The 72089-nt window shown below is 40.0% G+C and overlaps 1 pseudogene; it reads left to right on the top strand.

Annotated features, from left to right (window-relative positions):
• Window positions 1-25146: 25146 nt before the first annotated feature.
• On the top strand, window positions 25147-54029 carry LOC131492387 (zinc transporter 6-like; annotated as a pseudogene).
• Window positions 54030-72089: the final 18060 nt, after the last annotated feature.

Below are 72089 nucleotides of genomic sequence, written 5' to 3'. Positions count from 1 at the left end.
TGCAAATATCTTTTCCTATTCCGTTGGTTGCCTTTTAGTTTTGTTGGTTATTTCCTTTGCTGTGCAGAAGCTTTTTATCTTCATAAGGTCCCAGTAATTCACTTTAGCTTTTAATTCCCTTGCCTTTGGGGATGTGTCGAGTAAGAGATTGCTATGATTCCCATGGGGGAGGGGAAGGAAAAAAAAGGTTAGAGTGGGAAAGAGCCAAAGCATAAGAGACTGTTAAAAACTGAGAACAAACTGAGGGTTGATGGGGGGAGGGAGGGGAGGGTGGGTGATGGGTATTGAGGAGGGCACCTTTTGGGATGAGCACTGGGTGTTGTATGGAAACCAATTTGACAATAAATTTCATATATTAAAAAAATAATAAAAACAAAAGTAAATCCTTGCCATCAATATCTTAGCATGGTCCTTTCCCAGACAGAAAACTTGGTGTCTCAGGAACAAATCTCCTTACTGGGCTTTTAGCAGTTTGAGCCTTGGCCCTGTCAGACCCCCCATCCTGCCCTCTGCATTTCAGGTTTTTTCACATGCCTTAAAATCCCGAGTTTGCACTCTCAATGCTTCAGGATTTGACTGTTTTATACTTTACAAACTCACAAATAATAGTTCTTATATATGATAAAACTTCCCATCTGTTAAAAATCGTTTTGCTGTTTGGCCAGTGAATATTGCTACAACATCCACTTAAAAAGTAACAGGACAGAAAAAGAAAAAGAAAAAAAAAAAAAAAGTAACAGGACTACTGTCACGGGAGCATGTGAAAAGCTGTGTGCTCCAACCCCATCTCTTCCTCATCAGGGGATGGACTTTATAACTTCTGCTGTTGGTAGTCTTACAGTTTGCCTCCGATGTTCCAAAACCGTTTTCCTTGACTAGTCAACAATAAAGAGAACTTGACCTTAAAGGTATTTAATGCTGTTACTACCTATCTTCCTGTTTCTTCTAACATTTCTCTGTTGTTATCTTGACTTTTTCTCTGGTTTATTTTGTGACCTTATAGGTGAGGTTATAAAAATGGCATCCAAGAGTTGGACTCTTCTTGCCCGTGTGTTCTTCGTCACCATTTAGATATCTGAAAAATATAAATTTTAGGTTTGTGCCTTGTTGAGATATTAATAGCCCGGTACATATTTTCGTCTATGTGTTGCCTGCATTCATATGTCCTAGATATTAGAGTCTGTAATTCCATTAAAATTTTTTTTGTGCCCATATTTTCTAACTTCTAACCAGTATCTTGATTCTGTTCTGCACACTGGCCAGTATCTCAATTCTCCATATAGGAGGCTATCTGTCCCCCGACCTTCCTCTCCAACGTAAGTCTCCTACAATCAGCAAAACTCTTATTTTCACATTTTCAGAGTTAATTGTTATATTCTGCTTTGAGAATGAAAGCCAGGACATTCTTGCTTTGTTCATAGGCTGGCTGTAAAGGGTGAACATGAGTAAAGCATTTATGTTCTGAGAATTATGACTTTCTGCCCTTTTTCTGGACCATATAGTGTTCTGTAAGTAGATTTCCTTTTTTATGACTTCAGTGTTTAGATTCCTAAGCAACTCACAGGATAATTTTCCTACTAGGCATTCTTATAATTCTTTATATTTTAGTTTTATTTGACTATGAGTTAATTGGTGGATTTTCATTTTTATGTCACATTTTTTTCTTAAAACTTATCTCCTCTTAAAAGCATTGAAAAGTGGTACACAACTGTAATCGTTAACATTTTTCCTGGTGTTCGCAACTCAAACTATTTCAAGAATCTAGTGACTTCCCACTTTCTCCCTTCAGTTTGCTAGAATACATCCTCAAATAAGATACTAAGAATGGAGCACAGAAGATAAATTTTCTGAGTCCTTGTGTTGGAAAACACATTTATTCTCCTTTTATATTTGAGTGTAACTTCTCCATGTATAGAATTCTAGTTTAAGAATCATTTCTCAAAACTTTGATAGCAACTCTATTCTGGCATCTAATTTTGCTGTTTGAATTTTCCATTATGCCTTGTTTCATTATAGAACAGTCATCAGCAAATGCTTCCCATGTAAATATTTTAGAGCTTGCGGGCTGTAGAGTCTGTCTCTGCTGTTGTAGTGCTAATGTGATGGTAAATGATACGCAAGCAACTGGGTGTGGCTGCATTCCAATAAAACCATCCATGGAGAATGAATTTGATTTTCAGATCATTTCTAGGTGTCTAAAAGATTTCTATTTTTTTCAGTAATTCTCTTACAAAAAGTATTCTTAGCTGCTGGGCTGTATAAAAATTCAGCATGGGGACTGAATTTGATTCAAGTTTATTAACCATTATTTTGATGCTTTTTATCTTTCATTTATGGCCATTATTAGCAAATTTCACAATATGCATCAGCATATCTGTCCATTGAGCTCTTGTTACTAGAAGGCCTTGTTAAACTTGCATGCACATACCTGGGAAAATGCAGAACTGTGTGGTGTTGGTGCTTGTGGCATGGCCTCAAGGACACTGGCGTACAGGCTAGCTTATGTTCAAAGCTAAGTATCAGGCTTTCACTTGAACACAGCATCCACTGGAGCCCCCCTGCTCGTGCCCAAAGTTACCCCCTCCCTGGGGCAGATTGGGCCCATCATCTTCCTCCATCCCCTTTTCCTCTTTCTCACGCTTGTTGTATTTTCTGTTCTGTGGGTAACACCACACCAGCTGTGGACGCCATTTTCTTCTCTTCACTGTTGGTGACTCATCCCTTTTTGTGTTGTCTGTGTTATGTCAGTAGGATTATAGTTAGGACTATAGTCCCTACTATAGGACTATAGTATAGGCATGTGTATGTAATTAGTCACCTTGACTAAAAAAAATTACATTTGAATGGTATTTATCCTTAGGTGCTAATGTGATATCAGGCTTACCATAGTTACCACTACTCGTTCCTCTGAAATGAGGCTACGCATGATACTGGCTAAAGTTCCAATAACAAGGATTGTCTGGATGTTCTATTTTGTTGGTCATGGGGAGGTTGTTACTTAAAGGAATTAAAAAGGAAAAGAAAATCTTGCACGGGATCTCTCTTACCGGTCATCACCATCATGTTCTACTGAAAATTAGGTTTTAGTGTTTATTGTTCGTTTGTGTATTCTTTAGTTCTCTTTAGGGGTCTACAGTTACCTCATCTTTAAAAGTTCTAGTGTAGATTCTAGAAACTGGAATGTTGGATCTTTATTTTTTTTCCTTGATCTGTTATTGATAGAAAATAGAGCTACATCTTCATAAATATTACTAAGACCGATTCTTTATAGAATTACCCAAAGTGCCCAGAGGTGCCTTATCAGTAACTTACTAGAGCATTCATGAAGGCGGAACTCCATCTTCTTGAGGAGATGTCGAGCTGAGGTCCTGGAAAAGTCCATCCCATTTCCTTCTGCATAATTCTTGAGTGTATCTGAGAGCTAATAACCTGTCCAATGTAAAACTCCAAAATTATACTTGGCATTCAACTTGATAGGGACAATGCTTGTATGTTATCCTGTTCTCCTGTCCCCTGGTTTGATCTAATTTGTGAATATCTGGTTAACTACCTTTATGTATCAGATACAAATGGTGACCATTGTTTATTTACAAAAATAGGAATTTGAGGACTGATATTCTTATTCTGGAGTTGAGAATAATGGTCAGAGTTGGATTTTCTTTCCTAGTTTTAAATCCTGATATCCAAAATAGAATCTTGAAGTGAATCCCAGAACAGAATAAAGATTATTTAATTTTTAAGGAAAGAAATGTGAGTATTTCAGCTTAAATTGGCACATTATGAAGCCAGTCTGTAGGATTCCTTCCCTAGAATATAAAGAATAAATTATACCTGAAATGTTGGAAATTAAGAAAAAGCAAACATAAATGAGCTTAGTCACTTGCCACCTGAAAAAGATTGGAAGCAGTTAATCAGTAACGAATTCCATTGGACATTGAGACTTCCCGGAAAGCTGGATAAATCATGGCTTTGCTGTTTACATTATATATTTGTTAATGGCTGTAATTAGGTTTACACGCTACAGAGTTTTCACTCATTTCTGCTAAAAGTCAGCAGTGATCTGGTTCAATAGTTCATATGTTCATTTTTTTAAATGGATTTATCGTCAACTACAAGCCTTAATTAAAGATAGGTAGGGCAGAAGATTGTTTTTCTGGCACTGACACCGACATCTTAGAACTCTTCACTTACCCTGTCTGTAAAAAGTGAAATATAATGCCTCAGGATGCGTTTTGTTGACAGAAAACTAATGCTATGAGGTTTGTGGAGGCTCAGCATAGCAAGTATATGTATGTGGTGATTTTTAATCTTTTTGATGGCTTGATTCACTCAGAAAATATAAGGAGGTTATTTGTCTGAGTTATACTTGTAGAACTGCAGGGAGTAAAGGTAGCTGGCCTTAAAGTGTCTTTTTCATGCAAAAACAGGAATTGCTTTCAAACAGAAAAGAATCAATTTTCCCACTGTAAGTGGTTATTGAAAGGAAGGACACATTTTATAAGCAGTATTCCAGCGAGGAAAGAGCTGGGTTCTCGTGAGACTAGTGCAAAGAGACCAAGATAAGGAGACCGTATTGATTGTGCAGAGTGGCTTAGTCTCTGCATCGGGATGATCCGACTTGGTATGAGACTGGTTTGTGTAAACTTACTGCAACACCTGATCATGTTACTGGGTCCCGTTTATCCTCAGCTACTTTATCTCCAAGATGGATGTAGCTGTGAATGCTCAGTAAATATTGGGTAATTTTATTATGTATGTACAACTGATAGGCTCAAAATAAAAATCCTGCTTAAAAAATAACACACTAAATAGCTTAATGTTATCAACGCTGCACACTGATTTTTCTTTCCCTTCTAGAACTTGTGCCCTACAGCACAGCAGAAGGGATGCTGCATGGAATTATCTTGTTCAAATCCTTTTAAGCTGCTTTTGCAAAGACCCAGACATCCACGAATTAACTCTGGCAGTGGGGAACTCTCAGGAGATAATGTAGCCTCTGTATACCCTACCGCAATTCTGAAGTCTGTGGGCCCTACAAACATTTATTTCCCTGACTCTTCCTTGGTTACAGCCTCACTGCTACAATGAACGTCAACTGCGGTGTCTGGTGGCTTAATTCTTCGTGACTGGGAAAATTAAATAATTTCTGGATATCTAACTCTTGCATTGTGTGCTCAAGGTGCTGCTTTCTCTACAGTGTTACGGCAAGATTGCTTTGCTACCCAGAAAGGGTAATAGCATTGACTGAATGCTGAGCTAAAAGTTTAACAAACCTCTTTGTTTTTCCCGTGGGAAGAAAAAAATCTCCGGGAAGAGATAAAAAAGATGGAAAGTTCAACAGGGCAGAGGATGGTCCACATAAAATATCCCTATCCCTAAAGAATAATTGAGAAAATTATTCTAAAAGTTTGTAAAACGGTATTTTTACTTTCAAGAGGTTGAAATTTTTTCAAAAGCCAATTTGTAAAATACAACTGCTGTGCAACAATAGATAAATCCAAGGCAAATGGTAAATAATAAAGGCATTCAAAATCAAGAACTTGAAGCTGGCAAATGTGGGACGCTGATTCTTTGCCTTGTGAATTAATCACTATGAATAATTAAAGTGGCAGTTACACTTGCTGTATCGTGGCAGTGACTGTGCAACCAATTTGTGGAAGTTTCCACTGAAATTAGGAAGCCTAGTATATGAGAAAATCATCATTTCCAAATTGCAGCTCAAGGTTCTGCCGTTGACTTTTGAAAGTGTGACTTCTCTATCCAACAGGATCAAATCTGGAATCCACCCCTTCCTGCCTGCATGAGGTTGGACAAGAATTGCATACTTGTGCTGAGTCTGTGTGTAAAATGGAAATAGGACTAATGAAACTTAGGGCCTTTTTTCTTTCCTTTTTTTTTTTTTTTTTTTTTTTTTTTTTTAAACATAGAGATCATACCAAAATCACTAGGAGGCCTGTCCAACCTGGAGGTGAAAATAAAATAATGGAAAATGACACAACATGAGTTTGCTCACTTGTGTAATTGTAAGGCCTTGGTCCCCTTATTCATGTCTGGTCAGGTGATTGCTGGGCATTCTGGGGTGATCTGTTAGAAAAGAGAAAGTTCCATTCAGCTTGCTGTGTGGAACCTCACTACCCTTGCTGCTAAAGATCTCCAAAGGAACGTGCTTTTCTGTCCTCGGGAACTTCTCCATACAATTCCTACTGGGCACTGGGGTGGGGGATACCGAGTCAAGTTAGATTTCCTATGTACCCTTTCTCCACACAGCCTTCTGCTGCTTCTTGCCCCCACCATTTGTTACAACCGATGAACCTACAACAAACATGTTGTCATCTGAAGTCCGTACTTCACACTATTAACCCCTGGTGTTGCATGTGCTGTGGGTTTAGACGAAGAGATAATGGCCTGTATCCACCATAGGATCACACAGAAGAGCTTCCCTGTCCTACGTAAACTCTGTGTTCTGTTTCCTCTTCCCTTCCTCCCTGCAACCACTGGTTACTATCTCTGTAGTTTTACCTTTCCCCAAATGTTATATATTGGAATTGTACAGTATGGATTTCCCATCGGCTTCTCTTAGTAATATACACTTAAGTTTCCTTTTGTCATGACTCGTGCCTCCTTTCCTTTTAGCACTGAATAACTGGGTGTACCAGTTTCTTTCCATTTTTCAAAATTCCAGTCTAGTTACTATGCAGTGTTAAATTAGCTTCAGGTGTACAATTTAGTGGCTCAACGATTCTATCCATTTCTCATTACCATAAGTGTACTTTTATTTTTACTTTTAAAGTTTTTTTTTTTTTTTTTTTTTTACTTTTAATGTAAGTTTTTTAACTGACAGTGTAATATTAACTTCAGGTATACAATATAGTGGCTTAACACTTCCAAACATCACGTGGTGTTAATCACAACGTTTTTTAAACGTTTATTTTGAGACCGAAAACTAGTGGGGAAAGGGCAGAGAGAGTGTGTGTGTGTGTGAGGGAGAGAGAATCTCAAGCAGGCTCTGTGCTAAGCGCAGCACTGGATCCCATGACCATGAGATCATGACCTGAACTGAAATCAAGAGTCTCACGCTCAACTGAATGAGCCACCCGGCCGCCCACAAGTGTACTCTTAATCCCCATCGCCTATTTTACCCATCCCTCCACCCTCCTCCTCTCAGGTAACCCTCAGTTTGTCTCGTATAGTTAAGTCTGTTCCTTGGTTTATCTTTTTTTTTTTCCCCCGTTGTTTGTTTCTTAAATTCCACATATGACTGAAATGCTGTCTTTCTCTGACTTACTTTTCATAGCATTATACTCTAGTTCCATGTCATTGCAAATGGCAAGGTTATATTCTTTTTTTCATGGTGAGTTAAAGTCCATTCTATATATACCACATCCTCCTGATCCATTCATCAGTAGTTGGATATTTGGGCTCTCCATAATTCGGCTATTGTTGATAATGCTGTGATAAACAGTGGGGTCCACGGATCAGTATTCTTGTATTCTGTGAGTAGCTACCTAGTAGTACAATTGCTGGATTATAAAGTGGCTCTATTTTCAACTTTTTGAGGAACGTCCATACTGTTCTCCAAAGTGGCTGCACCAGTTTGTATTCCCACCCACAGCACAAAAGCGTTTCCCTTTCTCCACATTCTCAACACCTGTGGTTGATTTCAGCCATTTTCGACAAGTGTGATACAATACCTCGTTGGGAGTTTTGATTTGCATTTCCCTGATGATGAGTGAGGTTGACCATATTTTCATGTGTCTGTTAGCCTTCTGGATGTCTTTTTTTGGAAAAATACTCATGTCATCTACCCATCTCTTAATTGGATTATTTGTTTTTTTGGGTGTTTTATAAGTACTTCATACATTTTAGATAATCTTTTATCAGATAGTTTGCAAATATAATCTCCCATGCCATCAGTTCCCTTTTAGTTTTGTTGGTTATATCCTTTGCTGATCTAGAAAGAAGTTACTACGGCTAATGTCAAAGAGATTACAGCCTGTTTCTCCTCTAGCATTTTATGGTTTCAGGTCTAACATTTAAGACTTTAATCCATCTTGAACTTCTTTTTGCCTATGGTGCACGAAAGTGATCCATTTTCTTTCTTCTACATGTCACTGTACCGTACTCTCAGCACCATTTGTTGAAGAGACTTTTTCCCCATTGGATATTCTTTCTTGCTTTGTCAAAGATTGACCATATAGTTGTGGGTTCATTTCTGGGTTTTTTAGTCTGCTCTATTGATCTGTGTGTCTATTCTTGTGCCAGTACCATACAGTTTTGATCGCTACAGCCTTGTAATATAACTTGAAGCCAGAATTGTAATGTCTTTAACTTTGCTTTTCTTCTTGAAGATTGCTGGCTATTCAAGGTGTTCTGTGGTTCCGTACGAATTTTAGGATTGTTTGTTCTAGCTCTGTGAAAAAGGCTATTAGCATTTTGATAAGGATTGCATTAAATATGTAGATTGGTTTCGATAGTGTAGATATTTTAACAATATTCTTCTAATCCTTGAGCATGGATTCTCTTTGCTCTTTGTATCCTCTTCAACTGCTTTCATTAGTGTCTTACAGTTTTTTCAGAGTAGAGGTCTTGGACCATTTTGGGCATTTTCCTAGCTGTCTTATTGTTTGTGGTGAAGTTGTAAATGAGATTGATTCCTTAATGTCTTTCTGCTGCTTGATTATTGGTATATAAAAATGTTTAGGTTGGTTGAGTTGTTGTTTTGTTTTGTTTTGGTTTCTTAAGGTAGACCTGTGTTGCTATATACTTCCCTCTTTTGTTTCCATGTATACATTTATTTCCATTTTTTTAAACTTCTTTGATGGTGTGGCCGACCCATTCATTGTTAGATAGCATGTTTTTTAACCTCTTCTTTTTTCTTGTGGTTGACTTCAATTTTTTTATAGCATTGTGGTTACAAAAAGTGCATGGTATGATTTTAGTCTTTCTGTATTTGGTGAGGCCTGTTTTGTGATCCAGTATATGATCTATTCTAGAGAATGTTCCATATGCACTTGAAAATGTTTATTCTGCTTTAGGATGGAATGTCCTGAATAGACCTGTTAAGTCTATATGATCCAGTATATTATTCAAAGCTATTGTTTCCTTGTTTAGATCTGTCCGTTGATGTAAGTGGGGTGTTAAAGTCTTAGTATTATTATATTTCTTTATGTTTGTTATTATATAGATTTGGGTGCTCTCATGTTGGGTACATAAATATTTAGAATTGTGAAATCTTACTGGATTGTCCCCTTTATTATATGGTGCCCTTCTTTGTCTCTTCTTACAGTTTGTTTTAAAGTCTAATTTGTCCATTAGAAGTATTGCTACTTTGGCTTTTATTGTCCATTGGCATGATACATCATTCTCCATCCCCTGACTTTCAATCTTCAGGTGTCTTTAGGTCTAAAATGAGCTTCTTGTAGGCAGCATATAGATGAGTCTTGCTTTTTTATCCATTATGACCCCTTATGTCTTTTAACTGGCGTGTTCCATTTTACATCCAAAGTGATTATTGATGGGTTTATTGCTATTTTATTGTTTTATACTTGTTTCTGGAAATTTTCTTTTCATATATTGAAAAAATAAACAACTTTATTATCAAATTGGTTTCCATACAACACCCAGTGCTCATCCCAAAAGGTGCCCTCCTCAATACCCATCACCCACCCTCCCCTCCCTCCCACCCCCCCATCAACCCTCAGTTTGTTCTCAGTTTTTAAGAGTCTCTTATGCTTTGGCTCTCTCCCACTCTAACATCCTTTTTTTTTTCTTCCCCTTCCCCTCCCCCATGGGTTTCTGTTACGTTTCTCAGGATCCACATAAGAGTGAAACCATATGGTATCTGTCTTTCTCTGTATGGCTTATTTCACTTAGCAGAACACTCTCCAGTTCCATCCATGTTGCTACAAAGGGCCATATTTCATTCTTTCTCATTGCCACGTGGTACTCCATTGTGTGTATAAACCACAATTTCTTTATCCATTCATCAGTTGATGGACATTTAGGTTCTTTCCATCATTTGGCTATTGTTGAGAGTGCTGCTATAAACATTGGGGTACAAGTGCCCCTATGCATCAGTACTCCTGTATCCCTTGGGTAAATTCCTAGCAGTGCTACTGCTGGGTCATAGGGTAGGTCTATTTTTAATTTTTTGAGGAACTTCCACACTGTTTTCCAGAGTGGCTGCACCAATTTGCATTCCCACCAACAGGGCAAGAGGGTTCCCGTTTCTCCGCATCCTCTCCAGCATCTATAGTCTCCTGATTTGTTCATTTTGGCCACTCTGACTGGCGTGAGGTGATATCTGAGTGTGGTTTTGATTTGTATTTCCCTGATGAGGAGCAACGTTGAGCATCTTTTCATGTGCCTGTTGGCCATCTGGATGTCTTCTTTAGAGAAGTGTCTATTCATGTTTTCTGCCCATTTCTTCACTGGGTTATTTGTTTTTCGGGTGTGGAGTTTGGTGAGCTCTTTATAGATTTTGCATACTAGCCCTTTGTCTGATATGTCATTTGCAAATATCTTTTCCCATTCCGTTGGTTGCCTTTTAGTTTGTTGGTGGTTTCCTTTGCTGTGCAGAAGCTTTTTATCTTCATAAGGTCCCAGTAGTTCATTTTTGCTTTTAATTCCCTTGCCTTTGGAGATGTGTCAAGTAACAAATTGCTACAGCTGAGGTCAGAGAGGTCTTTTCCTGCTTTCTCTTCTAGGGTTTTGATGGTTTCTTGTCTCACATTCAGGTCCTTTATCCATTTTGAGTTTATTTTTGTGAATGGTGTGAGAAAGTGGTCTAGTTTCAACCTTCTGCATGTTGCTGTCCAGTTCTCCCAGCACCATTTGTTAAAGAGACTGTCTTTTATCCATTGGACGTTCTTTCCTGCTTTGTCAAAGATGAGTTGGCCATACGTTTGTGGGTCTAGTTCTGGGGTTTCTATTCTATTCTATTGGTCTATGTGTCTGTTTTTGTGCCAATACCATGCTGTCTTGATGACAGCTTTGTAGTAGAGGCTAAAGTCTGGGATTATGATGCCTCCTGCTTTGGTCTTCTTCAAAATTACTTTGGCTATTCGGGACCTTTTGTGGTTCCATAGGAATTTTAGGATTGCTTGTTCTAGTTTCGAGAAGAATGCTGGTGCAATTTTGATTGGGATTGCATTGAGTGTGTAGATAGCTTTGGGTAGTATTGACATTTTGACAATATTTATTCTTCCAACCCATGAGCATGGAATGTTTTTCCATTTCGTTGTATCTTCTTCAATTTCCTTCATAAGCTTTCTATAGTTTTCAGCATACAGGTCTTTTACGTCTTTGGTTAGATTTATTCCTAGGTATTTTATGCTTCTTGGTGCAATTGTAAATGGGATCAGTTTCTTTAAGAATGCAACTGATATCTGTACACTGATTTTGTATCCTGCAACTTTGCTGAATTCATGTATCAGTTCTAGCAGACTTTTGGTGGAGTCTGTCAGGTTTTCCATGTATAATATCATGCCATCCGCAAAAAGCGAAAGCTTGACTTCATCTTTGCCAATTTTGATGCCTTTGATTTCCTTTTGTTGTCTGATTGCTGATGCCAGAACTTCCAACCCTACGTTAAACAACAGCAGTGAGAGTGGACATCCCTGTCGTGTTCCTGATCTCAGGGAAAAAGCTCTCAGTTTTTCCCCATTGAGGATGATGTTAGCTGTGGGCTTTTCATAAATGGCTTTTATCATCTTTAAGTATGTTCCTTCTATCCCGACTTTCTCGAGGGTTTTTATTAAGAAACGTTGCTGAATTTTGTCAAGTGCCTTTTCTGCATCAATTGACAGGTTCATATGGTTCTTATCTCCTCTTTTATTAATGTGATGTATCACGTTGACTTACGACTGTTGAACCAGCCCTGCATCCCAGGAATGAATCTCACTTGATCATGGTGAATAATTCTTTTTATATGCTATTGAACTCAATTTGCTAGTATCTTATTGAGAACTTTTGCATCCATATTCATCAGGGATATTGGCCTGTAGTTTTTTTTTTTTAATAGGTTTCTGTCTGATTTAGGAATCAAAGTAACACTGGCTTCATAGAGTGAGTCTGGAAGTTTTCCTTCCCTATTTTTTGGTATAGCTTGAGAAGGATAGGTATAATCTCTGCTTTAAACGTCTGGTAGAACGTGTTTAAATGTCTGGCTCCCCTGGGAAGCCATCTGGTCCTGGACTCTTATTTGTTGGGAGATTTTTGATAACCGATTCAATCTCTTCGCTGGTGATGGGTCTGTTCAAGCTTTATATTTCCTCCTGATTGAGTTTTGGAAGTGTGTGGGTGTTTAGGAATTTGTCCATTTCTTCCAGGTTGTCCAGTTTGTTGGCATCTAATTTTTCATAGTATTCCCTGATAATTGCTTGTATCTCTGAGGGATTGGTTGTAATAATTCCATTTTCATTCATGATTTATCTATTTGGGTCATTTCCCTTTTCTTTTTGAGAAGCCTGGCTAGAGGTTTATCAATTGTATTTTTTCAAAAAACCAACTCTTGGTTTCGTTGATCTGCTCTACAGTTTTTTTAGATTCTATATTGTTTATTTCTGCTCTGATCTTTATTATTTCTCTTCTGCTGGGTTTGGGGTGTCTTTGCTGTTCTGCTTCTATTTCCTTTGGGTGTGCTGTTAGATTTTGTATTTGGGATTTTTCTTGTTTCTTGAGATAGGCCTGGATTGCAATGTATTTTCCTCTCAGGACTGCCTTCGCTGCATCCCAAAGCATTTGGATTGTTGTATTTTCATTTTCGTTTCCATATATTTTTTAATTTCTTCTCTAATTGCCTGGTTGACTCATTCATTCTTTAGTAGGGTGTTCTTTAAGCTCCATGCTTTTGGAGGTTTTCCAGACTTTTTCCTGTGGTTGATTTTAAGCTTCATAGCATTGTGGTCTGAAAGTATGCATGGTATGATCTCAAATCTTGTATACTTATGAAGGGCTGTTTTGTGACCCAGTATATGATCTATGTTGGAGAATGTTCCATGTGCACTCGAGAAGAAAGTATATTCTGTTGCTTTGGGATGCAGAGTTCTAAATAGATCTGTCAAGTCCATTTGATCCAATGTATCATTCAGGGCCCTTGTTTCTTTATTGACCATGTGTCTAGATGATCTATCCGTTTCTGTAAGTGGAGTGTTTAAGTCCCCTGCAATTACCACATTCTTGTCAATAAGGTTGCTTATGTTTGTGAGTAATTGTTTTATATATTTGGGAGCTCCCGTATTCGGCACACAGACATTTATAATTGTTAGCTCTTCCTGATGGATAGACCCTGTGATTATTATATAATGCCCTTCTTCATCACTTGTTACAGCCTTTAATTTAAAGTCTAGTTTGTCTGCTATAAGTATGGCTACTTCAGCTTTCTTTTGATTTCCAGTGGCATGATAAATAGTTCTCCATCCCCTCACTCTCAATCTAAAGGTGTCCTCAGATCTAAAATGAGTCTCTTGTAGACAGCAAATAGATGAGTCTTGTTTTTTTATCCATTCTGATACCCTATGTCTTTTGGTTGGATCATTTAGTCCATTTACATTCAGTGTTATTATAGAAAGATAGGGGTTTAGAGTCATTGTGATGTCCGTAGGTTTCATGCGTGTAGCGATGTCTCTGGTACTTTGTCTCACAGGATCCCCCTTAGGATCTCTTGTAGGGCTGGTTTAGTGGTGACGAATTCCTTCAGTTTCTGTTTGGGAAGACCTTATTCTCTCCTTATATTCTAAATGACAGACTTGCTGGATAAAGGATTCTCAGCTGCATATTTTTTCTGTTCATCACATTTAAGATCTCCTACCATTCCTCCCTGGCCTGCCCAGTCTCAGTAGGAGATGGGTCACGAGTCTTATAGGTCTCCCTTTATATGTTAGAGCATGTTTATCTCTAGGTGCTTTTAGAATTTTCTCTTTATCCTTATATTTTGCCAGTTTCACTATGATATGTCATGGAGAAGATCGAGTCAAGTTTATGTCTGAAAGGAGTTCTCTGTGCCTCTTGGATTTCAATGCCTTTTTCCTTCCCCAGTTCAGGGAAGTTCTCAGCTATTATTTCTTCAAGTACCCCTTCAGCACCTTTCCCTCTCTCTTCCTCCTCTGGAATACCAATTATGCGTAGATTAGTTCTCTTTAGTGCATCACTTAGTTCTCTAATTTTCCCCTCATACTCCTGGATTTTTTTTTATCTTTCTCTCAGCTTCCTCTTTTTCCATAACTTTATCTTCTAGTTCACCTATTCTCTCCTCTGCCTCTTCAATCCGAGCTGTCGTGGTTTTCATTTTGTTTTGCATTTCGTTTAAAGCGTTTTTCAGCTCCTCATGACTGTTCCTTAGTCCCTTGATCTCTGTGGCAAGAGATTCTCTGCTGTCCTGTATACTGTTTTCAAGCCCAGCGATTAATTTTATGACTATTATTCTAAATTCACTTTGTTATATTGTTTAAATCCTTTTTGATCAGTTCCTTAGCTGTTATTTCCTGGAGATTATTTTGAGGGACTTCTTCCCTTTGGTCATTTTGGATAGTCCCTGGAGTTGGTAGGGACTTCGGGGCACTTCCCCTGTGTTGTCTTGAATAACCAGCGTTGGTGGGCGGGAGTGCAGTCAGACCCAATGTCTGCCCCCAGCCCACCGCTGGGGCCACAGTCAGACTGGTGTGTGCCTTCTCTTCCCCTCTCCTAGGGGCGGGATTCACTGTGGGGTGGCGTGGCCTGTCTGGGCTACTTGCACACTGCCAGGCTTGTGGTTCTGAGGATCTGGCGTATTAGCTGCGGTGGATAGGCAAGGTGCAGGGGGGCGCGGGAGGGGCAGGTTTAGCTCCCTTCTTCTTCGGTAATCTGCTTTGGGAGGGGCCCTGTGGCAGCAGCAGGGAGTCAGACCCGCCACTGGAGGGATGGATCCGCAGAAGCACAGTGTTCAGTGTTTGCGCGGTGCAAGCAAGTTCCCTGGTTCCCTTTGGGATTTTGGCTGGTGGATGTGCGGGGGAGATGGCGCTGGCGAGCGCCTTTGTTCCCCGCCAAGCTGAGCTCTGTCGTTCCAGGGCTCAACAACTCTCCCTCCCGTTGTCCTCCAGCCCTCCCGTTCCCTGAGCACAGCTGTTAACTTACGACCTCCCAGATGCTAAGTCCCGCTCACCCTCCAAACACACTCCCTCCGGCCCCTCCGCTTTTGCCGGCCAGCCTCGGGGGCTCTGCTTGGCCGGCAGGCCGCCCCTCCGCCCCGGCTCCCTCCCGCCAGTCCCTCCCGCCAGTCCCTCCCGCCAGTCCCTCCCGCCAGTCCCTCCCGCCAGTCCCTCCCGCCAGTCTGTGGAGCGCGCACCGCCTCGCCGCCCTTCCTCCCCTCTTCCGTGGGCCTCTCGTCTGCGCCTGGCTCCGGAGACTCCGTTCTGCTAATCCTCTGGTGGTTTTCTGGGTTCTTTAGGCAGGTGTGGGTGGAATCTGAGTGATCGGCAGGACGCGCGGTGAGCCCAGCGTCCTCCTACGCCGCCATCTTCCCAGGATCCTCTCTAAATTTTCTGATTCTTTTACTTTTGGTATCTCCTTTGCATTCAAATAATCCCCTTTAATATTTCTTGCAGATGAAAATAAGTGTACCATTAAACCTCTGTAGCTAGTTAACTTGTCCCTTTACCCACATCCCCGCCGGTAATGATCAATTTGTTCTCTATAATTAAGTCTGTTTTTGTTTCCTCATTTTTCTTTGTTAAAATCTACATATGAGTAAAGTTATGAGGTAATCTTATTTTGCCTAGTATGATACTCTATCAATCCATCCATGTTATGTAAATAGCAAGATTTCATCCTTTTTATGGCTGAGTAATATTCCACCATATATATACACCACATCTTTTTTATCTGTTTATCTATGGATGGACATTTGGGCTGCTTCCATAATTTGACTCTTGTAAATAGGGCTGAAATAAACAGGGATGTGTATACGTTTTCAAATTAGTGCTTTTGTACTCTTTGGATAAATATCCAGTAATGTCCTTACTGGATCATATAGTAATTCTGTTTTTAATTTTTTAGTTTATTTCTTTTTTTTTTTTTTTTTCCCAACGTTTTTTATTTATTTTTGGGACAGAGAGAGACAGAGCATGAACGGGGGAGGGGCAGAGAGAGAGGGAGACACAGAGTCGGAAACAGGCTCCAGGCTCCGAGCCATCAGCCCAGAGCCTGACGTGGGGCTCGAACTCACGGACCGCAATGGACTGCAAGATCGTGACCTGGCTGAAGTCGGCCGCTTAACCGACTGCGCCACCCAGGCGCCCCTTTTTTAGTTTATTTCGAGAGAGGGGAAAGCATGCATGGGGGAGGGGCAGAGAATCTCAAGCAGCCTTCCACACTCAGCAGGGACCACAAGATCATGACCTGAGCCTATATCAAGAGTCAGACTCTTAAGATTGAGTCACCCAGGCATCCCCTATTTTTAATTGGGTAGCCTCCATATTGTCTCCACAGTAGATGCACCAGTTTGCATTTCCACCAACAGTGCATGAGGGTTCCTTTTCTCCACATCCTTGCCAATATTGTCATTTGAGTTTTTGATTGTAACTATTCTGACCCTTGTGAGGTGGTACCTTGTTTTGATTTGCATTTCCCTGGTGAGTGATGCTGAGCACCTTTTCATGTGTCTGTTGGCCATTTGCATGTTGTCTTTGGAAAAAGTCTTCTGTCCATCTTAATTGGATTATTTTTTGGTGTTATAGAAGTTCTTTATGTATTTTGGCTACTATCCTTTTGTCACATAGGTCATTTGCAAGTATCTTCTCCCATTTGGTAGGTTGTCTTCTAGTTATTTGATAGTTTCCTTTACCATGTAGAAGCCTTTTATTTGGATGAGGGGGTCAGTAGTTTATTCTTTTATTTCCCTTGCCCCATGATACATACCTAGAAAATGTTGCTAAGGTTGTTGTCAGAGAAATTACTCTGCTTTCATGTAGGATTTATAGGTTTCTCATCTGACATTTAGGTCTTCAATCCATTTTGAGTGTCTTTGTGTACAGTGTAAGGAAAATGGTCCATTTTCATCTAACTGTCCAATTTTCCCAACACCATTTCTTGAGACTTTTTCCCATTGCATACTTTTGCCCCGTTGGTTGAAAGTGAATTGACCATATAATTCTGGGTTTATTTCTGGATTTTCTATTGTGTTCTTTTGATCTATGTATTTGTTTTGGTGTCTGTGCCATACTATTTGGATTACTGTAGGCTTGTAGTATAAGTTAAAACCTTGATTTGTGTTACTTCCAGCTTTGTTTTTCTCTTTCAAGATTGCTTTGGCTATTCTGGGTCTCTCTTATGGGTCCATACAAATTTTAGGATTATTTGTTCTAGTAATGCTGTTAGTATTTTCATAGGAATTGCATTATATCTGTAGACTGCTTTGGGTATAATAGACATTTTAACATTTGCTCTTGTAATCCATGAGCATGGAATATCTTTCCATTTGGTTTTTGTCCTCTTTGGTTTCTTTTGTCAGTGTTTTAGTTTTCAGAGTACAGGTCTTTCACCTCCTTGGTTAGATTTATTCCTAGGCATTTTACTTTTGGTTGAATTGTAAATTGGATTGTTTTCTTCTACTTCATTATTGCATAGAAATATAATGGATTTCTCTACGTTGATTTTTTTTTTTTTTTTTTTTTTTTTTGGTATCCTGCAACCTTAATGAAGTCATTTCTCATTTTCTAGTAGTATTTTAGTAGAATCGTTAGGGTTTTCTGTATGTGGTATCATGTTACTTGCAAATAGTGAACGTTTTATGTCTTCCTTCCTGATTTGGATTCCTTTTCTTTGATTGCTGTGGCTAAGACTCCCAATACTATGTTGAATAATTATGGTGAGAGTGGACATCCTTGTCTCATTCCTGACCTTAGGGGAAAAGCTCTGTTTATCACCTTTGAATATTATGATAGCTATGGATATACCACAGTTGCTTTATGTTACCACAGTGGAGGACATCTTGGTTGCTTCTATATTTTGGCGGTTATAAATGAACATCTGCTATAAACATCTGTGTGCAGGTTTGTGTGTGAGCATAAGCATTCAACTCCTATGGGTAAATACCACAGGAGATAGGATTGGTGGATCATATGGTGAGAATAAGTTTGTGGCTTCTTACAAGACTAAACAGTCTTCCAAAATGACTATATCATTTTGCATTTCCACCCCAATGAGAGTTCCTGCACTCCCACATCATCACTGACATTTGGTGTTGTCAGGTTTTGGCCATTTTAATAGGTGTGCAGTGGGGAGCCTGGGTGGCACAGTTGATTAAGCATTTGAGTCTTGGTCTCAGCTCAGGTCATGAACTCAGTTTGTGAGTTTGAGCCCCACATCAAGTTCTGCATTGATGATGTGGAGGCTTCTTGGTATTCTCTCTGCTCCTTCCCTGTTTGTCCTCTCTCTCAATAGATAAATAAACTTAAAAAAAATTAGGTGTGCAGTGATATCTCATCGTTCTATATTGCGTTTCTCTGTGATCTATGATGTGGAGCATCTTTTCATATGCTTATTTTCTGTCTGCATACCTTCTTGGGTGAGGGGTCTATTAAGATCTTTGGCCCATTTTGAAATGGAGTTGCTTGTTTTCTTGGGTTTTAAGTTCTTTCTATAATTTGGAGAACAGTCCTTCCTCAGATATGTCTGTTGTGATTGTCCCAGTGTGTGACTCCTCTTTTCATTCACTTGATCTTGCTGAGTTTACCATGTGGAGTGTAGGAGAATTTGAGAATGCAAGAAGAGCTGAGAGTTCATCGGAGCTATTACTAGGTGGGGTACTTCACTTCCTCCTACCCCAAATGTGTTGGTGCCTCTGGGCCAGGTCTGAGACCCCTGTGGCCCTCCTGTCAGTAGAACCTCAATAATGACGAAGAAAGGTTAAATGCCAGACTACACAAGTAAGGAACATTGGTGCTGAATTTTTATTGCCATTAATTAGTTTGTTCTTAAACTTAATAGGCAATTCTGTCACATGATTTGCTTATTTATTTTAATGTGAAATTTATTCTCAAATTGGTTTCCATACAACACCCAGTGCTCATCCCAATAGGTGCCCTCAATGCCCATCACCCACTTCCACTCCCTCCACCCCCCATCAACCCTCAGTTTGTTCTCAGTTTTTAAGAGTCTCTTATGGTTTGCCTCCCTCCCTCTTTTTTTTTCCTTCCCACTCCCCCATGGTCTTCTGGTAAGTTTCTCAGGATCCACATAAGAGTGAAAACATGGTATCTGTCTTTCTCTTTATGACTTATTTCACTTAGCAGAACACTCTCCTGTTATATCCACGTTGCTATGCTACAAAAGGCTAGATATCATTCTTTCTCATTGCCAAGTAGTATTCAATTGTATATATAAACCACAATTTCTTTATCCTTTCATCAGTTGATGGACATTTAGGCTCTTTCCATAATTTGGCTATTGTTGAGAGTGCTGCTATAAACACTGGGGTACAAGTGCCCCTATGCATCAGTACTCCTGTATCCCTTGGGTAAATTCCTAGAAGTGCTATTGCTGGGTCATAGGGTAGGTCTATTTTTAATTTTTTGAGGAACCTCCACACTGGTTTCTAGAGCGGCTGTACCAGTTTGCATTCCCACCAACAGGGCAAGAGGGTTCCCGTTTCTCCACATCTTCACCAGCATCTATAGTCTTCTGATTTGTTCATTTTGGCCACTCTGACTGGTGTGAGGTGATAACTCAGTGCGATTTTGGATTTCCCTGATGAGCGACGTTGAGAGTCTTCTCATGTGCCTGTTGGCCATCTGGATGTCTTCTTTAGAGAAGTGTCTATTCAGGTCTTCTACCCATTTCTTCACTGGATTATTTGTTTTTTGGGTGTGGAGTTTGGTGAGCTCTTTATAGATTTTGGATACCAGCCCTTTGTCCAATATGTCATTTGCAAATATCTTTTTCCCATTTTGTCGGTTGCCTTTTAGTTTTGTTGATTGTTTCCTTTGCAGTGCAGAAGTTTTTATCTTCATGAGGGCCCAATAGTTCCTTTTTGCTTTTAATTCCCTTGCCTTCGGAGATATATCAGTGTAAGAAATTGCTGCGGCTGAGGTCAGAGAGGTTGTCTCCTGCTTTCTCCTCTAGGGTTTTGATGTTTTCTTGTCTCAGCTTCAGGCCCTTGATCCATTTCGAGTTTATTTTTGTGAATGGTGTAAGAAAGTGGTCTAGTTTCATTCTTCTGCATGTTGCTGTCCAGTTCTCCCAGCACCATTTGTTAAAGAGACTGTCTTTTTTTCCATTGGATATTCTTTCATGCTTTGTCAAAGATTAGTTGGCAGGGTATGTATGGGGAAATCATCATTCCAGCTTTTTCAACCACAACCACTTCTGTTTCTTCTCAGATCCTCCCTGTTACTAATTTGTATTTACTTAGATGGAAAATGTTGTATTAAAACATATGTACATGGATAACCTCCTTTTTACACCGAAGTTAGCCTCACACATACACTGCCCTATACCTTGTTTTCCTTTGAACAGTATATATACACTTTGAATCATAATTTCCTCTGTTCATTTTGCATAGTATTCTAATACATGAAGATAGCATAATTCAACCAGTGTTATGTTAGTGTACTTCCAAGTTTCCACTAATTGCTTATTTTTGAAAATGCTGCAGTGTATTTGTAGGCATATATGTATCTATGCCTGCATTGTACATACACATGTGCTATATATATATATATATATATATATATATATATATATATGCATATGTGTTTATTCATGTGTTGTAAGTTTACCTATAGAAAAACTTGTAGAATTATAACTGGTGGGTAAAATAGAATGCATATTATTTTGATGTGCGGAACTACCCTCCATTGCTGTGCTACAAGTAAACAGTAACACATGAGCATACCAAGCCACACTCCTGTCACTACAGTGGTGTCAGACATTTGGACCTTTGTTAATCTGAGCTGGGTCTTTTTAACACATTTTTTAAAAATTTTCTTGATGAAGTGCCTGGGGGGCTCAGTCAGTTAAGCTCCCAACTTCAGCTCAGGTCATGATCTCACAGTTCATAGGTTTGAGCCCCACATCAGGCTCTGTGCTGAAAGCTCGGAGCCTGGAACCTGCTTTAGATTCTGTGTCTCCCTCTCTCTTCCCCTCCTCTGTGTGCTTGCTCTTTCTCTTTCTCTCTCTTAAAAATAAACATTAAAAAAATTATAGAAAATTTTTTAATGATAAAGCTTGCTTAAATACATTCATTTTAGGAAGGCAAGAAAATCCTGTTAACCTTTTATTGTTTTAAAATTTAATATATAGCTATTATCTCAATATTTGAATTGAACTCTTCTAAAGTATTATCACAGAGTAAAATGTATGAAGACACATCTCTTATAAGTAAAGAAATTTTAAAAATAGGCTGTACCCACAGTACTTGTCACTTTTTTTTTTGTCATAAATACTCCTTTCAAGAGATCAAAAGGGTAATTTTTTTCCATTAGGTCACACTGAGTGCCACTTTCTGAGGAATGTTAAATGCTATGAGTTCTGCAGTATCTGCGTGTCTTTGGAGAACTGCTGTATCTTTCTCTGAAATTTGTGCTGTATTTTACGATTGTGTATCATGAACAAATGACTGTGTAAATGTGGTTTTCCATCGACTGCCATTTTATAGTGTGAGGTTGACCGCCATTCACTGCCAAAATATTTGATTTGGATTTCTTTCAACTTAATACAAATCTAATGAAAATACGTTTTTCAGGTCTTTGACTCAAACGGACTTCTGAGACTGAGGTTGGTAAAGTTGAATTCCAGCACATACTTGTAAAGAGAGGTTGAGTTCAAAGTGTCGTTTAGTATCAAAATTGGACTAGGCCATTGGGGGGAATAGAATTAAGTACTCTGAAGATGTTCTGTCTCTGAGGAAGAGATTCTGTTTAAATCTGAAAATATGTAAAAGTTCCTACATGTACTTCTATCTGTAAGTATTTTAATGTCACAAATAGTGAAGATTGTTGTCAAGCCACTTTCAACAAGTATGAAGCTAGGAGGTCAAGCAGTTGTTCAGGAAAACACCTTAAAAATCAGTTGCATTCATACTGACAGGAGACCACAGAGGCCACTCTGAGTTGGCTCCCTGCTCTTTGACTTTATTTCTGTAACTGGTTAGTGGCACCAGGCGGTCTCACCTCTGTTAAATATACCAAGGTGTCTGTAATTGCAGAAGGCCTTCTCTGCGGTGTCATCAGAATGACCTGCAGGTGATCTGATGGTGAAGTCCAATCCTTCTATTTCATTATCTACTCTTTCATTCTTAAACACAAAATTACAAATTTGTGCAGTAATGAGTTTCAGGAGCCTGTTAAAGACTGCACCTGTGTTCAGAGTCAGCCCCTGAAGCTGTGAGCTCTCTCTTAGAATATCCAAATCCATGCACGGAGTATGAAAACCTACGGAAAGGTGGTCTGAGCTCCTAGCTGGATTTATGGATGGTGTGGCGATGAATGAACATGAGGCCTTAGATCGCATCTTAGAAGTTCAGTAGTTCTAGAAATGTCTAAAAATCTGCCCCCTCCCAATTTCAAGCAGACATCCTCAATTCCCTTGAAATGAAAAGTGTGCATATTCTAGTTCTGTTAAAAATTCTAAACTAGTAACATATAGGCATCTTCCTAAAATAGACTTAAGGGCACCTGGGTGGCTCAGTCGGTTGAGGGTCCAACTTTGGCTCAGGTCATGATCTCGTGGTTCATGAGTTCGAGCCCTGCGTCAGGCTCTGTGCTGACAGCTCAGAGCCTGGAATCTGCTTCAGATTCTATGTCTCCCTTTCTCTCTGCCCCTCCCCTGCTCATGCTCTCTCTCTCTTCCAAAAATAAATGAACATTTAAAAAAAAGTTTTAAGTAGACTTACTTTTTCACTTTTAAACATACCAAACAATTCCTTTCCAGAACATAAAGGCCAAGAAGATAGGGGCATGAATCTGTTCCGTTCACTACTGTATTTCTAGGACCGAGAATGTTGTAAGATAGTATCCAACAAATATATGTTGAATGGAAACAAATTAATTTTAGCTGTTCTCCCTCTGATTGGTAATAGTAGACAGAAGGCATTTGTGTGATGTTCATCACCTCTGGCTGCCATAACTAAATGCAACATCCTGGGAGGCTTATTAACAGGGATTTATTTCTTGTCCTTTGGGACCTGGAGGTGTGAGATCAGAGTGCACGGTCAAGTTGGGGGTCTTCCAGGCCCCGTGACCCTCCTCATGGCCACACGTGGCAGCAGGGATGGGATAGTGGGGGGGGGGGGGGTCTGGGAGCCTTATTCTAAAGAGCAGTGAGGGACTCCTGGGTGGCTCAGTCAGTTAAGCATCTGACTTTGGCTCAGGTCATGATCTCATAGTCGGTGAGTTTGAGCCTGCGTTGGGCTCTGTGCTGACAGCTCAGAGCCTGGAGCCTTCTTTGGATTCTGTGTCTCCCTCTCTCTGACCACCCCCCCCCCCCCCCCCCCACAACCCTTCATGCTCTGTCTCCCTCTGTCTCAAAAGTAAATGTTAAAAAAATGTTTCTAAAAAGCAGTGATGTCATTCATGAGGGTCCCAGCTTATGACAACCTGACTTGCAAAGGCCATTGTCCATGACTATCACCTAGGCTTCAGAATTTACCATAGGAATCTGAGGGGACACGCACATTCAGGCCACAGCATTAATGTTTAATAAATATTTTCAAAATTGTGATTAGTTTTAAATAGTATTATAAATCTGCACTAGATGCGTCTAACAATAAACCCTTTTTTTTTCATCATGATTCAGCTTACCCATTGATATACATGCTACCTAATGGTCATCATTTATAATGTATGGATCCTTCTCCTCCAGCTCCTGGATAACTAGTTCTTTTGCGTTTTAATTATGTAAGCCACCAGCCCTGTTAATTTTGCTCTGTATGAGCTTTATTGTTATTGATTAAACCTTTTGGCAGGAGTCAGGTTTTACCTGAGGAAAGAATTTTTAAGGATAGATAGATAGATCTATATATGGCTCCAACCACAGAACTTTCTAGGTCCCTCTCTATTTCGTGCTCTCATGTTGTCCTGATGGGTTCATGTTTTCTCCTCTGACCACTCTTCTCTTCATCCTCTTCTCTGTAGAAGCTTCTATTGCCCACAGTCTCCGACATCACAGGCCATGAACGGCCTTTTCCAACACAGCCTGCCATGTGCTTCAGGATCGCGTAGCTCCTCCTACGTGTTTATCACATGCTCCTGTGACTGTCACCTTGCACTGTTCGGGGCCCACGAGGGATGAGGGGGTGTTGGGGGGCGGCTACAAGGTGAGCCTCCTCAGCTCCACGTAGAGCAAATCCCGGCTGTCGGCTATCCTCTGGCTGGACCACAGCAGGTGTGACTTTGGGGAAAACCCGGGGAACCATTTCTTCTTGGTCGGTTTACATTGTCGTGTGCGATGCATGATCTTGAAAGCTGAAGGCACAAGCCCAAAGGGAGGCCATGGTGTGGGGGATAAATCTCATATTAGTGGCGTCTTTGTGAGATTTGATAGCTGCTGAAAGGTACTCCAGTGCTAACATTGTGCCAAACAGCTGGAAGATATTTTGGGGGCAGAACTGTTAACTATGCTTTGGACCAAGTATGGTTTAACAAATGGTGACGGGGTTAGTAGCTGTTGCTTTATTATTGTTGCTTTATTATTATTTGTTGATCCTGTCCCACCCTGGGTGTTAATCATCAGTCCACGTAGGTAACATCGTCTGCTTTCAATATTCCAGCGGCACTGGACCAAATTTTCCAGCTGAGCAAACTAATGTAGAGATGCCGCTGAATTCTGTAGGGTCGACTCCCAAGAAGTAAAGTCCATACTCCGGCCGCATCTCTAAGTTCAAGTCCTGTGCGTTTAACCGCCTGGAATTGCCACACCGTGGGTTAAATCTTGGTGTTCTTACTCCTCATTTCTTTAATATTCTCTGTCTTCACCTGCAGTTTCTTCACTAGTGAAGTAATTAAAGCTGCTTATAAAGCCTCAATATTGGCCCTGTTTAGGGTTTTGCCTCCTATTCGGTGGAGGTGTTACGTGTGTCCACAGGAATTCCCGAGCCCTGGGCCAGCAGGCTGGCCGGGGGGCGGTGGGGGGTGGTGGAGCTTGCGCACAGGGGCAGGCACTGCAGAGTTGGTGATGGCCCTGGACAAAGCCTACCGGCTTGAAGGAGGGGGTGAGCCTGGGAGGGGCTCCCCTCCCTGGGGCTGTCGGTACAGGCCGTCCCCGCTGCCCAGCGTCCCTTCCACCGTGGACCCTGTCACGTCAGTTCTGACTGGTCGTGGTGACACTGCAGGCTTTTGCTTCTCTGAAAACCAACCCTCAGCAAATCCACTCTGCTTCTGGGTTGGATTTACAGAGCTGCCTGCTGCTCGTTTGGTTCCCTGGCTGCCTAGACTCCGGACTGAAGGCCAGCAGGAATCGCACCTGTCCTGGTTTCCGGCTCCGGGCGTGGCGGAAGAGGCCTTGCTCTTGTCTGCTTTTCACACAAGTGAGAAGTCAGTCTTGTCGCTTCATTTCCAAAAGCAGGCCTGTGCCAATTCCCCCGGCAGTTCTAGGAAGCCGGTAGAATATGGAAACAAGCTAAACTGTACTGTGTTTCTACAGGAGTCACGACTTGATGCTCATCACTTTTTGTGACACGTCGTTTTCCACACAAGTCCCTCTAAAACGAACAGCATTGGTGGAAATCTCCATTAAGGAGTGAAAAAACACAGCTCTAATAGCAATGATAATTGTAACAACATTATCGGTTATCATGTATTCCATATTCTCTATGTACTAAACTGGGCTAAGCCCTTTGAACATATTTTCTAACTTGATCTGCACAATAATCCTAACAGGAAATGTTTGTAGCTTAATTTTAACCACAGATCTAGAGATTTGAGTTATGATCCTCTTCAGTTCCTGGCCCACTATCATTGGCTGGGCACACAGATCTTCCCTTGCTGATAGGCATGAATTTCTAATATTTTCTTTCTTTATTGCTAATCTCCACACCCACCATCTTCCTCACAGGCAAATTAACACTTAACTCTACCAATAAGTCCATGGAGAAGCATGCATTTTCCTACCTTTGCTAAAGGCACAGCTGTGTGTTTTTACTTTATGTAACTGCTGTTGTTATAGATGTTTCTCTCACATACTCACTTTTCACTGGATTTTTATTTTTTTAAATATGAAATTTATTGTCCAGTTGGTTTCCATACAACACCCAGTGCTCATCCCAAAAGGTGCCCTCCTCAATACCCATCACCCACCCTGCCCTCCCTCCCACCCCCCATCAACCCTCAGTTTGTTCTCAGTTTTTAACGGTCTCTTATGCTTTGGCTCTCTCCCACTCTAACCTCTTTTTTTTTTTTTTTTTTTTTCCTTCCCCTCCCCCATGGGCTTCTGTTACGTTTCTCAGGATCCACATAAGAGTGAAACCATATGGTATCTGTCTTTCTCTGTATGGCTTATTTCACTTAGCATCACACTCTCCAGTTCCATCCACGTTGCTACAAAAGGCCATATTTCACACTGCATTTGAAAGTTCAGTCTGTGGTGCTGAATGTGTTCCTATTCTGTTGGGCCCGGTCACTAAACAAGACAGGAAAACCTCAGATTGCAAGCAATTTGCTCTCGAGTGTTCTGCAAGATGAACAAAGTTTTTTAGTAAACTGTAACTTGATGAGTAAGGTCTTGTGATGTGAAGAGTACGTGATGCTGAATGTCACATGATCACAACTGAGCCAATAGTGGGGTGTGTGTGTGTGTGTGTATGTGTTCTGTCTCTTAGATTGGGGGTGATCATCTCCCATGCTTGGATGCTTGGCCTCAGGCTGCAGTGTTTGGCAGAAATGAGTGATTTTTCAGAACGTTGGACGGTGCCCACAACTGGCACTGGTGTATTTTCTGTCCCTTCAAAGCACCTGTGGACAGTCCTTTGCTTTTCCAGACAAGAGTGAGCTTAGGAATGCTTTGCTTCATTCTAGGTCAGGCTGCCTGCAAACATAGACCCTTTGCTGCCTTATTACCAGTTCCATTAAATACAGTCTATGACTAGAGTTAATTACTACTGCCCTGTAGTCAACATCCACGTGAGGGTATACAGTGGCCCCATCAGAAAGATTCCATTGAGCCAATAGATAGCAGCGATTCTGTTACTGATCGTGAAAGTTGTCCTACACGACCCTCCTGTCTCCCTCACACCAGCCATGAAGGTTTTCAAAAGTAAGTGCAGGGGGATTTGTTTATTTTTCTTTATATTTTGTATTTATTTTGTATTCAAGTACCCTAATAATTTTTATGTGAATATTTTTCGGGTTGTGGAATGAATCGTCTGAGTGTCCATTATTTCTTCTGGGGGAAACTCACTTTTGATATACACATGCTTTGGATTACAAACATGTTTCCAGAACAAATTATGCTCGCAAACCAAGGTTTTGTATCATCGACTACATTTTACCAAACTGTTCCCCTCATGACTGGCATCTGGGTTATTTCCCCTGCTGTCAAAACTGCACAGTGGTGAACATACTGGGAATCACCATTTGTAGGCCACACATAGTTTAATATTTACAAGTTCATGCTATTAAGATATAACCTCGGTACCTGAGCAAGATGTGCTCTGGATCGTACATACAGACTTTTAAAAATGACACTTAGAGCAGTTTTGGGTGCATAGCATAACTGAGAGGTATGGAGAGTTCCTATACACCCCTGCCCCCCACTGTCCACATCCCCCACCAGTGTGGCACTTTATTTACAGCTGGTGAACCTACGTTGACCCACCATTATCACCGGAGTCCATAGTTTACGTTAGGACTTCCCTCTGTTGCACGTTCTATGGGCTTAGACATGTTCATAAGGATGCGTATCCATCGTTATGGTATCTTACAGGATAGTCTCACTGCCATGAGAGCCCTCTGTGCTCTCTATCCCTCCCTCCCCTGCCCCCTGATCTTTTTACTGGGTCACTACTTTTGCTTTTTCCAGAATGTCCTATAGATTCCCGTTATAGATAGGAAGAGTTACAGTAGGTTAATGGTTCAAGATTGGCTTCTTTTACTTAGTGGTGACTCTTCATGGCTTCACAGCTCATTCCTTCTTAGCACTCATATTCCATTGTCTGGTTGTGCCACAGTTTATTTACCTGCTCCCCTAACGAGGGAATCCTAGTTGCTGCCAGGTTTTAGTAATTAAGAAGGAAGTGGCTGTTGGGGCGCCTGGGTGGCTCAGTCGGTTGAGTGTCTGACTCTTGATTTTGGCTCAGGTCATGATCGCCTGGAACATGAGTTTGCTCTGTGCTGATGGTGCAAAGCCTGCTTGGGATTTTCTTTCTTTCTCTGACCCACCTTGGCTCGCACACACTCTTCTGTCAACTCCTGCTCTTGTCTCTTGTATACGATTAACCCATTGTAAAATTTCTCAGAATATATCCAGACTCAGACCAATTTTTACCATTTTCACTGCCACCAAATGCTATACCTCTCTTGACTAGATTATTGTAGTGGGCTTGTGAATCATCTCCCTGATTGTCTCTACCCAGCACAATAACCAGAGTCCTTCTTTATGCAAGTCGGTGCTCATGTTACCCGTCTTTAAACACCCATCCACAGTCCTCCTGCCTGTGGGATCTTCTACAGGCGGGGGCCCCTTCTTGTGCTGAACTCTTCTCGGCCATGCTTCTGCAGGGCCCCTTCTACCACTGAGCACAGCTGGACTCTCCTACTTGGGAACCCCACACTGGAAGTCCCACCAGCGCCTTCCAGTCTTCAGATTTTTGCTCAGGTATCACTTTCTCATCAAGGGTGACCCCACTCTTCCCAGTTAAAACCACATCCTCCTCCTACCACTACCATTCCCTAGTCCACTTCCTGGCTTTTCTTCCATAACACTTCTCGGCTTCTGACACACTAAATATTTTACATGATTTATGTTACCTACATTCCACTGCTGGAATCATAAGCTACAAAAAGACAGGTTTTTTGATTTGTTTTGTTTTTTTGTCTTTTGCCCACTGGTATATCCCAATATATGGAACAGTGCTTGGCTTATACTAGGTGTATGGTAAATATCTGTGAAATAAAAGGACTTTGTATTTAAAGTTCTACGTTCTAGGGCACCTGGGTGACTCACTCGGTTAAGCATCTTACTTGGGCTCGGGTCATCATCTCACAGTTCATGAGTTTGAGCCCTGCGTCGGGCTCTGTGCTGACAGCTCAGAGCCTGGAGCCTACTTTCAATTCTGTGTCTCCCTCTCTCTCTGCCCCTCCCCCATGCCTGCTCTGTCTCCCTCTCTTTCAAAAATACTAAAAAGTTGAAAGTTTCTACCTTCTGAAGGGATACTCTTGATGAGTGTATTAGCATAGAAATACAAATTTCATTAAAAGCTATAATGTGTTGCATGTTAATCCTCAAAGTCACTATATTTTAGTAATCTTTGAGTTATTGTGGAAAATAATAGAGGAATATATAAAAAACATAGAGGAAGCTGCCATTTAAACTAGGGGGAAATAGATAAGTGTTAGAAGTTAGAAAAAGCAAGGGCTCAAAATAATACATAAACAGTGATGACCTAAGAGATTCTCATATGGTGGAAGAATCATTATTCAGACAAGATTCTGCTTTGGCTTGGATCCAATACTACACATTACATTTAATCCTATGCTATTTATAATTTATAACTTGTGTGAAATCCTACACACAGATAAGTATGTATCGGAATCTGTTTCTGTACATGTACATAATTGAGATATTAATAGGATGCAATCGATTCATCCACAGAATTTGCTCAGTACTCCCAAATGTCATTTTTGTATCTTTAGGATTTGTATCTTATGTGCTGGGGACCCAAATAATGCCACAATATAAAGTTTCTTATTTGGGTGTTTTGTCACGTATGCTAAGCTAGGTTCAAGTCCTGAAAGTAACACTTTTCTGGTTGATTAAGTACAACTTTCTAAGGGCCAGCAGCAAGCTGATTAGCTGGCAAAACAGTGTAGCTTGTAATGTATTCCATAGAACTCTGGAGAAATGTGTTATTTGCTTATATCTGTCATATTACTTATGTGATACATGGTTCACTTAAAGATGTAGGTATATTAAGAATAAGAACATGGAATCTATGTCTGTGTTTTTAAATCTATGCAAGTCTGGGTTTTCTAGATGTCATTGATATAAAATCATCTTCCAGAGCTAAAATACACAAAAAAACCAAGCATGGTCTTTTTAGTCTTAGTATTCTAATGGATTAATCTTGACACATTCCTATTAAGGACCTAATTATAACATTTGGTGGGTGTTTATCAGAAGTCGGATACAAAAAATGCCCAGTTACCTCCTTTGAGATGTATTAAATTGGCTCATACTCTCCATATATCTAAGAAATTCATACTGTTTGAGACCCATTCCTCCCTACTTATATTCTGATCACTGCCTTTTAGGTAGAAGTTTAAGTAGAAAAAAAAATACCAATGATACCATGTTCTCAGTCATCAGATCACAAGAAGTAAATTCCCATATTGTTAGGTAGACTCTCAAAATACCAGAAGACACCACTGCTTTTTACTCGTCCTGGGGAGACCGTCATGGAATTAACAGAATCTGCGGGGGTTGCTCCGTTGATGTAGAATGTTCTTGATCTTCATCAACATGGGCTACTACATTGGTGGGTTCGCAAGTTTGTCTTCTGCTCTGGCCTTAAAGGCATGTTCTCCAGGCCCTGCCCTCCTGGACACTCCAATACACCAATAAAGAAATTTGGGAATATTTTTCCTGATCTGATTTTAAAAACTACACGTTTGGCTGCATCTATACCTGAGCAGTTGCTGTTGATAGCATGTGTAACTTGCTTTGCGACCTTTAACTCTTGAGGGTAGGCGTTTGTCCATCCAAACCGGTGTTAACTGGAGATGGCTCCTAGAAAGTGCGAGTATTCCACACGAGGTGAGCTGCCTGTTTCATTTGGTGTTTAATCTGGGATGATTCCCAAGCAGTTATCCTTGGCTCTGAAACTTGTTCAGCGGAGTTATCCATAACCTAGAAATCTTAAAAATTCCCTTGAAATTAGAGTTTCCTTCCCCGAGGGCTCATGCGAAGGCACTCCATGAGGCATCAATAAAAAGGCAGTGGGCTTATTTTGCAAACGAAGAATCTTTTCCTAAGAAAGAGGATCTGTATGAAACACCATGTATCACCCAAGTGTGAAGTGATAAATAGAATATGTACCCAGCCAGAGACCTTTGCAATTAGAGAAAACATTCGTTGCTTCATCTTTTTGCAAGGTCGGATTCAATTAGCATGTTCAGTGGACAGTGGAGTCCTGGCTTTTCTTTACAACCTGTAATAGACTCAATTATTTTTCAGGGTTGCTTCTGTTCTGTAAATATGCCAGTATCACTTGGTTTAAAACTACACATTTTAATGAGAACTGTAGCTCCTAATTCGTCTCATTTCTGGAACTCTCTTCCAGTGTCAGAAATTTCATACCAGGGATGGTGAACAGCCAAGCAGTAAATGCCTACCCTGTACGGTGTGTATCAAATGTATACTTTGTATACTAACAGAAACTCCAACCTCCCCCCTGGTCTTCCTGTTCTCTACATTGGGGTTTTCGTTTTAACACAGTAGTGTGATCAGACGGGTCTGTGTAAAGTGACGGATATTCGCCACAGCAGAGGTCTATCCAATGTCAGCGTGACAAAGAGTGCACTAAAAAGGCAGTGAGCACTGTATATCGGCAATTCCCCATCTGTTCTCGGCCAGTAACCGTCGACTGGAGAGAGTTGTCCGGGCACAGGCCTCTGGATTACAAACACGGTGATGTACTGTGGATAGGATCAGGAGACCATATATTCCGCCACTTTTCCTTTATCATTTCCTTTATCATTTCCTCCCGTATGTGAATTGTGTAGCAGAAATTGACAGAAAAAAAACCTCTCCTAAGTGACTAAGTAAATACATAATTTATAGGCTGCTCTGATGGTCTTACGTTATTAAGCTACCCTCCTTGTACCCAGAAGATAGCAAACGTGGGTATTATCTCTGTTTCTGTGCCTTCCTCCTTTTGCTATACAGGAGTCCACATTTTAAAAGCTGGTAGTGTTCCAGGAGTTAATTTGTGAATCAATTGTTTGGAACTTGGAATACATTTTCTCATGGAAACAATATTAAAAATGGTTAGGTTCCCAGGACAACCTATAACATGCCTACTTAATCTGTAATAAACATTAATCTAGAACCTAACCAAGCTGTATACAATAGGCTTGATTTATTGCAACAGGAGTATATTTTTACCAGAGGGGGAGGCAGAACTCAGTCTGACTTCCACCCCATCTGAAATGCACACACATGAGCATATCCCACCTTGTCAGCACCTGAATCTTGAGTGTGCAGAAATTAGCCCTCCCAGTACATCTGGGTTGGGGCCCTGGACTGGTCAAGACTTCATCTGAGAGAGGGAAAAGGGGATTTAGGAAACGCTCAGTATGGGAGCTTAGTGACAGGGTCATTTATGCAAAATCACCAAACACAAAAATACAACATAAATCATCTATATGGCACTGAATAAATGGACTGTGCAGAAACTGTTAAAGTGTGAGACCCTTTGACCTCAGCTGGACATGCTCTTCAGCTGAATCATGACCACGAGAGCACCTGGGCATGGATTCTGGAGAGCTTCATACTTAGGGAAGTCTGAGTTACATTGTAGAACAACCACACAGACTTTAATGGCTTAAAAATAATGAAGTTTTGGTTCTCTCTCCCGTTGCCTAGCTATCCCATTTTGGTGGCAGGGTTTGGGGGGAGGTTCTGGAAGAATGTCCTCATTCAGAATCCCAGGGTAACAGCACGGCCAATGTGGTGGTGGTTCACATGCCTCGTGCCAGGTAGACACCTCGGGAGGACTCCTCTCCGGCAGTTAAGGTCTCAGGCTGGAGGTGGCCTGTGTCCTAGCTCATCAGCCAGAGCCAATCGCTTATCTTTCCCAAACACAAGATGACCAGACATGGAATCTTCCTGTGTGTCCAGAAGCATAGTGAGAGGTACGTCTAGGAAGGGAGCCAGAAATATTTGTGAAAGTTTTAAGATTGCCACACATAGATTAACAAACTGTAGGGGCGCCTGGGTGACTCAGTCAAGCGTCTGACTTTGGCTCAGGTCACGATCTCACAGCTTGGGAGTTCAAGCCCCGTGTTGGGCTCTGTGCTGACAGCTCGGAGCCTGGAGCCTGCTTCGGATTCTGTGTCGTCTTCTCTCTCTGCCCTTCCCCCACTCATGCTTGGTCTGTCTCTCAGAAACATTAAAATTTTTTTTAAAAAACCGTTAAGCCTAAGCAGTTTTGAGTACTTGGGAAGTGTCTACCACTAATTTTGAAGATCTCAGATAAGTGCTAGGAGAATATTACCAAGGACTGAAGTCTCAAATGCTTGAATAATTAGTGAGGTTTGATTCTGAATGTGCTCTTATAGGTCATTTCTACCTATATGATAGAACTATATTTGTATACTGAACTAAACAGTGGATTTTTCTGATAAGAAAAATGATTTTTCTTATCAGAAAAATCCACTTGAAATAAAGGAACTTGATGTCTTCTATTGCTGCCAATATGATGGAGAATCAATTTTGTGATTTTTGCTTTTGTCCTTGAATAGCACAAGAAACTCCTTCTCTTACACAAGACCTTCCTTGATCCATTTCCTCCCACAAAATCAAGCCTGCACTGTGACATGAGTAACCTGAGATTTACAGTCGGTGGGTTCAGGAGCTACTGTCTCTCTGATTCTCACATCTTCTAGTGCTTGAAGGAAAACTTATCATGCAGAGAGGGCTTATGGCTTATTATTCACCTAATTTAATTTCTGATCTTTTAAAAAAAACCTGTTTGTTGTAAAGTAAAATATTTAAATTTGCTGGGTGGAAAATGCTCACAATTTTTAAATTTTCAAACATCTTGGTACACGTAATTTTTATTCCCCTTAGTAAAAATTTTGATAATCAAGTAGGACTATTTTTTTGGTATTGTAATAAAAATACTTGAAACCTGATAGATCACTTAAAATCTTCCTTGCATTTACTGAAAAAGTCTTGGGGATTTTAACAGTAGGTAAAGACAAAAATCCTTTAATGTAACAATGTTGGTTTTACCTTTTTTCACACATCTTGGAACAAAATATTTCTGAAAAATACTTTGCCATATACCTTAAAATTCAAAATTTTTTGACAGCACCCTAATTTTTTTTGACAAGATGAGTAATAATCATGAGAATAACTGGCTCCTTAAATCATTTGGATGTGATAGTTGGCGTTTTTTCCGTGTGTGCGCTCACGTGAATGTCCTACTTACCTGATAGTGTTGTTTCTTTTATGAATCTATTCTTTTAGTAACTGAGCAAATATTTACAGAGGATCTACTGTGTAACCACCATACAACAGATATGCAGAGACTCCTGAGTTGAGCAAGGATAATTTTAGTGTGATGAGACACAGTAAACAATTAAATGACCTGAGCATGTAACATGCCACATGGTGGGGAGTGCAATGAAGGGAAATAAAATTGGAAAGGAGAATGGTCCTGTTATGGTTAAGTCTCTATCTTTGAATTGGCAAACTATACTTAACGAAATTATGAATTTGTTTTAAACAATATAAGGATTCTAAGTAAACAGGCGAAGAGGGAAGGAGGAGAAAAGAGGAGATGATTTTCGAGAAAGGGACCTTACACTTAACGATAAAACTGGTGTCTCACTGACCTAAAACTTAACTTTTTTTTTTGGATTGCCTTTGTCACGTGTAACCCATCAGAAAGCACCAGACTGCTGCTTTGTTGACCTAACTCAGCATTTGTGGGTCCGTCCTCTAGAGAATGATAAACCTGGACACGTTAAATCATTCCCCCTTCTATTTATTTTCTTGCCTCTTGGGTTCATCCAGTAGGCTAAAGGGTTTCCATGCTGAGCTCCAGTCATTCATTTTTCAAGTGTTACAAGACAAAAGTGAAATCGTTTAAAACATGATAAATGATTTAGGTTTAAATCATGGAATATGTTTAAAACATGAAATTTGTGACCTCCAAGATAATGAAAAGGAGATCATTTGGGTTAGAGTGTGAGTCAGAGGACTACAGTCACTTGAGAGAGAGATCATGGGTTTGGTTACAAACAACCACAAGGAAGCAAACCTGGCAATAAAACCAGTGAAATGAATTTTCTGGTTTCCCAGGGCATGTAAATCATGTTTACACCCATAGTCTATTAAAGGAGCAACAGCATCCCTAAAAAACATACATTGTTTAATATACATAGTTTAAAAATATACATAGCTTATTGCTGAAAACTGGTGACTATCTGAGGTTTCAATGAGTCATGATCTTTCTGCTGGTGGAGGGTCCTCCCTCGATATCGATGGCTGCTGACAGGGTGGTGGGCACTGAAGGCTGGGGTGGGGTGGCAAATTCTTAGACAACAGTGAAGTTGGCAGCACCCATTGACTCTTCTTTCGTGAACGATTTCTCTGTAGCGGGTGATGGTTTGATAGCATCCAACCCCCAGTAGAACTTCTCTCAGAACTGGAGTCCGTCCTCTCCAACCTGCCACTGCTTTCTCAACTGAGTTCATGTGATGTTCTGTGTTGTCATCTCAACAGTCTTCACAGCGTCTTCACCGGGACTAGATTCCATCTCAAGAAGCCACTTCTTGGTTCTTGTCCATTGGAGTTGTGTCAGGTGATGCAGACGTTCAGTCCCACCTTCAGGCTCCACTTCTGAGTCCGGTTCTCTTGCTGGTTCCCCACATCTGCAATTATTTACACTGAAGTCTTGAGCCTTCAGTTTGTTAAAAAAAAAAAAAAAAAAAAAAAAAAAAAGAAAAAAAAAAAAAAGTAATATCTGAAGTACAAGCAAAGCCCAGCAAAGTGAGGTATGCCCACATTTTTATTCTGTTTGTTCTTGCACGTAGACTTCTTGCGTCATATGCCGACAAATAAAAATAATGCTCCTTTTATCACTGGGAATGCTAGAAAGGAAATAAAATCAGTCCTTTTCATCAGTCCTTGTGGAAAATTGGTTACTTCATTAGCAGCTCTTCTTCCCTCAATCACTGGGTCCTGCTCAAATTTGAAAGGCAGTGTAAGGGAGAGCCAATCAAAAAGTAAAACAAAAAACCACAAATGAATGAAATGGAAAGAATAAATAGTCTATTTCCTTAAAGAACTTGTTATGAAAAAGGATCTAGATCTCAAAAGTGGCAAAAGAACCAAAAGCACAGCCACCCCAAGGTACGATGAATGATGACCAAGAATGCCTTGCACTCACTTTTCTGTGAAACATGTAAGTGTAATATCCATCGGCTGCATAGTTACGTTTGAAAAGAAAGATTCCATGTTAAGAGGTGAATTATTTCTTAACGTGTCCAGCTAAACCCAAATGTAATAAATTCAGATTTCTTAACGAAAATGATGGGAAGGATAACTGTTCTCAATGTGGAACAACTTTGGAAATGTAGGGACGAGTTTTTTGTTCACTGAACTTTGTTCAATAAACTGTCCTCAAGCTTAAGTATTAATATTCTGAATGATAGCTAGGTAGATGTGTCAGATGAATCTTGGATCGTTTATATAAAAGTATTTTAACTGTTAAGCCTAGTTCTCCCACAGTCATTGTTGAGTAGTATGTGTTGTTCGGGGGAGGGGGGGTTCAAAGTAGAAGATACTCTCAGGCAGCCTGAACTTTATCCTCCAATACTGGTGCATTTGGTTGCAATGATACCCACACCTTGTGCTGTACTGCCAGAGCCAGGATGCCTCTGTGTGCAGTCAGTTACTTATACAAAACCAATTTTTTTTTCTCATGAGGAGATTGACTCACTTGCAGTCTGATACTGCATGAAGCAGGGGTCAGGGGCTTGTGGCCAGAAGTGGTCCTACGAGGTTTTTCATAGCCTGTGGGGAGGCTAGTGCCTGCTTCAACTTCCCAGCCTTACACAAATGAATCCCTGATGAGCCTCATCCTGGCTGTGGAGTTGCCCATCTAGAAACTGCAAATCAAAGCATACGCCCTTGTGATCGTGAGTGTCGGCTAACTTGTGAAACCAAAGTGTCTCCTCTGCCTGTGTCCTTGTAATCTTTCTGGCTTGGCTCTTCTTCCCTGCCCCTTCCGTCCCTGATTAGATCTCAGCTTTAGCATCTCTAAAGGATGACAGCCTATCTGGTGCTACCTTCATGGAAATCTTGAAGACCCCACACTGTCTTGGATCAAACCATTAAAACTTCACACTTGATGGTAATCCATCCGTCTGCATTTTGGCTGGTGTATTGACAAACCGACATGAAATTTTGTTCATGTAGGTAATGTTTCCAACAGCCAAAGGCCGTCTCTTTATCTCCTTACAGTAACCTAGGCCAACCTTTTCTCATTCCTCCACACGGTTAATCGGGCATTGGGGGAGTTTTCTCTAAGGGGAGTGGTAGGGGGGACCTCTGTGCTGCATTTAATGCCAACACTGCATCTCATGGTGCACTTGGGAAAGAAAGCTTTCCAGAAAGCAATAAATCAATTGTATGAGTACCAGCGACATTGATACATTAAGTCCTTAGTTTTTTTTCTTAAATTCCTGAATCCTGAGGATACTAAAATTTATTTTTTATGTAAAATTGCATCGCCAAGCTTGCCTATATAGCATTCATGAGATTAGTTTTAACAGGCAGGCATACGCATGTCCAATAGAATTCAAGTCAAATTCAGGCATTTCTCGAACTTTGCAATTACATTCTGTATGCTGCAGTGCTTAGAGTTTTTGTGATACAACAGGATAATGAACCTAAGTTTGAAATAGAAAACTCAAGAGCAGATCGTTTCCTTCGCATCATGTGCTGGTACAGATTCACTCCTGCTTGCACTTGGCAGGGTTAACTAAAACAAGGAAGCTGGATTTCACAGGCTAATGGTGAACGGAAGATTTCCAAGCTTGCTTACCTATTTGTTTCCCCTATACTGAATTCTACAAGCTAGAGAAAAGCTCAGGCTTTGTTTAAAATGTAAGAATATTCAACTCTGGCAAGTTTAAGAAAATTAAGTTTGGCCATGGTGATTTACCGTATTCATCACTGAGGCACCATTAATGTGAGCTCTTTAAAATTTTGATGTGAAACTTTATAAGTACCTTTCAGTAAACAAGAAAAGAGAATGGTCTGATTTTCATACATAATTTAATGATCTATAAATGAGAAACAAAAAATACTAGAAAACCTAACAGTCAGCAGTTCAGATTCAACTATTAGTAAACAGTGCATTTAATGGAATTAGGCCAGATATAATGAGTCCTTAAACAGATGTAGAATATTTTAAGTCAGAACCTGTAATAATCTGCACATTAAAAACATACACCTACAATTTAAATGGAAAGTCATTTTTAGTCTTAAGTTTGTTTACTAATTTTGAGAGAGAGAGGCATGAGCAGGGGGAGGGGAAGAAATAGAGAATCCTATGCAGGCTTCATGCTGTTAGCACGGGGCTTGAACTCACGAACTGTGAGATCATGACCTGAGCCAAAACCAAGAGTTGGATGATAAACCAACTGAGCTGCCCAGGCGCCCCATCATTTGTAGTCTCTAAAACAAAGGCATGACCAAATAGGTATTTTTTTAACTTGTTCATCTATTAGTATTGATAAAGATCTTTACATGCAATTTCTTAGTTGCTTCTTGTTACATTGTACAGTTGAAGAAACCGCAACTTGAGTAGTCTGTTCTGGGACTTGGGACTGACCACGTATGGCTAAGCTAAAACCTGAAGTCACGTGTTCTGTCTCCCAGCTTTCCAGAGCATCAAACATTCTGGTATTGATAAACGAGGACATCTATGGAGACGCTCACTTTTTGACTTTTTAAAGATACACTGTAAGACAATCTGAACATAACACCATTACCACTGTCCTTACCGTGACTTCTTCAATCCTTCCACACAATTTGTTTTCCTTCTCATAAAGTGATGTCTTTATTTTCTACCAGAAAACGTAGTTGAAGAGATGGAGGGTTAGAGGGTGAGACGTCTAATTCTGGCCCATCAGTTTTTCCTAAATTATGTAAAATTAGGGAGTGGAGCTGGCATTAGAAGTTTCTGGTCCTGGTTGTTTATGGACACCTGGGTAGAGTGTGCTTTAGAGGCACCTGTGTGATATGGCGTGAGGGTTACTCAAGAGAAAGTCTGTCACTTAGAAATGCAGGAGAATTCTCTATGAAGGAAGTCACATCTGGGATGTGACAAAAGGAACAAGGACCAAGGAACAGGAAGACAAAAGGAACAAAAATAAAGGAAGGAAAACAGAAAAAGTGAAGGAATTAGAAGGATCAATGGGACCCCCCCTAAGTTCCTCCCACTAAAAAAAAGTGAAACTTTGTTTAATAAAAAAAGATGGTCGATAATGGTTGGCATTGGCTAACTGATGCAGGGTGTTCATTCTCCATACATTCTTACGTGGTTGCAGAGTTCAATTAAAAACAAATTTTGCTCAGGCTTCAATTCTACCAGTTGTAGAGATTCTAATTCAAAACTTAACCTGGTTTTGAGTGCAGTGCCCTGGCCACCGACACAACCTGGGCCCTTCGTGGAGGTAGAAAGTATTGGGATCCTCTCCAGAACTATTAAATTAGAAACCCTGAGGTTGAGGGTTTAATGCTTTAAAAAAAAAAAAAAGAAAAGAAAAGAAAAAATCCTTGAAGAGCCCCTGGGTGGCTCAGTCCGTTAAGCCTCCAACTCTTGATTTCGGCTCAGGTCATGATCTTGTGGTTCGTGAATTTGAGCCCCACATCAGTCTCTGAGCTGAGTGTGAGGCCCCTACTTGGGATTCTCTCTCTCCCCCTGTCTCTGCCCCTTCTTGTTTGTGTGCCCTCAAAATAAGTAAACTTAAATAAATTTAAAAAAAAATTATGTGGTTCTGATTTTATGCATAAATTTGAGAACCACATCTAAGGTCCTATAGTATTCACTTCAGTACTGTGGACTACTCTAATACACAGGTAGCAGTAATCTAGATTAATACACAGGTAGCAGGACTGTGATTACTCTAACATGCAGGTCGCTTACTATAGGCTATTCTTTGTTTTTAATTTTTTAATGTTTTTTTCCTGAGAGACCAAGCATGGGTGGGGGGAAGGGCAGAAAGAGAGGGAGACAGAATCTGAAGCAGACTCCAGGCTCTGAGCTGTCAGTACAGAGCCTGAAGGGGGGCTCTAACCCACGGACCGCAAGATCGTGACCTGAGCCAAAGTCAGATGCTCAACACACTTGAGCCACCCAGATGCCCCACTGTACGTTATTCTAAGATGCAGGTAGCACTAAGAACCTCTGGACACAGGGATCTCTGAACTCCAGGCTCCTAAAATTTCATTTAAATAAAGGCTGAAATTCAGTAAAAGCTAGAGTACACCCTACTTCTTGGATTTGTTTTGCTCTGTTCTATAGATTTCTCAAATAGGAATATTATTTTATTGAAGACTAAATAAGCTACTACATATAAAACATAGAATAGTGTCTGATATATAAGAAGTAGATATTCATTTTTAGTTTACTTCATTTACTGCTGTTTACTTATATTTTTGGTAAATATCCTCTGAAAATTTTACTATGAAAAAGGCTCTAAAAATCACTTGTTAGAAAAATTTTATTTATACTTTCTAATAGGATTTATTTTATACTAATCAAAAAATCTAGGGGCGCCTGGGTGGCGCAGTCGGTTAGGCGTCTGACTTCAGCCAGGTCACGATCTCGCGGTCTGTGAGTTCGAGCCCCGCGTCAGGCTCTGGGCTGACGGCTCGGAGCCTGGAGCCTGTTTCCGATTCTGTGTCTCCCTCTCTCTCTGCCCCTCCCCCGTTCATGCTATGTCTCTCTCTGTCCCAAAAATAAAAAAACGTTGAAAAAAAAAATTAAAAAAAAATCTGTTTACCTGTAATAAGAGATTCTTTCCATGAATATTAACTCCTGTGTAAGTCAAGTAACATTATGTCCTGATCCAATTATTTGGGCAGACATATGTCAGCGTTTATTTCCTTTGTAACTGATGAAGAGGGTCCAGACCATTGGAATAAGACTGTTTCCTGCTAAATAGAAACAAGTAGAGTATCAGCAAACTTTTGTGTCTCTGTGAGCACTTCTGTAATTATGTAAATGGATTCACTTTCCATCAGTACTGAGTCACAGACTATAGCTAAAATATTTTGATATAGATAATAATCTTCAAATTTATTTAAATTATTTGACTCTAATACAGGGTGACATGAACTCATAGCTGAGCCAAAAACTAAATTTTGATCATTGAAATTTAGATTGTTGTTGCAGATAAATATGATTTTGTCATAATTTCCTATTTTCAATGGTCTTCTAGTCTTTAACCAGATAGAAGATGTTAAATTCTGTGGATGTAAATTTTTTCACCTGTAACAGCATTTGGCTGAACCATTCTGAAATCTCAAATGCTCAATTTTAAGAAAGAAGACACCTGGCTTTTTGTTATAAATACATCAATAACTAATTTTATGACCTTGGATAAGTCATAAGCTTCAATTCTCACACAGATAAAAGGGAGAGTGAATCAGATCTCTGAAATCTTAATAGCTCTGTGTCTATGTGTATCCACCCAGGCTCCACCTAGGAAATAGACTTTGAGAGAAAGTTACAGAACTTTACAAGTAATTTTGAAAGGGGGATGGTCTGTGGGAGGCAGGTTTCTCACTGCTGGAGTAGCTGTTGCCGATAAGCAAAGAGAAGACTAGAATGATCTGTGCGTGAACCCACGTTTTACTTAATGGAGTTACTGTCGGATGCATGTAGAAAGGTGCACAGATGTATGCACACATCAGTTAGCTCACACGCAGTTCTGTGCTCCATCAGTGGGGAGAGCTTAGAAGCCACCGGACATGGTGCCCAGACCTTAGTTAATACCATTCTGTGTTCAAAGCAATTAAGATTTCTTTGGAAAATGGCTGGGTCCTAGGACTGGGGCAATAGCTATATAACAGCCTGGGACATATGAGTTTGCCAGGAAGTAAGGAAGCTCTCAAATCCCACCATCGTGGGGTTATGTCCAAGGCACTCAGGAGCTTTTTGAAAGAGCTTCTGATGGCCAAATATGTAATAATTTAAGCAACGCGATTAGACTGATATTATGTTATACCCAAAGTGTACAGTAAATATCCTTAAGCCTATGCTGATACAAAGAAATGATTGAATAAATAGAGAAAAGACAAACCTCTCCTGTAAAAGAATTATAGTTTATATAAACACTCCAGTCTCCGGGGGTGGGGGCGGGGGGAAGAACTCTCTGCTCCTTAGGTGTGGGCTGCTAGGGATTTCCTGCCAAAAAGTACTGTGTGGAAAGGGCAGGAAAAGTACAGTGATTAAACCGACAAACACTGTCTCAGCCAAATGATCACGATTGACATGAATAAGTCACGTCTGTAGTGTGTACCCTTGATAAACGACAAACACAGCATGTTACCTCTGTGATCTTCTCCCACCACCCCCCCCCCAGAAAAAAAACAAAACCCAGTAACCCCAACTAAGCCATGAGAAAACAGTTACCCAACTGGGATTTAAAAAATATCTACAAAACACCTGACTGATAAACTCCAAAACTGTCGCGGTCATCAAAAACAAAGTTTGGGGCACCTGGCTGGCTCTGTCAGTTGATTCAAGCCCTGCGTCGGGTTCTGTGCTGACCGCTCAGAGCCTGGAGCCTGCTTCAGATGCTGTGTCCCCCTCCCTCTCTGCTCCTCCCTTGCTCATGCTCTGACTTTAACTCTCAAAAATAAACACTAAAAAAAATTAAAAACCAAGTTTGAGAAACTGTCACATCGAAAAGCCTATGGACACATGACCAGTAATTATGTGCTTTCCTGGATGGCAGGCTGAAGCAGTAAAAATGCAGAAGGACCCTGGGTATCAGCTAGAAAATCTGAATATGAATTTCAAATCAAAATAGTATTCAATATTGATTGATTAGTTGTGCAAATGAACCGTAATATATTTTCAAAATAGAAACTGGGGTAGGTGGAAACTAATGTATCCCCAGTTTTTCTGAAAATCTAAAAACATTCCAAAATTGTTAAAATTTAGTATTTTAAATTTGACTAAGGATTTATAATTTCAGTATTTTGCAAGATGATACCAGATTTTTTTCTGGATGTGTATTTTTTTAAAAATGTCTGTTTATTTTTGAGAATGAGAATGCAAGGCGCGGGGGGAGCAGGGAGAGAGGGAGACACAGAATCTGAAGCAGGCTCCAGGCTCTGAGATGTCGGCACAGAGCCGGACATGGGGCTCGAACTTCTGAAGACTGAGATTGTGGTCTGAGCCAAAATCAGATGCTTAACCACCTGAGCCACTGGAAAAAAACAACTGTTTTTTTTGTTTGTTTGGTTTTTTTTTTTTGCAAAGACCTTATTTTTGGGTTTTTACGCTTTTCAGACTTCAAAGATAAGACATTGGCACTGTCTCAGATACTGGCTTCGTAATATATATGGGGGTGGCTGAGCATTATAGTTCAGTGTTTCAGAGGTTTCTGTAGGTATCCTGATAGTATGTTCCTCTAAAGAACGTGAGAAAAATAAGGCAACTTCCAGGGTGCCAAAACTGTCACTCTAGGATTGCAGAGACATTGGGGGATGTGGAGTAAGAGGAGCCGTGTGTGGATGTGGAACACTTTCTGCAAGGACGGCCCGTATTTCTATTTTGAACTTCTCTCACGACCGTGTTCCTTATTCCATTTGGCTTTTGTTAACCATGTTTTTTGGTTTTTTTTTTTTTTTTTTTTTTTTTTTTTTGCTTCAGAGAAGTGACGTCTTTGCAACTGCAAAGATTAGTGGCTAAACTGTACAGTGATAATGGAGAATTAAGCAAAAATACTGAATTCTTGGGATGAGCTATCTTTTGATATTAGAAAAAAACCCCAACTAATTTTGCTGGCTCGTTTAAAGTAACAGGGCACGGTTGGTTTGCCGGAATGTTTTCTACATGCCTGTGTCTTTCCTTCCCAGCTGACAGCTCTTGACTTCACCTTTCTCTCCAGACAGCCTGCCGACTATCTTAGTCTCTCTGCACACCCCTCACTTTCTCTACACTCTCCCTCAGGGAAGCTGAAATGTCAGCTTTGACTCGGAAAAAGATGCATTCACCATCGGTTCATTTCTCCTTTATGCCATTCTTCACTATGTTGTTTGCCTGTGCATATGCAATTAATACAACTAAGAAAGGACTGTGGTCGTTATTTTTAGTTGCCTTCTCCCCTAATCCAGTTGAGACCTCTCCCAGAATCATTCGGAGAGGAAAACTTACCTCTGATTCCCCTGCCTGCCCCCTACTCATTAAAACCACAACAAAACAAGACCGCTTGCAAACTTCCAGTGGCTCTGTTCCAAATGATGGGGGAGACATTGAAGTTTAACCCATTCCTCCAAACTAGGTGCTGCTCTGCCTAACAGATGAGAAGTTTAGGGAATAGTTGCATATTACTGTAAAAATAAGTGTATCCTAGTTTATAATGGAGGAAACATCTATTTCTTTTTTAGTAGGAAGGATGGTTTCTGGGAGTGTGGGCTTTTGATAACCAATGTTAAGTTCCCCTTAACACCTAGTCAGTTTCTAATGGAGTCTCTGATTGTACATATAGAGTAACATTCAGTATTTTAAATCCTTATTACTCTCAGAGAATTGCAGAGCCTCCTTAATTTTGTTTGAAAATCCAATGAGACCCCTTCCTCCAGGGCGGTTAGAGGGTCCAGTCTTATCTGGGATCGCAATGGAGCCTAGAACAGATAAAGCTGTCGCTTAGCCTAGAGATAGGAATGTCCAGGGGGAAAGTCACAGAGGGGTGGCCAATAGATAGGGGTCAAGGGGAGAGTAATATTGATGAAAATTAAGTTCAGAAATGAAGATCAGTTATTAGAAAAGGATCCCTTCATAGGAGTTATTAGACATCTGAATAGAATCCACTAGACAAATGTGGCTGACCAGGGACATTAAACTTAAGGGGTGGGGGTGGGGGGCCACAATTCATAGGATTAGGCAAAAGAAGCTACTATTTGACATGTTATGTCTATGAGCATCAAGAGAAAGTCCTCCTGCCCAAATTACAGAAGATAGAAACCAGTGTTAATAACAGCTTCCTAGTGCACAGGGCACTCTTCTGGAGGAAACGGACATGGTCTCTGACACACGAGCAGATCGTTCATTCTGCAATAAAATATTGGAGCCAATGCCTTGTAAATGATAGCCAGAAATAATGTGAGAAAGAGAACATACTTAGTTGCAGTTAGAAAAGAAATTTAATGATGCAAGCATAGACGATAGTAACTAAGCCAAAACTTGAAACTGAAACCTCTTTTTATCAAGGAAAACATTAATTGGTATTCTGTGAAGTTCTAGATTCCAACAATTGCTTCCTCAGTAGGTGTGACAAGGTTATTAAGGCTGATGTGAAATTACTCCCAACTGTGGGGAAAAAAAAAAGTTTACAGATTTAATATAAAACATTTGAAGGTTTTATGGTTTTTTTTTTTTCCATTTGGAAATTTGGCAAATAAATTGCCAATTCTTCCTATAGATATTGTCCCATAATGAAAACACGTTCAAACAAGAGCTGTGTAGGAGATCTAGAAGTATATACGATGCCATGTACCATAAAGAATCCTTCAGCTCTCCTGGAATGATGTAGGTTAAAATCAAACTAGCCAGCTGTCTCCAGTATCACAGTTGACAGCTAGGGGATAGGTTGTTGCTGTATTCCTTATGTCAAGAAATCTCCCTCTTCTAACAGTGGAAGTTTTCCATTCAAACAAAGCATTTTGTGTAACTCAGTGAATACAATGCGTAAAAGCTGATTACTTTGAAGCTGGTAAGGGTGAGGGGTATCTTTTTTACCACTTTGCCTCCTCATCAGCCTCTGCGGTGGCCCCAAGCAACTCTGGGGAATTCTAGGGTTTTCTGGAACATAATTTAAAAAACGCTGTTGTAAACTACATCTACATAACCTTCAGCTTCCAAATTGCTGCACTCTTGTATTAACAATTAGTTAATTGTTAATTGGAAGCCATAGGGAAATCCCTGAACTTCTCCCCACCCCACTAATTTTACTGAGGAAAAATGGCACACGGTAAAAATGCAAATAGCAAAAAAAAAAAAAAAAAAAAAAAAGTTACGTAAAAATGAGGCTGCTTCCCATATTTCTCTGTTGTATTTCCCCCGATATATTATGTTTCTTACAAATCTTTCCAAAATAGTTGATGCATATACATGCATACGTGTGTATCCACATGCCCCTTTTTTATACAATTGAAAGTAAAATGCATACAGACGTGCACTTTGCTTTCTGCACCTAAGAATAACCATTAGAGTTCTCTCTATATTTGAGTATATACTTTTATTAAACATTGCATGAAATTTCAATATTTGAATGTCAGTATTTTATCAATCAGTAATAGACTATTAAAGATATTTATAAATTAGTTATTTAATGGCCATCTTTACAGAGATATTTGCAAATGTGTGCAAACACTTACGTATGATGGAGTCCCGGGGTGGAAATGCTGGGGAGTTCCTGCAGAATTGCCCTTCTGTGAGCCATGGAGACCAACATTGACCATGGTCTGAAAGGGATCAGACTTCCCCTTCCTCCATCACATGCTATGTCATCACGTCTATTTATCTTTGTCAGAGATTTGAAAACACTGCATCATTTTTTATTTTAATTTGAATTCCTTAATAGCTTGTAGATAGAACATATTTTTGTATATTTCAAAACCATTTCATTAACTTCTTTCTATAAATTGCCTGTTCATAGTGGTAACCAATTTTCTAATTAATTTCTAAGAACCTCTCATATTTAGGAAGCTGCCCCTTTTTTATATGGTTTGGAGAAAAGTCTACATTCTTTGGCTTCTGATTTCTATGTAAATGCTAATTGTGAGTTCTTTCTAATGTCAGACATATATACACAGACGCTGTCTGGTGGCCTAGATAAAATGCATCATTAAAACAGAATTTTCCTTTGTTTCTAGGAGAACAATACATATTTTTAGTCGTGTGTTTCTTCCGTTTCAGTAATGAGGGACATGTAGGCTTATTTTTTCCTTTTTTATTCATGGTTATCGGGAATTTCACAGTCAAATTGAAGAGTCAAATTTGTATTTGCCACCATTTTTAGTAAATTTTATCCTCCACTTTACAGTAGACTTTTCATTGTAGCTTCATATTTTATTGGATAACTTAAAAATATTGCCATTTTGTGGGTTTGTGTATAAATTCCAATTCATATAGGGTGTGTTGTGTGTATGTATCAGTCAGCCAGGGTTGGGGGGAGACAGGATCTGTTCTAAGAAGCCATGAAGTTATTAAACTAGACAGAAATGTTAAGAATTTTCCTTCTTGTAATTAGAAGCACATGTGTTCCGGATGTCTATCTCTAGTAAACTGCCACAAAAGAACAATATGTCCTCATTTACGATGTTGGGAGTTGATGGGCTGAACTAGGTGGTTGTCACATGTGTCCCCTCATGCAGTCGCAGCTGAAGGTGGTGCCCTCAAAAAACTTTGCTGACCTTCTGTCACTTGTATTGGGATGGCTGACTGAGCGGGGACGGTCCTCTGCGACCCCCTCAGGGGGCGAGCTTGACCTCCTCTACAGCCTGACCATCTCCACAAAGGTGGGTTTCTTACATGGTGGTGTAGAATCCCAAGAAATTCAAGGGCAGAAAACCTACATCTTGGTTCTCCAAGGGATGGCCATGAAAGGATTTGGGACCATCTTTAATCTCAGATACAATGCAGTAAGGGTGCATTACTTTTGGATAAGTTTCTTAGGAATATATACTGTGTGGGTATATATATACATAAATATAGATCCATGGACGTTCTGTGCTCCGCCATATGTAATTCTGTGCATGTGATATCGCTGCACTAATGGCATGTCCTACCCTTCATCCCCTCCTCACCACTGAACCAGCTGGCTATCATAATCCCCTGTATATCGATCTAGATCTAGATCTATTTGGAAATAGACACAGAACAATATGTTTTAGGTGAGATTGCTTAAATATTACTGATATAATGGTAATTTTAATTCAGTGGTGTAAGAACTTTTTATCTGGGGAATTGCTGGGATGGTATAATTCTTTGAGGAGGGGGCTCAGCAGGGAATGTATCTAAATGCTCACATAATCATGGAAATTTTGAGTCTGGTAAAAATTTATGGATGATCTTAGCGTTTTCTCAGGATAAATGGATTTTTGGGAAAGTCAGAACTGCAGTGCTACAGACGCCAGTGGTTGCACTCGGACAGATGTGACGTGCAGTCCTGGCTCTGGTCTCATTTGCCGGGAGCCTCTGAACGCCGTCAGCTTCCGTTTCTCCTCCTGTGCCAGAGTTGCCTGTCTATCGCAGCATAAAAAACTACCCCAAAGCTTGGAGGCTGCAAACAACAACGGTTTATTATGTCTGTGGACTGTGTGGGTTACCTGGGAGCTTTTTCTACCAATCTGCCTTAAATTTGCTTGGACGCTGCTGGCTGGCCCAAGCCCTGGTTCGGCTAGGATGGCTGAATTGTCTGCAGTCTGCACGTGGTCTTGCGTTGCAAACTTCCTCACCGCATGGCGATCTCTGGGTCCCAAACAGTGCAAAGGCGGAGATTGCAGTCCTGTTGAAATCTGGGCCCTGCGACGCACATGATGTTGCTTCTCCCGCCATTCACTGATTAATAGACCAGGTTCACGGTGGGGCGAAAGAGGCTGTGCTTCCTGGTGGCAGGAATTGCAAATGATACATAGCCATATTTCCTCTTCTGGAGGCCCTAAAACCTCAAAATGTCAACAAAAAATAATATACGTGTTTAACGCAGTGTCTAGATTTTCAATACGTTTTCCAGCATAAGACTTCGGCTGTTCTTAGCATTTGTGATTGCTATTTCCTGAGGACTTCTCAGTGACCAGTCCCTGACACGTTCAGAGTTTGTAATGAGGCTGCAGGAGGCACAGCTGTATTCTCCTGACAGTGGCTCTGGTTGGTATGAGTTTCAAACGCACCTTTAAAGTTAAAGGTGATTGCGTTCGGGACTACCACCTTCCCTGTTCCTATGGCTGGTTTCCTCCTTGACTGCTCCTCATTTTTCTTTATAGCGCATATTCCCACCTAACATAAGTACGTCTTCATTTGTTTATTTCCTCTCTTCTTCACGAGATAAAGAAGTCTGTATGCTTGCTTTCCTTGTGGAACCTCAGGGACGAGAAACTGAGGTCTGTCGGGTTGAAGGGGTGAATGAATGATTCCACCAGTTGCAAAACCCATTCCCTGTTAACAAAGGGTGGGGCAAGCAGTTGAGTATGACTGACATTGGTTTTATAATAAGGGTGAGTGAGCAAAACTTGTTTAACCTCAGTACCTTTTTTTTTTTTTTTTTTTTTTTTTTTTCTTGGCTGAAATTTATATTTCTGAGAGTCTGCCCCACCTCCCAGGGCAGGGAGAAGGGGGGGTGGGGCGGAAAACAACACCTACTGAACAACTTACCATTCCTTTATCAGCGTTTTAAACATTCCTGAAGTACAGCAAAATGCATTATAACCTCAGATAACTTTTTTTTAATATTGTATTTTTAGCTCTTGGCTCAATGTCCCAGAACTTATATTCAAGAAATCCTACCAATCCTAACATGCCTTCTGAGGCCCCTCTGAAGTACTGTAGAATAATAACGGGTTTCTCTTTACAAACTTGTTTAAGGAGTCAGATTTAGAATAATTGTTTCCGAGTATCTATGAATGATGGTACTTTGTTATGAAGGATTTTGTTGTGTATCATAGTTAATTTGAAAATCAGCGTGGATTGCTTTACTTAAAATCCAAAGTGTAAACCTAAGAGGCTTCACGATGACATAAGGTTATTTTAAGAAAACATTCTCAGTGGCAAACACTGTTTTACTAAAATCCGTCTCTTTAGATGGGAGAAAATGACCTAAGGCAGAATGAGATTTCAAGACCAATATTGTAGGAGTACCATTTAAATCTGTTGTATTTAGTGGACACAAGTGAAGATAACTGATCTTAGTAAAGCATTAAACTTTTGAATGTCAGTTAGACCTTTTAATTAATAAGCATTGAACCTTTTAGTAAAGAACATAATGTAAATACATACTTTTTTTTCCCATGCATTTTTATTCCTAAGGAGTCTGGTGGGTTCTTTGAAAGTAAAAATGGTCTTTAGAGCCTGCCATTCTGGCATAACTAATATTATGCTGAAACAGTTCTTTCCGTTTATAAATGTATTTATCTTACTTGATTTGAAAATAAAGCGATGAGGAAGGTAGGGCCTAAACAATTATCTGCATTTTTCAGGCAGAACTGCTGAGGTTCAGAGAATCTGTCTGTCACACATGCAAGGTGTACAGCTGGTGAGTAGTGGAACTAAGACTAGAATCTGGGTGGTCTGTGTTCTACTCCATGAACTCCCTGACCATAACCACCACCTCTACAGGCACAACACTCATACTCAGATTCCATAAACTCCCCTCAAGACCTCGATAAAGAAGGTGCTATTAGCCTCATTTTTCAGATGGAAAGATGGAGGTTACAAGGGGGTACTAGCGTGCCCTAAGGTCGTAGAGCTAACAAGTGGCCAAGTGGGTAAGGGAACCACAGAAGTTTGTGCCTGTGATAAATGATCTTTCCTTTATGCTGCTTACTCTTCTTTGGTATGTTATGGGAATGTTCACTTCTCTTAGTGTTTCCAGCAGCTTACCAGAACCATGGTTCCGCTAAGACTGAGGGCTTGAGGATGTATGGACTTGTGTATGTACTGTCTCTGTGTAACCTCATTCCTTCTGGTTATCCCTCTCTCTCCTGTTTTTTTTTTTTTTTTGTTTTTAAGCTCTGTACCAACTGGTACCAAATGGAAAATATCGATGTGCTATGGTGACATTTGCTCCTTTCCAAGTTCAAGGTGCTCACATTTTTATTCTGAATGAAATTATCGCATTGATTTTTCAAATCCTATAAAGTATGAAGCCTAGGACAGTGTGAGAATCCACCCTAGGAGCAAGGACTTTAAAATGATTTGTGACTGCTCTTCAAATGGAACAGAGGGGGGTTAGGAAGTATTTCCTGTAAGGATGATGCTGATTTTCATCGTTGTAAAAAATCTTGCCAGGATTGAAGCTATATTCATTCTTCACAAGCCAAAATACCTTCGTCATATATATGGGTGCTAAGAATTTTTTTTTAACTCATCTTTCTGAGAGCTTATTTGGCCAAGAATTAGAAATAGACTGCATTTGTGAATAAGTGGATATCTGCTCCAATTCCTCAGTTCAAATTCCGTTGAAGACAGAATGAAATAGAGCACCCATAGTTCTGTTCTGGGGGCTGTGGATTGAATTAGAATGGAGATTGAAATAATTGTTGTCCTTAAAGGCAGAGAATCTAGTTCTTAGGCAAGAAGATAGGGATGTTTTCTTTTCCATCTACACTCCCTGTTCTATTAAGTGGTTACATATATCATTTCAATTACACTGGGATTGATAATCTAATTCCAATGTCAACACGTTAATTCTCTGACATTGAATTAGAAATAAGATGAGATTTCTTAAGAGCTTTTAGTAAAAGAATGCATCTGAAGCTTAGGGACCTAAAAGGGAATGACTAGCACACTTCATGACTCAAATCATTTTTAATATAAATTATTGCATACTTACCAAATATGATGTTTAGTTTAATTGGAAATTCTTAAGGGGTGCCCGTGTGGCTCAGTCAGTTAATCGTGGTCCTCAGGGTCGTGGGTTCGAGCCCCACAGCAGCTCTGTGCTGACAGCTCAGAGCCTGGAGCCCGCTTCAGATTCTGAGCCTCCCTCCCTGTCCCTCCACTGCTTGTGCACTCGCGTGTGCACTCTCTGAAAAATAAACATTTAAAAAATAAAATGGAAAATACTTACCTTAAAAAATCATTTGGGTTTAAGAAAATGAAGCATTATAGGAAACAAATGCTCATAAGGTGTCAGTATTCTAGCAGATAAGTATCCTTGAGTCTATGTATTTTACACATGACATGATTTGCCTAACACATGCATTTGCTTTCTGTAAATGTACAGAATTTGTTTCTATCGTGTAATTGTTTGGCTCACTTGAGCTTTATCATAATAGCATGTCTTAAAAACTTCCTACATTAAGGGCATAGTTTTTCAGTCCGTGAACATGTCTTTCACAAGTGTCTTTGATCCCCAGTGGGGGGCCCCAGTGCTACATTTCCACGTTGAAGAGGAGATCCCCAAGTCTGATCTGTTCTAAATCTTAATTCCATTTATCTCCCAACAAAATAGCACAAAAATCTTTCTAGTCTCAAATGTTGGGATGCTGACCATAAGGAATGCGCAGCTCCCAGAGCTTCTCCAACAGAAACTGTTGTTCCTCCTCACGGGGACGATTCTTCTCTTTAGAAACCACGAGGTGTTTCTGGTGAGTTATTCCAGGAGTGTAGACTTGTAACAGCTGACCGAAGGTCCTGGAGGAGATTGCTCTTCGGTGCAGTAAACTGAACGTACACCGTCCTCCTGCTTATGGGACGCGGGCCCACTAACAGGAGAGCTTTCCTTGCCCGCGTTTACTTCACCATCCAATCCTCTTAGTTGAACGGCATGTTTGGTACGGTACTTACTGGGTCACGATGAGGAAACCCTGCCTCTCTGTTCACTTGGATTTGGAAGATGGGAAGTCTTGCCTGTATTTCCCTCTTCAGTCTTGGCACAAGTGGGAGCTCTCTTTATATTAAAAGAAAGAACACTTTTTGGAGAGGCTGCAGATACGCATGGGGAGATCATTAGTAGGTACTTCAGTGGCTCTTGCTTCAAGTTGTTCACGGTGCTTTGTAATCGGAGTAAACCGTGTTAGGTCTTCGGGGCTGCTGGTACAACTTGGATTCAGGAGCGTGTCGCAGAGCATAGTGGAGGCTTGTGTGGAATTATTCCGGGGCGTAGCAGTATCTACCCTCCCTGAGTGAGTCTGTGTGTCTTGTTTGATCTTGCCGGAGCATTTGGTCTTTGTGTCGCACATATGCTCGTTGGAATTTGTAATTATCTTGCTGTGGACTCTGTCTCTGCCATGTTTGTTGCTCTCAGACATTTGGCACCACGTAGTCCATGAGCCTGTAGAGGCGAAGTATTACTGCAGACGACACTACCCTGTAGTAGTGGTCCGCTGGACAAAGTTATCGTGTGCAGAGACAGAGTATGACTCCAGACAACACCACCCTGTAGTACTGGCCCATTGGACCCACTTACCACGTGCAGAGGCAAAGTATTATTCCAGACAACACTACCCTGTGTTACTGGTCCATCGGACAAACTTAGAGAGGTATCTACCTTGGGTGGAGTTTTAGAAGTTCGAAACGAGCATCTTGGGACCCTAGGTTTTGGGCCTGCTGGATCAGTGCATGTAAGAATTTGACAAGATGCAAATCAACAAATGGTTCTTGCTCAAGTGACCAACAGGCTTTACACTCTAGGGTCTACTTGCACTGTTCAGATTTTCAAGGGTGATTGGATTAGACCTGCCTTACTCTCTGAGCCTGTTGAAGCCAATGTCCTAAACTTTTCAGATCCCATAATTTTATACCTCCTTTAAAAGGTGCTAGTGATTCAAACCCTGTCACATTGACTCCTGCTAAGCCTAGTAGCCCACTTCCAGAATTTTCACTCAGCATTGCTGGAAAAAACATGAGTCCAGTTATTCCACCAAACATTCCAAGACCTTAGGGTTTGGGAGTTAATCATGGACACACACCTTAGAGTAGCATCCTTCATCAAGGACTTGAAGTTCCAGGATTCAGGACTGGTTTTACAGGTGTGCCCAGTCGACTGGAGCTAACAATACCATTGGACAAGTGAGACCATGATGTACTTATGTACTTAGGAATATTGATCCCTTGACTTCCAATTCATTTAGTAATCAACTACGTATTGACTGTTCAATCATTTACTCTAAGTGTTAGAGAATAGTATGTTCAGGTTACATGAAATCAAGGAAAGTGAATTTTTGTAAAACTTATTTGGGGCTGCGAGAACCTTCTAAATATTAGGGTTTAAACAGGCTTCCTTTGGAAAACATGTTTCTGTAAATTTGAATTTTGATTTTTTTTTTGGTTTTGCTGTTGATTGCAGTGTGATAGACATTATCTTGATAAGAGGAATACTTGAGGAAGCAGATCTGTCACATTATTAAATATTCTCTTCAGTGAAATTTATAAACATGCTTCTTGAATAATGACATACATTCTAGGAAAGGGGGGAAAAAGTGTCCATTTTAAAAGTCTCTTTTATAGCTTTTCCAAACTTCATACGTTTTTCTTTGAGGTCCTCCTGATTTATATCTTGCAAAGGAAAAGTAAAAGTTTTTATCAGAAATTCTAGAACATGTTCTGTCTAGCATAGCTTAAAAGACTTATTGATTTTTTAATAGTGTTTCTCATTAAAATATTTTGTTACATTTGTAAGTAGTTCTTAAAGTGTTTTATTTTGGTTAAATGAATAACAAATCCTTTGTTAATGAACAATGAAGGAATTCCAGTTTTCTGTATTACATTTAATCAAAGAACAACATTTAAAAAATGACATAATAAAAAAAAAAACTGACATAATGATGGAACTTAAATTTTTTGTCACCCTTTTGATTGGCATTAATCTTTTTTAACAAAATCAAATATATTGCCAAAATATATGGAATCCTATGTATAATGTGGGATTTGATATCTTTTCAAAGTTGCATAAATAGTTTGAGTTTATATTATGATTTTGCTGAAATAGACCTTAGTTTATAGAATACAGTATTGGGAGATGTGTAATGGTCAATTTCTAACTTACTTTGCTTTGTCAAAGTCATAAATTGATGAAGTGTGAGTCACGTGGATTATTTTATTTTTTGTTTTGATTATTTTCCAAACGTAAATGTTAAGGACTTGCCAACATGGCCAGTATTACTTATAAAAAGTATCACAAGCAACGTTCACCAATTAAGACAAAAAAGAAAAAAAAAAGTTGGGGTCATATTTAAGGTAGTTTGTTCAATTGGATGAACCTAGAGAAAACCAGATGAGGGGCGCCTGGGTGGCTCAGTCAGTTAAGCGGCCGACTTCTGCTCAGGTCATGATCTCTCGGTCTGTGAGTTCGAGCCCCGCGTCGGGCTCTGTGCTGACAGCTCAGAGCCTGGAGCCTGCTTCTGATTCTGTGTCTCCCTCTCTCTGACCCTCCCCTGTTCATGCTGTGTCTCTCCCTTTCTCAAAAATAAACGTTAAAAAAAATTAAAAAAAGAAAACCAGATGAAGGGAAGAAAGAGAGGGGAAGAGTTATTTAGTTCTTGCCAAAAACACAGATGATTCAGGTCAAATTCATTGGTTAATGATTCATTTCTCCATCGGATATGGGTGTTTAAGATTTCATTTATTATCAACCACAAATCAATGAGTGTTTTCATTTGAGATAGTAGTATAGGTTGCCTTTATGGTTAAATTAAAAAAAAAAACCTGTAGCTGTTAAATTCAAACAAAATGAACTATAAACAACTTATCAAATCATACACTGATAATATGGAATGTGAGGAGTCCCAGTTTAAACTTTTGGGACATGGTTTTCTTTAAAATCAGAAGAGTTTCAGGTCTTCTCAAAATCTTACCAAAACTCCCAAAGGGCGTATTCAGGTAGAATTCTATTCCTTCTTTCTTTCTTTACATTTTTATTTTCATTTTTTTAAATGAAATTTATTGTCAAATTGGTTTCCATACAACACCCAGTGCTCATCCCAAAAGGTGCCCTCCTCACTACCCATCACCCACTGTCCCCTCCCTCCCACCTCCAGAATTCTATTTCATAGTTGGTAAGCAGAATGGTACAGTCCAAGACTGGCCTTGAATTCCCCTCCAGAGGAAATTACTTGCAGGAAATGCAAACAAGTCAATGGGTTATTATTTGATACTTTATCACCTATGAAGAGAGCCATGTAATATATACAGCATATTATGAATATGAAAGACACTGCACTCCTGATGATTTTTTGCATAATAACAGGTACTGAAATTGTTACATTTGTTATGATCTCATATGGTAAAAACAATTGCATATGTTCTTGTATGTTGTGTGCGATTTCAAGCATGCTGACTCCACGGTTCCCTCCGAACATAAACGTCTGGTTTCTCTAAATAGAAGCAGGAGTGCCATGGGCTCTAATTGCCCTGAGCCCAATCAGGTATATTTTTAAGGGTAAGAAATCATTTAGGGCAGTGGGAGATGGGGGCCAAGACCTAGAATGTAGGTGTCTGTAAGCATCACAGAAAAGATTTAGGAACAGCTTCAGAGCCCAGGGACCACACACGAAGAGCCACGAAGGATCTCCTTCTCTGAACCAGACTCTAGGTCACGGGGCCCTGGGAACCCATGCCATAGCCAGGAAACTCAGCAGCACCCGGCCCAAGCTCCTGCAGATGGAGTCGTGGCCACAGGCCTGCGTTGTCTACAAGTTTCCAGAAACCAGCAGCGTCACACAGATTGGCTACCTTCGACTGGTAGAGGAAACCATCTGATGTGGGTGTCATCGGGCTGATATAGCGAGACGTCAGCAGGGCTGTGTGCCGTTCTGCAGGTTCCAGCATCACACCCAGTCCCGGCCTCTGCTGATTGCGCCCCCTTCCTCGGGCTTCAAGGCCAGCAGTGGTGGGCCCGGTCCTCCTCGCCTGGCGTTACTCGGGCCCCTTCTCTGTCTTCCTCTTCCACTTGTCACTGCCCCACGATGCCATGGGGCCCATCAGGACAATCCCGGATGATCCTTCTGTGTTACATTCCACTGATGAGCAGTCCTGGACTCATTTCATGTAGCGTAACCTACTCCCAGGTTCTGACGGAGGCTATTCTCAAGTGCTGTATTAGTAATCATCTTGTTTATGGTATCACCTACTGTATGAGTGGTCATCTGGTTTATAGTATCACCTAGCTCTTAAACTGTGGCCTAAAACCGAATGGTTCACATATTTAATTTCTGTATGTGTTTTCGGTGTTGTTTTGATTTATTATTGGCCGCTGGTTATTTGGACAGCTGCAACACCACACACTCTCTCTAACGCTTTCTGCCTCTGTGCCTTTCTTCTGCCTCTCATGCCTGCCGTTTCAGGAGAAGTTTATAAATTGTGAGGGTAACAGACCTGCGTTAATTTTTTTCGTATGAGCGCAAGTCCTGATGATACCCCTTTCTCTGACAGTTTGCACCAGCCCGACTCTGACTCAGTTTTTAAAATTCTTCTCTTTTGGCAAGAAATTCCTGGCTTTCCTGGGTTCCTTAGCTGACACTTGTTCTTGGATGACTGTTGCGTTGTTTTTCTTGGTTGTCCAACAACCTTCACTCTTCTAGAAAGACCATGGGAAATATAGTCACCAGCCAAAGGAGACCTAACTGGGGCTATGTTCTCTACTCTTTTCCCTTTTCTCCACCTTTTTTTAATACTTTCATTTGTGTATTTTTAATTTTTATAATCTGGGTACAGTTGATAGTTTTGGACAAACAGCATAGTGATTCCAGTTCTCTGCATCTGCTGTTCTCATAAGTGCACGTATCACCACACGGCCCTGTCACCACCACTGCTCCCGGTGTGGTGCCTTTATCCAATGGACCACCTCACTTGGTGACAGTGACCGGGAGCCTGTGCTTCTCACTCCCCCTCACCCACACTCCCTGTCCCTCCACGCACTCCCCCCAGAAGCCAGCAGTTTGTTCTCTGTATTTATGGGTCTGTTTCTGTTGTCTTGTTTCAGATTCCATGTGAGTGAAATCATATGGGAATTGTCTTTCTCTGGCTGACTTAGTTCTCTTGGCATGATACTCTCTGGGCTCATTCATATTGTTGCAAATGGCAAGATCTCATTTTTATGAGACTTTTTTATGGCTGAATAATATTCCATTGTATGGTATCCATTTGTTGATGGCTAGACGCTTACGTTGCTTCCATATTTTGGTTATTGCAAATAATGCTGGAATAGACTTAGGGTGCATATATCTTTTAGAATTCGTTTTTTGGGGGGCTTAGGTGGCTCAGTCAGTTAAGCATCTGACTTCAGCTCAGGTCATGATCTCATGGTTCATGAATTTGAGCTGCACATCGGAGTGAGCCTGCTTAGGGTCCTCCATCCCCCCTCTCTCCTTACCCCTTCCCCACCCATTCTCTCTCTCAAAAAATGAACATTAAAAAAATTAATTTTTTTCTTTCATTTTCTTTGGGTAAATACCGAGTAGTGGAATTATATGATCGTAAGGTCATTCTACTTTTAATTTTTGGAGGAAGCTCCATAGTGTTATCCACAGTGGCTGCACCAGTTTGCATTCCCACCAACAGTGCAAGAGGGTTCCTTTATCTTCTCATCCTTGCTGGCAACATGTAGTTTGTTTTGTATTTACCACAAGCCATTCTTACAGGTGTGAGGTTATATCCTATCATAATTTTGATTTGTATTTCCCTGCTGATGAGTGACGTTGAGTATCTTTTCATGTGTCTGTTGACCATCTGGATGTCTTCTTTGGGAAAATGTCTATTCAGGTTCTGTTTTTTTGTTTTTGTTTTGCCGATTTTAATCAGAGGAATGTTATTTACTATTACTATTCGATGTTCAGTTGTAGAAGTTCTTTATATATTTTAGGTATTAACTCCTTATAGTTATATATTTGTAAATATCTTCTCCCATTCGGTAGGTTGTCTTTTAGTTGCTGTGGCTAACATAAGAGCAATTATTGCCTGTGCTCTCTTCTAAGAGTTTTATGGTTTCAGGTCTCACAGTTAGGTCTTTAATCTACTTTTAGTTTGTGTATGCTGGAAGAAAGTGGTCCAGTTTCATGCTTTTGAATTGCTGTCCAGTTTTCCCAATACTACTTATTGAAGAGACTGTCTTTTCCCAAGTACATATTCTTGCCTCCTTTGTCATGGATTAATTGACCATATAATTGTGAGTTTATTGCTGGGATCTCTGTTTTGCTCCATTGGTGTCTTTTTGAGCCAGTATCCTACTGTTTTGTTTACGACAGCTTTGTAGTATCTCTCAATACCTAGGATTGTGATGCATCCAGCTTTGTTTTTCCTTCTCAAGATTGTTTTTGCCATTTGGGGTCTTCTGTGGGTCCATAAAAATTTTGGTGGTATTCTATTTCTGTGAAAATGCTGTTGATAAGGATTGCACTGAATCTGTGGATTGCATGGGGTGGTACATTGTTTCCCCCTTTTATTTCTAAGTGAACTTGTCAGTGCTGCTGCGTACGTGGGAACTAGGCTTGCGGGAAGCCCAGCTACATTCCTCGTTCCCACACTGCAAGGAACCATGCATGTGCAGATCAGTATCATGTTGAGGGGTGTAGACGTTGAAGCCCTACTACGTGGCTTTGACCAATAGTTTTAGTCCTTATTTAGCTGTGTAGCCTTGGGCGAGTTAATTTCTCCCGGTGTTAATGTGCCCATATGTGAAGTAGTAGTTTTAAGATGTGTAAATTGCAATATGCTATGTACGAAATAAGTTATTATTTATGAAAATTTTCTAAAACACAAATGCTGACATTTTAACTTTCTCTTTACCTTTTCTTTTTTACCTTTTCAATAATTACTTTATGACCCTTGGTTCCAGACCTTTAGACTGTTAGCACATTTAGAAGAGAACTTTAGGAGAACAATCACATTGAAGAAAGCATCTATAATCACCAAAGGGTGATTATAGTTAGGGTACTGAGCGATGTGATTCTTTACCATCTATAGGGAAAAGGTAGGTTCTTGATGTGGAGAGACCACAGAAATGGCCTGTCAATAAGTGAAGATTTGTTTTCTTGACTAAAGACATTAATAGATGCCATCCCTAACTTCACATATATATAAACTAACATGCCTGATGCTCTGATGTTCATTAAGGTTTTGTTTAAAGTAAAAAAAAAAAAAAAAAAAAAAAATAGGCCCAAGTGACTTTTCCTAGAACGTAAAAACACCTGAATAGGACAATGAATAAATAAGTTAACATTTTATGGTGTCAGAGGGGACAAATAAGCAATTAATTTCCTTTTTTAAGAACACTTAGAGCAGATTCAGGAGAGAGGTGGTGTGAAGTCCTGATAAAAGAAAAAATAGAAATAAAAGACAGGGATTTGGCGAGAGAGACTCCTAATTTCTATTGTACTTAGATGTTCACCTGCTCTGAGCGAGAATAATCCACCATGGAGATAGATACACACCCATAGTTCAGTGTTTATGCTACCAAGCAAAGACCAAAAGTGATATTGAAGTTTTATGAACAAGATGATGCCTATATTATTGGAGTAAATATCCTGAAAGTTTTAAGAAAGCTAGAAAAATATAGGTGAGAGTGTACAACTTTATTATATTTAATGTATACTTTGGTTAGCAATTAAAAAAATAGGAAGAGGAAACTGAATACTAAGAAAAAAAATTTTTTAGAAAACCATAAGGGTTAAGAGTAAGAGTTCCATGTAAGAGACCAAAATCAAACCATCTAACAAAGAAGAAGTTAGCAAGAAAGGTCATCCATAACACAACTTATGGAAGTCTCAAAACACACAATATGCATTTCACTAGAAAATAATCTAATGGTGGCATCTTAAATACCATGGCCGGAGCCTGGAAGGGTGGGCCCATAGGACATGCTATGTTAAGTTTTTGAATTCTCTTCATGAGAAATTGATTCAAACCTGAAGACAGATACATGGGTAATAGATGGAGAGATGATCGATCATATTTGTTGAAAAGGCAGCTGCTGGTCAGTATGTCATGGATAGTTATTCTAACACCGATGCATTCACTCGTTACTAAAATGCTATCTAAAACTGCGAAATTGGTGCATGCATACGTGTTTTGTTCTGAAACAGAGGGTTACAGACTTCCTTTGTTCCTTTCCTAAAATGTTTCTAATTTTATGTTGACTTTTAGGGTATTCTTACTGAGTTTTTAATTATCATGATCGTTAATATTACTGGTTTTCCCTGATTAAAACCTTACACTTTAATATAAGAAGTACAATGTGTATTTTATGAGCCAGTAGTTCTGCCACAATGTCAATATCTGTTAACAAAATCTTAAATCATGGCTAAATTATATGTGAGCATTTTCACCAACAGTTAGGTTTGGAGGAGTTACTTTAAAATTTCTGGCTACATGAAGAGTAGATAGAAGTTCTATACTAGGCTTCGTTGCTTTAATTCAGTTCCTTTTCTGATATTGGTACTTCAGCTTCTGAGCCTTTATCTAAAAAATGGGAACCTGATAAATTCCTAAAAGGTTAAACATGTCCCTTTAACTCCTTTGCTAAGTAAAGTAGCAAACGGTAGCTTCTTTTAAAGAGATATTTATTCCTACTTCACAACATCCACAGAATAGGCTGAGAATAACATTGAATTACTATACTGGTCTTTCTTTGGAATCTCCAGGGCATTGTATCTCTTTCTGCCTTCTGATAGTTACGTATTTGTCTCATATCCACGTATATCCTGTAAGCTGTTTGAAGACCTATTAGACACCTACTTCATCTTGGAAACCTCCACCAGTAGCTAGATGCTTAGAAAATATGCTAAAATAAAAGCATGTAAGAATGTTGGTTAGTTGTACTAATCCCGGTAAACCAAGTTGGACTAAGATAGACAGCAGTAGTATGCTATTTTGCGTAGAAAGTTTTATGCAAACCAGAATTATCCTGTTTTAAAGATAAACATCAAGGAGGCCTGTTTTCCAGACTGCTAATTACTTAATAACTCATTTTTAACATGCTAGAATTTGAGATAAAGTCCTCCTGAACTCTCAAATGGAGGCCGTACAATGTAAGACATAAGATCCTTATGACCTATAGCACATAAAATGATGGTAGAATAATTGTTTCCCTTTCTTTGCTCTAACAAATAAAATTGCCTAGAGAACATAACACCCCAAGCCTGGGGTACCTGGTATACTCTCTTGGTGGCAGTATTTCCTTCCAATCCATCTTTTGAAATGAAGGAAAACTTACTCTAAGGGTAATAGCCAAGAAGTGCTTTACAGCTCATGAGCTACATGTCCTTACTGGGCGTGCTTCATCTTCCTTCAGTGAGTTAAGCCTCCAATTCTTGATTTTGGCCCAGGTCATGATCTCATGGTTTGTGAGATCAAGCCCCATATCAGCATGGAGCCTGCTTGGGATGCTCTCCCTCCTTCTCTGTCCCCTACCCCCTGCCCCGGGATCATGTTCTTTATCCCTCAAAATAAGTAATTAAACTTCAAAAAAATGACTAAATGCTTTTAATAGAATAATCTTAGGCCAAGAAGCAAATACTTTGTTGTGTACAGGATTCTATTTACATCCCATCAAATAGAGCACTGACCTTATTAGTAAACCCGAAACCACTAGTTTTGATGAATAACATAACTGATGTATTTAGCCCATTTTAGACAGGTCCAATAGTTTTCAATATTCTTCAAATTTTATTTGAAGAACCCATTAATGAATGCGTGGTCTCTTCGAGAATGAGTAAAATCTAATGTGGAATCTTGAGCCTGTTGGAAAGCTTAGTTGAAAAAAATCCAATAAAATTAAAATATTAATCACTGAAAAGTCATGCAGGAATATTTTACACCTTCTTCCCTGAGTCATCAAAGCTAAAACTGGGAGTCTCCAGCAAACAAACTGAGCATGATTCAGATACTATATGTCAAAACCCAGACTAAACACTCCTGCCCCTTTGCCGGAAAAAGCATTGCTTTAAAAACCAAGTACAAAGAGGTAAGCTTAAATAGCGGCCAAAAAGAATCCTTTCCCGCAAATAGTGGCTCTTGTGAGGAGACCCGACAAGCCTGCGGCAGGAGTTCTCTTGAGGTCCAGTTTCCTCCTCATATCCTGGCTTACAGTCACACGAGTTCTGTGGGGTAACATCCTGATCATGTGTCTAACTTAAACACTGGAATAACCTATAAAAAATTGAGAACCAAAGACTGATTTTTCTACGTGGTATTTGGTTGTCTGCAGAATTCCACATACTATCAAATGGAATTTCGAGCAAATCAAGATGAGCAGAAAAGATAAATTCCAAATAGTAGGAAATAATTGTCTATAAACTGTTAGCTTTTTAAGTTTTTTTTTTTTTTGAGAGAGTGAGGGAGGCAGAGAAGAGAATGACAATCTCAAGCAGGGTGTGCACTATCAGCATACAGCCTGATGCGGGCCTTGAACTCATGACCTTGAGATGATGCCCTGAGCCAAAGTCAGACGCTTAACTGAAACACCCAGGCACCCCATAAACTGTTCCCATTTCTAATAACAAATTAATATAAGTGTTGTAAGAGCCATGATTGCAATTTGATAGATGTGGACCTGAAATGTTCCATTGCTTCTTAACATTTGTAGCCTTTTGCAGAGAAGAGTTTCTCCTTTAAGTTCCTTTCTCGGAAACCATTCTGTTTATCTCTGTTACTTTTGAGTGTAAGTTTCACAATAAAGTTTTACAAACAGAACTGTAGTTTAAGAAAAATCAAAGTTTCTTATCCTCTCGTGCGGATGTTTGGACGTCCTTTAAATTTTTTACCCATTAATTGAGTGTTGTTTTCATGAGCAAATGTTAAAGTTCAATATGTTAATTAGGTGGGAAGAAAAACCTCACCATGCTGATTAAGCAAATGAACGTAATAAGGGGTCACAAGTGGCTAAGGAGGGAGTTTTTCCCTTATTTTTCCCTGGCTTTGGAGAAGAAACCAGGGCAAATATTCTCACTGGTGAGATATAGGCAAAACTGAACTGACGTGGATTTGCAGAGACACAGAAGGACACCCTCCCATCTGCACTTAAAGATGTAAAAGAACAAGGTGTTAGATCCTTTGACAAGTTTCCAATGCAGAAGTTGTGATAGTGCAGACAGGAAAACTTAACATGGGAATTCAAATTTCAGACAAACTGGGTGTGAGCTAGGTTTATGGGAAACGTGATAGAAAGTAAAGACCAACAATAGTGATGATGCAACTATTGCCAGGAAGTCACAACTTATTACAACAGCATCCTGTATCCTCCGCATCTCTAGTTCTGAGCAATTCAGTCCTAGAACTCCTCACTGAGAAATCTACTTGAACGTCACTTCCGTACCATCTATGTTTTCTTCTTCCTTAATGAGATCTGGCGACTTTCAAGCACACTCACTGGAAAAGCAGCCACATCGTTCGTGCTTTTTGGCAGAAGATCAAAACCGTTAGTTCTTAGCGCTTTCTGTGGCAAACTCAAAATTGGCATTGACACCAAAGTCAATACCCAAAGGAGTCATTTGCCTGCTTTAAATAATGTCTGCATAACCAGCACTCTCTATGTGTGCTGATGGGCAAGAAGCTCTAACGAGCTGTGGACGGGACACAGAAGGTTGTTACCTGATACTTGGAATCTGGATTCGTTCGTATTTTAACATGGTTCATGGTTGTAAAAGTGATTCAGTAGAGCTACATTTTCAAGAGTTCCCCTTCTAGGATGTTTTTATTTTATGGGTCCGATCAGCTCTCACTTCCCTTATTCCTTTACTTTTGTTAATGAAGCTTCTACAAAGTTCTGGGATGCTAGTGACCTGCCATCTACTGGCCATCCTGCCTCTCCATTTCCTCAGTGACCCTCTCGGGCGTTTCAAAGATAAGTTGCTGATTGAAATGAAAATATTGCAGCCGCCTGTCCCTTTTTGTGTTTATGGTAGTGACTGAATAGAATCTTGTTTTTTCTTGTATGCACAAATAAGTATTTTACATAAATTTCAGCTAAAATCCATATTCATTTGCAGCTGGGGTTCTTTATTTTTGGGTTTGCCCCTCTTGAGTCTATTACGGGAGGCTATCGTACTTGTTACTCACTTGCAATATTCCATGTGATTGCCTTAAAGTCCTCTCTGATCTCTCACCAACGAGGTTACTGTGGGTGATCCTGTCCTTACGTTCCTATTGGGCACTAGGTATTTGGTTTTGGCATGATATTACCTGCACTGTCTTTTTTGTATTTTAATATGTTCTGGATGTTCTGGAGAGTGTTCACTCCACTTTCTCTTATATAACTGCAGTTAATTAAATGGTGCATGATATCATTTTGAGTCGACATCCTTATCCCATCTCTTTTTACAGAAGGAATCCTGTCCTCATTCTAGCACAGAACCATGTAATTGATTCTCCCCCTATATAAAAACCCTGTTGCAACTGACTAGTCGAACTTCTTGTGGCTGAAGAACTCACGGGCATTCCTACTTCTGTGACAAACATTACTCCTGTCTGGAATGATCTTTCTATCTTTGTAAATCATTGAACGTCCAGCCCATCATCCCTGAGGTATGGAGCTGTCCCTTCCAATGGCACAAAGTTACTTCTAACTCTCCTGAATTCCCAAGACCCTCATTCAACTCTTGACTTGGCTTCCTGGTAGGGTGGCTGCTATCGAGAAGTTACCGGAACATTGATAAGCTCCTTGAGACCCTCCCATTTTGCAAATTGACAAAAACACCTTGTACAGTTATAATCCTCTCTCGAAGTGTTCCAACTTATATTAACCTTGATAAGTGCAGTTAGTAAATACTGCATGTCAAAACTAATGCTGTGTAGGTAATAAACGTCTCTCTCAAACACTTTTCCTTGCACATGCATAACATTCCAAAACTCTTGCAAGGTGCATTGTGGGTTTTAGTGTTAAGTGCTGGGAGTGAATCTGTAGTGGAGGAAAGTTACCTGAGCTGTTGAACATTTTAAAGATGGGCTACTAGGACAACAACAGTAGTGTGATGTAGCACTGTGGCAGGATGGGGTCTTGATGCTTGCTGACAAGAGTACAGAATGTGTACACGTTGCTTCCTTCGCGGGAGATGCTGCGTTCACATTGCTTGGCACATTTGCTGTTACTTGTTACCTAGGTCCAATTTATCTCCCCTAAGAAACATTCAAAAGTGGGAGGGGAAGATCGATGCTTATTGTTTTATTTTTAATCATTGGCGTAACTGAGGGCAGTTTTGCACTTCGGTAGTCAGGGTCTGGGGTGTAGAAAAAGATCACCCCAGCCTGCCTTCCTGTAACGGCCATTGAGAACCTGATTTTGGGACCATCTCCCACGTCTTCACTTGGCTGATTTCTTCCTGGGTCCTGAGGTAGATGTGATTTTTATTGCCAAGCCCCTGCAAAACAGAATCCTGGGCAAAAAGATTACCATTCCATAAATGCCATAAAACTCTGGATAGTATTTATCACGTCTTAATGTGGCACATTGTTTATCAATCTTATTGGGAAAAAAAAAAGACACAATGGTCTTATTCACCCTTGTGTCCTGGTGTGTAACACAGTGCCCTGCCGTATTTCCTTTGCTAAAACTTGCGGAAGGAAGGGAGCACTTAGTGAACAAAGTCTTGCGTGTATTTGACTTTACTAGATAAGTATTTTTTGAAAGTATGAATAGATCATTCTGGTGAGCTGGGCTCCACCCTGTTACTGTGAATAGGAAAACAAGTCAAGAAACATTAAAAAGGCCACAAAATCACAGTATTTTATATCAAATGAAAATTGTATAACCAATGGCATTTCTTCTGGTTATACCAGATTGTCTTTAAAATAAGTAAATGAGGGGCGCCTGGGTGGCGCAGTCGGTTAAGCGGCCGACTTCAGCCAGGTCACGATCTCGCGGTCCGTGAGTTCGAGCCCCGCGTCGGGCTCTGTGCTGACAGCTCGGAGCCTGGAGCCTGTTTCGGATTCTGTGTCTCCCTCTCTCTCTGCCCCTCCCCCGTTCATGCTTTGTCTCTCTGTCCCAAAAATAAATAAAAAACGTTGAAAAAAAAAATTTAAAATAAGTAAATGATCTTTTGTGATATTGTAATTAATACAGCCCTTTATTAAAGAAAAATCATATTTTTATTAACATGTTTTTGGTATTTGGCTGTGTATTTTATATGGTGTCTTTTTAAGGTCCCTGCCTCAATAGAATTTTTATCTCTATTCTGGCAATGCCTGACATCATGCTTTGCATATGGAATGTACTTATAAACTGCTTGCTTGCTAAATTTAATTTAAATTAAATGTTCAGAAACTTAATTTTATAGTCACCATGCATGAGAGAACTTTAGACTCGTCAACAAAGGAAGGTCAGTATGAATCCTGACTTTGATCTGACTATTAGTCTTTGTTGAGTGTCAAAAGTAATGGAGAGCCCCACATAAGGGATTGTACTCGTTCTATAGAAGATTTTTACTCAATCTCCTAGTTTCAGTGCTGTATCAGTTATCTGTCCTCTATCTCCCTGTTTATCTGCATTGCAAGTGGGAAAGTAAGTCTCACTATATTTACCATATATGTTTGCTCTAGTAAAAGTTTACTTTTCTAATTGAAAAGTTGGTTCATTTGCAGCTAGAAACAGTTCTTAATACACATATGAACAAAATTGGACTCTTAAAAGGGAATTTGAGAAACACTCATCTCTCTCCATATCCCCATGAGGCCTTCAAAGTCAGAAAAACCAATAGAATCGAAGAAGTCTCATTTGTCCACACAAAATATTGCTCTATTGCATCAGTAGAATTCTTTTCCTGAATGGCATGGCTTTCAAAATATCTTTCTAGAAAAGACCTAGCCTTTTCCTGGCTTAGAGGACAGACAAGCTATCCCCATGAAACAGAGGATTGCTCGAGGTCAGTCAGACTTTGCTATTTTTTGAATCTAAATGTCCAGCTCAGTACAGGGTTCAGAAAAGCTGCTAAAATATTATACTCATCATGGTGTACCTCATTTCCGTGAGTTGACGTAACAAATTTTCTTCCCCCTGGTGTCCTTTAGACAAGGAGAAATGGAGCATTTCTGATGTGGGGAGACCAAAGAGCAGTATTTTTAAGGTGTGTTCTAAGGAGCACTAATCTAGCAAGATGCTTACGTAAGAAAATACCCCATGGTTTCTCTTGGAGAATGTACAAGCAACATTAGCATCACTTCCCAACTTTGCCTAAATCTACTTTCTGTATGGTACTCACACTTTGTTGGGAGAAGACAGCCCCGGAGTGATGTGTCAAGTGGGGCATCTTGGCGAGGCCCTGGTGACAGGAGAGGAGTGACTGGAGAAGTTGGGTTTGCTACGTGAGTGCACATGTCACCATGTTGTCACTGTGGCTGAAGTTTGACTTTGTTGTTAAAATTGAAATGAAACATTTGAAACCCTCTCTTTGCTCTGAAATCATACAGTGATTATTCCCAGTAATACATACATGTTTATATTTGAGAAGTGATAATATGTTTAAGGTCAAGCCTCATGTTTATTTGGCTTGATGAGAAGTAAGAGGCTACTTCAAACTGAGTCGGTTGATGGATTCCATGTCAGGGACAGTATGAACGGGAGTGGATGGGTGTGAGGGAGATGAAATTATCCTGGTCAATGGTTCTGCCTTAAAGTTACCCTTGATGTACTTTAAAGGGAAGATCCCAGCTTTATTTCAAAATACAAAAAGATAGGTAAAGATTGCTAAATATAATACTGATTATGAGTATGAATGTTAGAAGTGATTCTGAACATTTTATAATTTAGGAAAGAACACATTAATCCAAAAGAACAGTTTATAATTTCTGAAAAGACAGATTTCTGTGTGGCTGTCAAAAAGGGGGATGTATAACACAAGAAAATGGTATAATTAGCAGTTAATTTAAAGTAACTAAAGTGTATTAGCCTTAGTCAAGTGAACGGTTTTATTTTTGTTGCCGTCTTTAGTAATCACACATGTATGAGTCATTAAAAAGCCAATCTGGTTGGTTTCAGTGCATGCTGTTTTATCTTGTTTTCTCTCTGCCAGTGCGCCCGTTTACCCGTAAATGGTTCACATCTGTTCTTTGTAATTTAGTGATTATGTGAAGGCCTCTGCCCCCCCCCCACCAACCCTTTATTTTAAAAGGACCATGGGAAGCTTCATTTGCATAAGATTTAAGAAAAAACTTTGATTTCTGAGGTTCTTTGGTTATTTGCAAACTTTCCTCGCAATTGGGTCACCAAACCTCTATGAAATATTAAACATTTAAAAATGTTTGTTATTTTCTATGATCATACCCAGTTTAGCTTAATATCGTTTGATGGATGGTCCCTGGTATTTTTCAAGCTATTGGCAGCACTTGGCCCTTTTGATTCCGATCCAAAGAAAAAGCTGGTTCATTGGGATCACCATATGTCTCAATGCCAGGACAGCCCTTGTTTACACCTGTTGTCCTGATGTAATTATCGGTATTCCTTCTCTCAAAACTGTGCACTACTGGATGACCGTGAGTGTGTTCACCCTCCATATGAGGCATGACTTTGGAATCAGTAAGAGAGAAAATGATTTCACGCTGCGGTGGAAGAGGTCCTGGAGAGTGGCTGTTAACTTTTAAGTTGGTATTAATCAAAATGAAACGTTTTGGAATTCATCTACTCGAAAAAAAGGTATAAATTATAGCATATTTTCGTATATAGTAGGTTATATTTCTAGTTTATGTAGAGTCTGTTTTAGGCTATTTGATAACAGTGCAAAGCGAAACATTGTTTAATAGGGTTTCCCCATCATGTCAGAGAAATGTTTTTCCCAGCATCACTCGTGTATTTTTTTCTATTGTACTTACTAATACATCTAGCCTTGCCTACTGTAGGCATTTGATATACACCTTATTGATTTCCATGTGTTACATGGCTCTTTTACTTAGAGGCCTATTACATCTTCTAGTGTTCATGGAATCCGTTGGTTTAGAGAACCAGCTGCTTGACAGAGGTGAAATTGCCCCTTCAGGTGAGGGGAGAGCTATGTGCTTGGCATTGCAGATCATTTTATATATGTTAGTTGAAAGCTGAGTTTCTTCCTAGGGATTATCCTGAGCACTGAGAAATTTCTGTGTCGATATCTTCTACTTGAGCCCGTGGATAGGGTCACATCGATAATTACTGTCTAACCATACTGGATACACGATATGGGGTGCTGTGACATATTTGACTAGAAAATGACACTGGGGCTCAGAAGAGGGGTTGACCTTCTGACCACAGGCCTGTTTGTGATGCTCCTGCTGTGTTCTTTGCCTCCCAAAAATGAGATGAAGGCCTATCCAAGCTGTATCACAAGTCATAAATGGTAGTTCTGTAAACTACCAAAGATAAAAACATCTGTCTGCTTTCCCAGTTAATGATCCCAGCACATATCCTTCTTAAGTAACCTGTAGTTCCCTGCGTCTAAATAAACGACACTCATGGCTTCTGTAAAGCGAGAGCCACACCTGATCCAAATGTGAAACGGTGACATTTCCTTGGGAGTTATTCATAGCAATGGAAAGGGCACGTTGCCCTTACTTACAAGGCTTTCAGCCAATACTGAGTAAGTCTTACTGTGTAGACTACAGTATTATTCTTAGAACTACCAAGATTACAGATATTATTAGGTATCCATTCTGCAAATTATAAATAATGGCAAATACCTTTTAGAATTCAGACTGTATGCTCCAGCAGACATAGGCCTTTCTGAGTGATTCTGAGAGCTATCTGTTCTGCAGATGGAACAATCAATACTAAATGCAGACATATTTGAAGATCACACCGAGTTTTAGAGTTTCTTAGGCTTTCGGAGTGACGTAAAGATAACTTCTAAGGAAATCCAGTGCAGAACTTCTTAATGGTTCTCATTTTTAATTTGTAAATATGCCTAATTGAGGGGATTGTGTGTTTGTGGCTCGTGTGCATACACACATGCATGTATTTGGACAATACTATTGAAATTACTTAAAAAAAAAAACATAAAATGATGTGCTTTGAACTTTTAAAGCTGATCCCTTGCTGTTGTTGATTACATAGAACTGTTGACAAATTCGTTTTCTTTTGGCGAATAGACATATAAGTTTTGTATTTTTGTTTGTTGCTCATATGATTTCTAAGGTATTTTGCTCTATGTCAAACTCTTGATCTAGAAGATCCTCTTGTAAGTCCTGACATACACAGAAAACAAAGATGATAAGTAGATTTAATCTTCACTTACAAAGAGAAAAATGTGTAACAGGATGGCAAGGATTTTTATACTTCAATTACTGTTTAGGAAACTTGTATATTTAGAAGAAGTAAACAGGTGAGCACTATTAAAATTTTTTTTAGAAGGTTAACGTTCAAGTTCCAAATGACAAATCCTTTGAAGGGGGGGGAAGGAGAGGAGGGGAGGAAGTAAAAATCCCAATGGTCTGTGACCGAGAAGACATGGACAACCTCCTTTCCCGAGGTTGTCCTCACTCCAGACCATGGAGAGACCAGTAGAAATGTGGAAGGTCCAAGGTTAGCTCCCCAGCTCTAACTCCCCTATGACATCGTTACAGAATCAAACAAAACACATACCAACACATACCAAAAACAACCATAGCAAAGTGCTTTAAAGAGGATGGGCATATTTTGGATTTTTTTATTAAGTGCCCAATTCTGCACTTAGATCTCTCTTACTGCACCAACTGATATGATGCCAGCAGCTAGAGACTGGCGATGATATCTGAGCTGCATGAGTAAAGTGATGACAATATGGGATTTACGAGATCGCTGTTGTTATTGAGGACCATTACATCAGAATCTAATAAACATCCTGACTAAGCAAAGCTTATGCAGCATGAAGGAAGATCTATTAGCTCCTGTTTTGAAATACTTTCGGCTTATTCTGGTTAGCTTACAAGGGTGTGGGACAGCTTAGTAAAGTTTGCTGAGAAAAATCCCCTGGGTGTGGGTAAGATCTCTGATGCCTGTAAACGTATCTTGCTGTACCTCCTATCTGGAAAGGAAAGCTGAAGCGCTTTATTATCAGAGATGCACAGGGATGTGAATGGTTTCATTAACAGTTTACAATAGTTGTAGAGCAGCTGTCCATAATGTTTATAATTATCTGACAAATATAAAAATCAGTGTGTTAGAATTCCTTATGTTTTATTTTGTGGATCCTATTGTTGAAACTGTCACCCCATTACTAAAAAGAAAACAAAGCCCCACAATGCCCCCTTCATTTCCAGTGAAGGTAGAAAGCACACTTGATCCTACTTCTGCCTGATGGAGGGAGAGGGAAGGGAGCCCCTGCAGGGGACAAGGGTC

Source organism: Neofelis nebulosa, chromosome 13 (genome assembly GCF_028018385.1).
Source record: "Neofelis nebulosa isolate mNeoNeb1 chromosome 13, mNeoNeb1.pri, whole genome shotgun sequence".
Lineage (NCBI taxonomy): Eukaryota > Metazoa > Chordata > Mammalia > Carnivora > Felidae > Neofelis > Neofelis nebulosa.
Note: the sequence above shows the minus strand (reverse complement) of the source record. Positions and strands in the feature narration are given on the sequence as shown.